At 42.1% G+C, this 72,089-nt stretch overlaps 11 non-coding genes across 11 annotated transcripts; all 11 read left to right on the top strand.

The window, feature by feature from the left end:
• The first annotated feature begins 125 nt into the window (after window positions 1-125).
• On the top strand, window positions 126-198 carry TRNAV-AAC (transfer RNA valine (anticodon AAC)). The gene has a single exon. It is a non-coding gene; the product is annotated as a tRNA-Val (tRNA).
• A 16,648-nt stretch (window positions 199-16,846) lies between these two features.
• Window positions 16,847-16,919, top strand: TRNAV-CAC (transfer RNA valine (anticodon CAC)). The gene has a single exon. It is a non-coding gene; the product is annotated as a tRNA-Val (tRNA).
• A 2,399-nt stretch (window positions 16,920-19,318) lies between these two features.
• On the top strand, window positions 19,319-19,390 carry TRNAI-UAU (transfer RNA isoleucine (anticodon UAU)). Its single transcript has one exon. It is a non-coding gene; the product is annotated as a tRNA-Ile (tRNA).
• Window positions 19,391-19,570: 180 nt separating this feature from the next.
• Window positions 19,571-19,642, top strand: TRNAI-UAU (transfer RNA isoleucine (anticodon UAU)). The gene has a single exon. It is a non-coding gene; the product is annotated as a tRNA-Ile (tRNA).
• A 177-nt stretch (window positions 19,643-19,819) lies between these two features.
• TRNAI-UAU (transfer RNA isoleucine (anticodon UAU)) lies at window positions 19,820-19,891 on the top strand. Its single transcript has one exon. It is a non-coding gene; the product is annotated as a tRNA-Ile (tRNA).
• A 3,384-nt stretch (window positions 19,892-23,275) lies between these two features.
• TRNAV-AAC (transfer RNA valine (anticodon AAC)) lies at window positions 23,276-23,348 on the top strand. Its single transcript has one exon. It is a non-coding gene; the product is annotated as a tRNA-Val (tRNA).
• Window positions 23,349-38,072: 14,724 nt separating this feature from the next.
• On the top strand, window positions 38,073-38,145 carry TRNAV-AAC (transfer RNA valine (anticodon AAC)). Its single transcript has one exon. It is a non-coding gene; the product is annotated as a tRNA-Val (tRNA).
• A 1,655-nt stretch (window positions 38,146-39,800) lies between these two features.
• TRNAV-AAC (transfer RNA valine (anticodon AAC)) lies at window positions 39,801-39,873 on the top strand. The gene has a single exon. It is a non-coding gene; the product is annotated as a tRNA-Val (tRNA).
• Window positions 39,874-41,826: 1,953 nt separating this feature from the next.
• On the top strand, window positions 41,827-41,899 carry TRNAV-AAC (transfer RNA valine (anticodon AAC)). The gene has a single exon. It is a non-coding gene; the product is annotated as a tRNA-Val (tRNA).
• A 1,655-nt stretch (window positions 41,900-43,554) lies between these two features.
• TRNAV-AAC (transfer RNA valine (anticodon AAC)) lies at window positions 43,555-43,627 on the top strand. Its single transcript has one exon. It is a non-coding gene; the product is annotated as a tRNA-Val (tRNA).
• A 17,005-nt stretch (window positions 43,628-60,632) lies between these two features.
• On the top strand, window positions 60,633-60,705 carry TRNAV-AAC (transfer RNA valine (anticodon AAC)). Its single transcript has one exon. It is a non-coding gene; the product is annotated as a tRNA-Val (tRNA).
• Window positions 60,706-72,089: the final 11,384 nt, after the last annotated feature.

Genomic DNA, 72,089 nt, shown 5'->3' with positions numbered 1-72,089 from the left:
ACTGGTAAAATATGTAATAATAATTGTAAATGTTTCCTTAACCAAAAATACTTTCCTTCAGCAATAAAAAGGCCCCGTCAGTCACAATTCTGCTCTGCTAGCTAATACACAGTAACTTTTCGCCAGGTTTCATAGTGTAGTGGTCATCATTTCTGCTTAACACGCAGAAGGTCCTGGGTTCAATCCCCAGTGAAACCAATCTGTTCTTAGTGTTGAAATAATACGCTATCCAACTACAATATATGAAGTTCTCGGCTTTGTTGCCGTATGACGGGATGTTTTGGCTTCCATCACAAACAGAACTACAAATTATTATTTTTTTTTCCCTAACGGTCAAAACTCGTCTCTAAATGCCATTACTTTGCAGGATTTCACAGGTTTCATAGTGGAGTCGTCATCTCGTCTACTTCACACGCCGAAGGTCCTGGGTTCAATCCCCAGTAAAAACAAGCCGTTTTCGCTGTTGAAGTAATTTGCTATCAACCTGTAACATATGAAATTCTTTGTTTTGTTGCCAACTGATAATATATTTTGGCTTTTATCACCAAGAGAACTACGATTTTGGGTTTCTTTTTTATTGACCATTTTAGCAGAAAACATAATCCCATATTATAAAAATCCTGTTTGTTTCAAAATATATAGTTCCTTTAAATACAAAAGCAAACAACTAAACTATGTGGAAAAAAGTAACACATTCAATGTAAACTTCCTTTTAAGCAAAATCCCTTTGTAGGAATAAAACTGGTAAAATATGTAATAAAAATTGTAAATGTTTCATTAACAAAAAATACTTTCCTTCAGCAATAAAAAGGCCCCGTCAGTCACAATTCTGCTCTGCTAGCCAATACACAGTAATTTTCATCAGGTTTCATAGAGTAGTGGTCATCACGTCTGCTTAACACGCAGAAGGGCCTGCGTTCAATCCCCAGTAAAACCAATCTGTTCTTGGTGTTGAAATAATACTCAATTAAACTACAATATATGAAGTTCTTGGCTTTGTTGCCGAATGATGGGATGTTTTGGCTTCCATCCCCAACAGAGCTACGAATTTGTTTTTTTTTTCCCTGGCGGTCAAAACTCGTCTCTAATTGCCATTACTTTGCAGGCTTTCAAAGGTATCATAGTGTAGTGGAAATCACGTCTGCTTTACACGCGGAAGGTCCTGGGTTCAATCCCCAGTGAAACCCATGTGTTCTTGGTGTTGAAATAATCCCTTATCAACCTGCAGTATATAAAGTTCTTGGCTTTGTTGCCGAATAACGGGATGTTTTAGCTTCCATTACCAACAGAGCTACGAATTTGTTTTTTTTCCCCTGGCGGTCAAAACTCGACTCTAATTGCCATTACTTTGCAGGATTGCAAAGGTTTCATAGTGTAGTGGTCATCACGTCTGCTTCACACGCAGAAGATCCTGGGTTCAATCCCCAGTGAAACCAATCTGTTTTTGGTGTTGAAGTAATTTCCTATCGACTTGTAATATGTGAAATTCTTGGTTTCGTTGCCAAATGACAATACATTTTGGCTTCCATCACAAAGAGAACTACGATTTTGGGTTTCTTTTTTATTGACCATTTTAGCAGAAAACATAATCCCATATTATAAAAATCCTATTTGTTTCAAAATATATAGTTCCCATAAATACAAAAGCAAAAGACCAAACTATGGAGAAAAAAGTAACACATTCAATATAAACTTCAGTTTAAGCAAAATCCTTTTGTAGGAATAAAACTGGTAAAATATGTAATAATAATTGTAAATGTTTCATTAACCAAAAATACTTTCCTTCAGCAATAAAAAGGCCCCGTCAGTCACAATTCTGCTCTGCTAGCGAATACACAGTAACTTTTCATCAGGTTTCATAGTGTAGTGGTCATCACGTCTGCTTAACACGCAGAAAGTCCTGGGTTCAATCCCCAGTGAAACCAATCTGTTCTTAGTGTTGAAATAATACGCTATCCAACTACAATATATGAAGTTCTCGGCATTGTTGCCGAATGACGGTATGTTTTGGCTTCCAGCACCAACAGAGCTACGAATTTGTTTTTTTTTCCCCTGGCGGTCAAAACTCGTCTCTAAATGCCATTACTTTGCAGGATTTCACAGGTTTCATAGTGGAGTCGTCATCACGTCTACTTCACACGCAGAAGGTCCTGGGTTCAATCCCCAGTAAAAACAAGCCGTTTTCGCTGTTGAAGTAATTTGCTATCAACCTGTAACATATGAAATTCTTTGTTTTGTTGCCAACTGATAATATATTTTGGCTTTTATCACCAAGAGAACTACGATTTTGGGTTTCTTTTTTATTGACCATTTTAGAAGAAAACATAATCCCATATTATAAAAATCCTATTTGTTTCAAAATATATAGTTCCCATAAATACAAAAGCAAAAGACCAAACTATGGAGAAAAAAGTAACACATTCAATATAAACTTCAATTTAAGCAAAATCCCTTTGTAGGAATAAAACTGGTAAAATATGTAATAATAATTGTAAATGTTTCATTAACCAAAAATACTTTCCTTCAGCAATAAAAAGGCCCCGTCAGTCACAATTCTGCTCTGCTAGCCAATACACAGTAACTTTTCGTCGGGTTTCATAATGTAGTGGTCATCACGTCTGCTTAACATGCAGAAGGTCCTGGGTTCAATCCCCAGTGAAACCAATCTGTTCGTAGTGTTGAAATATTACGCTATCCAGTTCCAATATATGAAGTTCTCGGCTTTGTTGCCGAATGACGGGATGTTTTGGCTTCCATCACAAACAGAACTACAAATTATTTTTTTTTTTCCCCTGGCGGTCAAAACTCGTCTCTAAATGCCATTACTTTGCAGGATTTCACAAGTTTCATAGTGGAGTCGTCATCACGTCTACTTCACACGCAGAAGGTCGTAGGTTCAATCCCCAGTAAAAACAAGCCGTTTTCGCTGTTGAAGTAATTTGCTATCAACCTGTAACATATGAAATTCTTTGTTTTGTTGCCAACTGATAATATTTTTCGGCTTCCATCACCAAGAGAACTACGATTTTGGGTTTCTTTTTTATTGACCATTTTAGCAGAAAACATAATCCCATATTATAAAAATCCTGTTTGTTTCAAAATACATAGTTCCTTTAAATACAAAAGCAAACAACTAAACTATGTGGAAAAAAGTAACACATTCAATGTAAACTTCCTTTTAAGCAAAATCACTTTGTAGGAATAAAACTGGTAAAATATGTAATAAAAATTGTAAATGTTTCATTAACCAAAAATACTTTCCTTCAGCAATAAAAAGGCCCTGTCAGTCACAATTCTGCTCTGCTGGCCAATACAGTAGTAGTAGCTTTCCATCAGGTTTCATAGAGTAGTGGTCATCACTAGAGTTGAGCGCGGTTCGCGGTTCGAGGTTCTCCAGTTCGGGGCTCGAGTGATTTTGGGGGCTGTTCTAGATCGAACTAGAACTCGAGCTTTTTTGCAAAAGCTCGATAGTTCTAGAAACGTTCGAGAACGGTTCTAGCAGTAAAAAGCAGGGCTTTTTACGGCTACAGTGTGCAGGAGCCATCACTGGCAGCCTGCCACAAGCTGGTAACCAAGATAAACATCGGGTATCCAACCAAAGCGCTTTGGTTAGTAACCCGATGTTTATCCTAGTTACGTGCAGGAAGCCCACACTTCCCCGCTCAGCTCGCTCCGCCCCCTCCTGCCCGCGGCATGTACACATACACTCACACACACACACACACACATGTGTTCCCGCTCGGCTTACCTGCGGTGATGAAGTCCCGCCATCCCGACCTCAGCGCTGTCACTGTCCTCCATGGCCACCGCTTGTCACATGACCTCTCGCTTCTGACCCGAGACTGACTAGCGGTGACGTCACGGGCCTCTCGCGAGACTTGGTGTGAAGGCTCCGGTCATTGAACTCAGTGACAGGGGCTGTCGGCAGTGCTCGAGATCAGCGCAGGTAATGTACCTCGCTGACAGCAGCACTTGTCATGCCCTGCAGTGACCTGGGCTGACCCATTGATGTTAGCTCAGGTCACTGCACTGCTCTCCCAGCCAATGGGGAACATTCTGTTCTTCATTGACTGGGACAGTGTGGATCGTCATGGCAACCCCTTGGATTACACCAGACCTGGATTTGTTTTTCATTCTAATAAATTGGTTAAAGAGGGAATGTTTTGGGGAGTGTTTTTTCAAATAAAAATGTGTTTGTCGTCTATTTTTTTTTATTACTGACTGGGTTGGTGATGTCGGGTATCTGATAGACGCCTGACCTCACCAACCCCAGGGCTTAATGCCAGGTGACATTACACATCTGGTATTAACCCCATATATTACCCCGTTTGCCACCGAACCAGGGCGCGGGATGAGCTGGGGCGAAGCACCAGGATTGGCGCATCTAATGGATGCGCCACTTCTGGGGCGGCTGCGGCCTGCTATTTTTAGGCTGGGGAGAGTCCAATAACCATGGACCTCCCTAGTCTGAGAATATCAGGCCCCAGCTGTCTGCTTTACCTTGGCTGGTGATCCAATTTTGGGGGACCCCTACGTGGTTTTTTTTTTAATTATTTATTTAATTTAAAATAACAGCGTGGGGTGCCCTCAGTTTTGGATTACCAGCCAAGGTGAGGTTGCCAGCTGTGGTCTGCAGGCTGCAGCCGTCTACTTTACCCCAGCTGGCTACAAAACTAGGGGGAACCCTACGTCATTTTTTTTTTTCATTTTTTTGGCTAAATAAAAAGCTAAGCACCCCTTAGTGCCACATGAAAGGCACCAAAGGGTGCTCCACTTTTTCTCCATTTTTTCTCCACTTTTTCTACATTTTTTCTCCACTTTTTCTCCATTTTTTTCTCCACTTATTCTCCACTTTTTCTCCACTTATTCTCCACTTTTTCTCCACTTATTCTCCACTTTTTCTCCACTTATTCTCCACTTTTTCTACATTTTTTCTCCACTTTTTCTACATTTTTTTCTCCACTTTTTCTCCACTTATTCTCCACTTTTTCTCCACTTATTCTCCACTTTTTCTCCACTTTTTCTCCATTTTTTTCTCCACTTTTTCTCCACTTTTTCTCCACTTTTTCTCCATTCTTTTCTCCACTTATTCTCCACTTTTTCTCCATTTTTTTCTCCACTTTTTCTGCACTTTTTCTCCATTTTTTTCTCCACTTATTCTCCACTTTTTCTCCATTTTTTTCTCCACTTTTTCTCCACTTTTTCTCCATTTTTTTCTCCACTTTTTCTCCACTTTTTCTCCACTTATTCTCCACTTTTTCTCCACTTATTCTCCACTTTTTCTCCACTTATTCTCCACTTTTTCTCCACTTATTCTCCACTTTTTCTACATTTTTTCTCCACTTTTTCTACATTTTTTTCTCCACTTTTTCTCCACTTATTCTCCACTTTTTCTCCACTTTTTCTCCACTTTTTCTCCACTTTTTCTCCACTTTTTCTCCACTTTTTCTCCATTTTTTTCTCCACTTATTCTCCACTTTTTCTCCACTTATTCTCCACTTTTTCTCCATTTTTTTCTCCACTTTTTCTCCACTTTTTCTCCACTTTTTCTCCATTTTTTTCTCCACTTATTCTCCACTTTTTCTCCACTTATTCTCCACTTTTTCTCCATTTTTTTCTCCACTTTTTCTCCACTTTTTCTCCATTTTTTTCTCCACTTTTTCTCCACTTTTTCTCCACTTATTCTCCACTTTTTCTCCACTTATTCTCCACTTTTTCTCCACTTATTCTCCACTTTTTCTACATTTTTTCTCCACTTTTTTTACATTTTTTTCTCCACTTTTTCTCCACTTATTGTCCACTTTTTCTCCACTTTTTCTCCATTTTTTTCTCCTCTTTTTCTCCACTTTTTCTCCACTTTTTCTCCATTTTTTTCTCCACTTTTTTACCATTTTTTCTCCACTTTTTCTCCACTTATTCTCCATTTTTTCTCCACTTATTCTCCACTTTTTCTCCACTTATTCTCCACTTTTTCTACATTTTTTCTATACTTTTTCTCCACTTTTTCTCCACTTTTTCTCCACTTTTTCTCTATTTTTTTCTCCACTTTTTTCTCCACTTTTTCTCCACTTATTCTCCACTTTTTCTCCACTTTTTCTCCACTTATTCTCCACTTTTTCTCCACTTTTTCTACATTTTTTTCTCCACTTTTTCTACATTTTTTTCTCCACTTTTTCTCCACTTTTTCTCCATTTTTTTCTCCACTTTTTCTCCACTTATTCTCTACTTTTTCCTGATTTATTACCCCGTTTGCCACTGCACCAGGGCACGGGATGAGCTGGGGTGAAGCGCCAGGAGTGGCCCATCTAGTGGATGCGCCACGTCTGGGGTGCCTGCGGCCTGCTATTTTTAGGCTGTGAAGGCCCAATAACTATGGACCTTCCCACCCTAAGAATCCCAGACCACAGCTGTCCGCTTTACCTTGGCTGGTGATCCAATTTGGGGGGGACCCTACTTTTATTGTGTAATTATTAATATTTATAAAATAATTATAAAAAAGAGCCTGAGGGGACCTCCACATTGGATCCCCAACCACGCTAAAGCTGCCAGCTGTGGTTTTCAGGCTACAGCCGTCTGCTTTACCCTAGCTGGCTATCAAAAATGGGGGGACCCAACGTCATTTTTTTTTTAAATATTTTTTAAATAGAAAAAATTAATGGGCTTCCCTGTATTTTGATTGCCAACCAAGGTAACGGCAGGCAGATGGGGGTGGCAACCCATAGCTGTCTGCTTTATCTGCGCTGAGAATCAAAAATACCGCGGAGCGCTACGTCATTTTTTTAAAGATTTATTTTTACAGCACTGTGATGTCCAGCAATCAAAATACAGGGAAGCCCATTTTATTTTTAGTTATTTAAATAAATAATTAAAAACAAATATATATAGGCTCCCGCTGCATTTTTTGTATTGCTAGCTAAGGGTAATCCAAGCAGCTACTGGCTGCTAACCCCCACTGCTTGGTGTTACCTTCACTGGCAATGGAAAATCCAGGGAAGCAGTTTTTATTTTTTTTGCCAAAAAACTACAAAAAAAGGACGTGAGCTTCGCCATATTTTTGTATGCTAGCCAGGTATAGCAGGCAGGTGCTGGAAGAGTTGGATACAGCGCCAGAAGATGGCGCTTCTATGAAAATGCCATTTTCTGAGGCGGCTGCAGACTGCAATTCGCAGCAGTGGGGCCCAGAAAGCTCAGGCCAACCTGTGCTGCGGATTCCAATCCCCAGCTGCCTAGTTGTACCTGGCTGGACACAAAAATGGGGCGAAGCCTACGTCATTTGTTTTCTAATTATTTCATGAAATTCATGAAATAATAAAAAAGGGCTTCCCTTTATTTTTGGTTCCCAGCCAGGTACAAATAGGCAACTGGGGGTTGGGGGCAGCCGTACCTGCCTCCTGTACCTGGCTAGCATACAAAAATATGGCGAAGCCCACATAATTTTTTCAGGGGGCAAAAAACTTCTGCATACAGTCCTGGATGGAGTATGCTGATCCTTGTAGTTCTGCAGCTGCTGTCTGTCTGTATGGAGAAGAGCAGACAGCAGCTGCAGAACTACAAGGCTCAGCATACTCCATCCAGGACTGTATGCAGAATTTTTTTGCCCACCAAAAAAATGGCGTGGGCTTCGCCATATTTTTGTATGCTAGCCAGGTACAGCAGGCAGCCACGGGCTGCCTCCAACCCCCTGTTGCCTATTTGTACCCGTCTGGGAACCAAAAATATAGGGAAGCCCGTTTTTTTTTAATTATTTCACTTATTTCATGAAATAATTAAAAAACAAATGACGTGGGCTTCGCCCCATTTTTGTGTCCAGCCGGGTACAACTAGGCAGCTGGGGATTGGAATCCGCAGCACAGGTTAGCCCGAGGTTTCTGGGCGCCTCTGCTGCGAATTTCAGTCCGCAGTCGTCCCAGAAAATGGCGCTCTCATAGAAGCGCCATCATCTGGCGCTGTATCCAACTCTTCCAACAGCCCTGGAGCCGGGTGGCTTGTTGGGTAATCATGAGTTAATACTGGCTTTGTTTTACTAGCCAGTATTAAGCCAGAGATTCTTAATGTCAGGCACGTTTGACCCGGCCATTAAGAATCTCCAATAAAGGGTTAAAAAAAAGACATTACACAGAGAAAAAATACTTTAATAGAAATAAATACACAGACACATTAGAGACTCCATCTTTATTACCCCCTGTCAGCCCTCCACGATCCTGCTCTTCTGTCTTCTTTCTAGTGTAGTAGTAGTGACGATTGTAGTGAGGAAGGATGAGGTTCACCAGCTCATCACTTGGGGCTGGGGAACCTCATCCTCACTACAATGCTCACTACAATCGTGCAGCCTTCACTCCATGAGTGATCAGTGCTGGCTGTCAGCGGTAACAGCGGTAACGCTGACAGACGCGTTACCATAGCAATGGTGCTCTCGGAGCCGCGGTTAGCGGTGACGTCACCGCTAACTGCGTTGCTATGGCAACGGTGATCTCCGTTAATGACCGGCTGTGTCAGCCGGTCCCTAACGGAACGGGGAGTCGACCGTGTGCTAGAGCATGTCGCCGGTACACGGCGATACACATATGTGCACCGTGTACCGGAGAGATGCACTCGCAGGTCCTACATGACGTGTCATAGTCATGTGACCAGTCTGTAGCCAATGAGATAATAGCCACGTGACTGGTCACATGGCTATTTTGAAGTCACGATAGGTCCTGCATCTCTACTGGCAGTGCTGGTCACGGGGAGGATTCAGCGATCATCGGATGGAATAGCGGCAGGAGACAGAGTGCAGAAGGGATCGCGAGGACCGGTAAGTGTTATGGCAATGTTTATTAACTTTTTGTGTACATTTATCATGCATTTTTATATGTTTGTGATTGCCTCCCATTATAGCCTATACGTTCGAGTTCGGTTCGTCGAACGTTCGACGAACTGAACTCGAACGGGACCTCCGTTCGGCGAACTGCCTCGAGCCGAACCGGGACCAGTTCGCTCATCTCTAGTCATCATGTCTGCTTAACACGCAGAAGGTCCTGCGTTCAATCCCCAGTAAAACCAATCTGTTCTTGGTGTTGAAATAATCCCCTATCAACCTGCAATATATAAAGTTCTTGGCTTTGTTGCCGAATAACGGGATGTTTTAGCTTCCATCACAAACAGAGCTACGAATTTGTTTTTTTTCCCCTGGCGGTCAAAACTCGTCTGTAATTGCCATTACTTTGCAGGCTTTCTAAGGTTTCATAGTGTAGTGGAAATCACGTCTGCTTTACACGCAGAAGGTCCTGAGTTCAATCCCCTGTGAAACCAATCTGTTCTTAGTGTTGAAATAATACGCTATCCAACTACAATATATGAAGTTCTCGGCATTGTTGCCGAATGATGGGATGTTTTGGCTTCCATCCCCAACAGAGCTACGAAATTGGTTTTTTTTTCCCTGGCAGTCAAAACTCATCTCTAATTGCCATTACTTTGCAGGCTTTCTAAGGTTTCATAGTGTAGTGGAAATCACGTCTGCTTTACACGCAGAAGGTCCTGAGTTCAATCCCCTGTGAAACCAATCTGTTCTTAGTGTTGAAATAATACGCTATCCAACTACAATATATGAAGTTCTCGGCATTGTTGCCGAATGATGGGATGTTTTGGCTTCCATCCCCAACAGAGCTACGAATTTGTTTTTTTTCCCCTGGCGGTCAAAACTCGTCTCTAATTGCCATTACTTTGCAGGCTTTCAAAGGTTTCATAGAGTAGTGGTCATCACGTCTTCTTCACACGCAGAAGGTCCTGGGTGCAATCCCCAGTGAAACCAATCTGTTTTTGGTGTTGAAGTAATTTCCTATCGACTTGTAATATGTGAAATTCTTGGTTTCGTTGCCAAATGACAATACATTTTGGCTTCCTTCACAAAGAGAACTACGATTTTGGGTTTCTTTTTTATTGACCATTTTAGCAGAAAACATAATCCCATATTATAAAAATCCTATTTGTTTCAAATTATATAGTTCCCATAAATACAAGAGCAAAAGACCAAACTATGGAGAAAAAAGTAACACATTCAATATAAACTTCAATTTAAGCAAAATCCCTTTGTAGGAATAAAACTGGTAAAATATGTAATAATAATTGTAAATGTTTCATTAACTAAAAATACTTTCCTTCAGCAATAAAAAGGCCCCGTCAGTCACAATTCTGCTCTGCTAGCCAATACACAGTAACTTTTCATCAGGTTTCATAGTGTAGTGGTCACACGTCTGCTTAACACGCAGAAGGTCCTGAGTTCAATCCCCAGTGAACCCAATCTGTTCTTAGTGTTGAAAAATTACGCTATCCAACTACAATATTTGAAGTTCTCGGCTTTGTTGCCGAATGACGGGATGTTTTGGCTTCCATCACAAACAGAACTACAAATTATTTTTTTTTTTCCCCTGGCGGTCAAAACTCGTCTCTAAATGCCATTACTTTGCAGGATTTTACAGGTTTTATAGTGGAGTCGTCATCACGGCTACTTCACACGCCGAAGGTCCTGCGTTCAATCCCCAGTAAAACCAATCTGTTCTTGGTGTTGAAATAATACTCAATAAAACTACAATATATAAAGTTCTTGGCTTTGTTGCCGAATGATGGGATGTTTTGGCTTCCATCCCCAACAGAGCTACGAATTTGTTTTTTTTTTTCCCTGGCGGTCAAAACTCGTCTCTAATTGCCATTACTTTGCAGGCTTTCAAAGGTTTCATAGTGTAGTGGAAATCAACGTCTGCTTTACACGCAGAAGGTCCTGGGTTCAATCCCCAGTGAAACCCATGTGTTCTTGGTGTTGAAATAATCCCCTATCAACCTGCAGTATATAAAGTTCTTGGCTTTGTTGCCGAATAACGCGATGTTTTAGCTTCCATCACCAACAGAGCTACGAATTTGTTTTTTTTTCCGTGGCGGTCAAAACTCGTCTCTAATTGCCATTACTTTGCAGGATTTCAAAGGTTCCATAGTGTAGTGGTCATCACGTCTGCTTCACACGCAGAAGGTCCTGGGTTCAATCCCCAGTGAAACCAATCTGTTTTTGGTGTTGAAGTAACTTCCTGTCGACTTGAAATATGTGAAATTCTTGGTTTCATTGCCAAATGACAATACATTTTGGCTTCCATCACAAAGAGAACTACGATTTTGGGTTTCTTTTTTATTGACCATTTTAGCAGAAAACATAATCCCATATTATAAAAATCCTGTTTGATTCAAAATATATAGTTCCTTTAAATACAAAAGCAAACAACTAAACTATGTGGAAAAAAGTAACACATTTAATGTAAACTTCCTTTTAAGCAAAATCCCTTTGTAGGAATAAAACTGGTAAAATATGTAATAAAAATTGTAAATGTTTCATTAACCAAAAATACTTTCCTTCAGCAATAAAAAGACCCCGTCAGTCACAATTCTGCTCTGCTAGCCAATACACAGTAACTTTCCATCAGGTTTCATAGAGTAGTGGTCATCACGTCTGCTTAACACGCAGAAGGTCCTGCGTTCAGTCCCCAGTAAAACCTATCTGTTCTTGGTGTTGAAATAATACTCAATTAAACTACAATATATGAAGTTCTTGGCTTTGTTGCCGAATGATGGGATGTTTTGGCTTCCATCCCCAACAGAGCTACGTATTTGTTTTTTTTTTTCCCTGGCGGTCAAAACTCGTCTCTAATTGCCATTACTTTGCAGGATTTCAAAGGTTTCATAGTGTAGAGGTCATCACGTCTGCTTCATACGCAGAAGGTCCTGGGTTCAACCCCAGTGAAACCAATCTATTTTTGGTTTTGAAGTGTTTTCCTATCGACTTGTAATATATGAAATTCTTGGTTTCATTGCCAAATGACAATACATTTTGGCTTCCATCACCAAGAGAACTACGATTTTGGGTTTCATTTTTATTGACCATTTTAGCAGAAAACATAATCCCATATTATAAAAATCCTATTAAACATACATTCCCCTTCTCAGATTTGCTATACCGGATCTTGCAGGGTGCTTTGGATGAAGGAATTATAACAAAGAATGTTTTTGATGGCCTCTTCGTTGCATCTCCCAAAATCCCCACCTTTTATCTCCTGCCCATGATCCACAAGAATCCCAAACACCCTCCGGGGCGCCCTATCGTATCCGGCATAGATGGCTTATGCGACCCTGTCTGTCGCTTTATCGACTAATATTTAAAACCTCTTGTGGAAACATTGCCATCTTATGTTAAGGATATGACGGACGTCCTGAATAGGGTCGACGGGATTTTTGTGGATTCTGATACCCTTCTTGTCACGTCGGACATAGAGTCACTTTATACCAATATTAACCATGATGATGGTCTGGAGGCAGTCCGCTTCTTTCTGAGCAATACCAACCGTGATGGCCATTTGTGTGAGCTGATCGTGGAGCTGCTCCACTTTATCCTGACACACAATTTCTTCAATTTCAAAGACCGGTTTTAATTTACAGACCAGAGGCACTGCGATGGGCGCGGCCTGTGCGCCTTCGTACGCTAATATGTTCCTCGGCCATTGGGAGAGGGGCATTTTTGGCGACGAGGGCGTGCCGGCCGCTACCCATGCGCATTGCTGGTTAAGATATATTGATGATGTTTTTGCTTTGTGGCAGGGTACCGTGGAGCAGCTCTCGGACTTTATGGGTGTTTTAAACCATAATTCATTGAACCTTAAGCTCACTTTTAGATATGATTTACAGTCTATTGATTTTTTGGATATTATGATTGGAGTTGACCGTGGTCGGCAACTACAGACGGATGTCTTTAGGAAGCCTACCTCGGTCAACTCCCTTTTACATGCCTCATCTTCTCATCCTGTTTGTACCATCCAAGCCATCCCGGTTGGGCAATTTCTCAGAATGAGGCGGATATGCTCTACATCTGATAATTTTCAGTCCCAGGCCCATGATCTAACATCGAGATTAGTTAATAGGGGATATAGCCGTCGTGTCATAAAGAAGGGGTACAATAGGGCAAAGAATACCAATCAACAGGAGCTTCTGCAGCCATCTAGTCAGGCGAATACGGGGGCAGGAGAGGCTCGATTCATATCTGCGTGCAACCATGAATGGCATAACATGCGTGCCATATTAAACAAACACTGGCCGATACTAAAATCTGATCCTACCCTAAGGGATTTGGTCCCTGATTATCCTCTAATGACGGCATGCCGTTCCAAAAATCTACGAGATTTTCTCGTACATAGTCATTACGTTCCTGTGATTTCCCATCCCTTTGGTTCTACTAATCCTATTCGCGGGTGTTTTCCCTGCGGTCGCTGTCTTGCGTGCACCAATGTCTCTCGCAGTAAGACCTTTTCCACCGCAGATGGTAGTCGGACATTTGATATTAGGTGTTACATCTCATGCGCAACTTCCTATGTTATCTATTATGCTAAATGTAGTTGCCCTAAGATATACATAGGTTTAACTTCTAGGGAATTGCGGGTGAGAGTGCGTGAACATGTGAGAGATATTGGTGCTGCCAAGACGGTGACCGATATTTCTACTCTTAAGACCCTTCCTAGGCATTTTCGGAACCATCACGGATGTAATGCGAGATCATTGCGTGTCATAGGGATAGATGTCGTACATGGCGGCAATAGGGGCGGGAACCTTAAAAAGATCCTCGCCCAAAAAGAAACCAAATGGATCACCCTACTGGGTACTATGGCTCCGTCTGGTCTGAATGAGTCCCGTAGCTTTGCCCCCTTCCTTTAGACCCCTGTCCTCCCCCCCCCTTTTTTTGCTAGATATGGTTTTTTACCACCTATGCAATTTTTTACCTCTGTTTTTATATTCTAATTTTATTGCTGCAAGTGTTTTATGCCATTTTGTGCCCTTTTCTTTGCAGCTTCCATCTTCTGCTCCCTATGGATCACTGCCTCTGTTAATATGACTACCTGAATACATCGTGCATCTGGACTATGATTACAAGGTGGCTTCCCCCATGACAGCCGGGATTATATACTGCTTGGTCGAGGGCTAACTACTGTTATTCTTGTGATTCCTGCCATTTCATTATTTCTTTGCCCTCTTTCCTTGGCGTTCCTATACTGCTGTTTGTGTGGGAGCCCGTATATCTGTATCTTTGTATGTTCCAGTATGTGTGGTGTGCACATGCCTGGTCTTTCTTCTCTCCCTGGCATGCTTAGCGATGTCTCAAGGGCGGAGTTTTGCTGGTGGGGGGGCATTGCCTTCGCCCTCTCCCCTGCACTCCTCGGCTTGACTTCGCTCGCATCTGCTAGTGGGATTAGCAATGACCGCGCATGTGCCAGCTTAAACCTGCACTGACTGGCCGGTCCGATCCATGTGATGAACCATATGGTCTATTAAAGCTTCTGGGAACAGATGAGTCACCACCCCTCCTTGGTCTGATGAAGGGTTATACTAACAAGACCTGAAACGCGCGTTATCTTGCTTCTGAGGGGGATCTTTTGGTCTCTGGCTCCTGCACTTATCTGGCACTTTATATCATTGCTGGTGAGCGGTGTTTACATTTTTTTAGCCACTGGTATATATCATTGTTTCCATATACTGACAAACCCAGTGTGCTGTATAACTTTATCTTATCTTGCACACCAGCTATTGTTCTCTGGTATCACCTGGCATGCTGGTGAGCAGTGTTGCATATATTTAGCTACTGATATGTATCATTGCTTGCATATACTGACAAACCCAGTGTGCTGTATAACTTTATCTTATCTTGCACACCAGCTATTGTTCTCTGGTATCACCTGGCATGCTGGTGAGCAGTGTTTGCATATATTTAGCCACTGATATGTATCATTGCTTGCATATACTGACAAACCCAGTGTGCTGTATAATTTTATCTTATCTTGCACACCAGCTATTGTTCTCTGGTATCACCTGGCATGTAACTTTGTATTTTTTGCCATCTGTGCTGTATACTTGTTGTCTTATGTATTCTACTTGCCTTGTTAATTCTGATTAACTGTTTATGTGCCAAGGTGCCCTCTGTTGTTGCAACTATATGTATTTTTCTGTGCTACATCTAAAAACTGTTTTTTATGATGTAATAAAATTTGTCATTCTCTTTTGCATTTCAACCACATCTGCTCTCCTGTTTCTTTTGCATTATAAAAATCCTGTTTGTTTCAAAATATATAGTTCCCATAAATACAAAAGCAAAAGACCAAACTATGGAGAAAAAAGTAACACATTCAATATAAACTTCAATTTAAGCAAAATCCCTTAGTAGGAATAAAACTGGTAAAATATGTAATACAAATTGTAAATGTTTCATTAACCAAAAATACTTTCCTTCAGCAATAAAAAGGCCCCGTCAGTCATAATTCTGCTCTGCTAGCCAATACACAGTAACTTTCCATCAAGTTTCACAGTGTAGTGGTCATCACGTCTGCATAACACGCAGAAGGTCCTGGGTTAAATCCCCAGTGAAACCAATCTGTTCTTAGTGTTGAAATAATACGCTATCCAACTACAATATATGAAGTTCTCGGCTTTGTTGCCGAATGATGGGATGTTTTGGCTTCCATCACAAACAGAACTACAAATTATTATTTTTTTTTTCCCCTGGCGGTCAAAACTCGTCTCTAAATGCCATTACTTTGCAGGATTTCACAGCTTTCATAGTGGAGTGGTCATCACGTCTACTTCACACGCAGAAGGTACTGGGTTCAATCCCCAGTAAAAATAAGCTGTTTTTGCTGTTGAAGTATTTTGCTATCAACCTGTAATATATGAAATTCTTGGTTTTGTTGCCAACTGATAATATATTTTGGCTTCCATCACCAAGAGAACTACGATTTTGGGTTTCTAATTTATTGACCATTTTAGCAGAAAACATAATCCCATATTATAAAAATCCTGTTTGTTTCAAAATATATAGTTCCTTTAAATACAAAAGCAAACGACTAAAAAATGTAGAAATAAGTAACACATTCAATGTAAACTTCCATTTAAGCAAAATCCCTTTGTAGGAATAAAACTGGTAAAATATGTAATAACAATTGTAAATGTTTCATTAACCAAAAATACTTTCCTTCAGCAATAAAAAGGCCCCGTCAGTCACAATTCTGCTCTGCTAGCCAATACACAGTAACTTTCCATCAGGCTTCATAGAGTAGTGGTCATCACGTCTGCTTAACACGCAGAAGGTCCTGCGTTCAATCCCCAGTAAATCCAATCTTTTCTTGGTGTTGAAATAATACCCAATTAAACTACAGTATATTAAGTTCTTGGCTTTGTTGCCGAATGATGGGACGTTTTGGCTTCCATCACCAACAGAGCTACGAATTTGTTTTTTTTTTCCCTGGTGGTCAAAACTCGTCTCTAATTGCCATTACTTTGCAGAATTTCAAAGGTTTCATAGTGTAGTGGTCTTCATGTCTGCTTAACACGCAGAAGGACCTGCGTTCAATCCCCAGTAAAACCAATCTGTTCTTGGTGTTGAAATAATACCCAATTAAACTACAATATATGAAGTTCTTGGCTTTGTTGCCGAATAACGGGATGTTTTAGCTTCCATCACCAACAGAGCTACGAATTTGGTTTTTTTTTCCCTGGCGGTCAAAACTCGTCTCTAATTGCCATTACTTTGCAGGATTTCAAAAGTTTCATATTGTAGTGGTCATCACGTCTGCTTCACACGCAGAAGGTCCTGGGTTCAATCCCCAGTGAAACCCATGTGTTCATGGTGTTGTATTAATTCCATATCAACCTGCAATATATAAAGTTCTTGGCTTTGTTGCCGAATAATGGGATGTTTTAGCTTCCATCACCAACAGAGCTACGAATTTTTTTTTTTTCCCCTGGCGGTCAAAACTCGTCTGTAATTGCCATTACTTTGCAGGATTTCAAAGGTTTCATAGTGTAGTGGTCATCACGTCTGCTTCACACGCAGAAGGTCCTGGGTTCAATCCCCAGTGAAACCAATCTGTTTTTGGTGTTGATGTAATTTCCTATTGACTTGTAATATGTGAAATTCTTGGTTTCGTTGCCAAATGACAATACTTTTTGGCTTCCATCACAAAGAGAACTTCGATTTTAGGTTTCTTTTTTATTGACCATTTTAGCAGAAAACATAATCCCATATTATAAAAATCCTATTTGTTTTAAAATATATAGTTCCCATAAATACAAAAGCAAACGACTAAACTATGTAGAAAAAAGTAACACATTCAATGTAAACTTCAATTTAAGCAAAATCCCTTTGTAGGAATAAAACTGTAAAAATATATATTAAAAATTGTAAATGTTTCATTAACCAAAAATACTTTCCTTCAGCAATAAAAAGGCCCCATCAGTCACAATTCTGCTCTGCTAGCCAATACACAGTAACTTTCCATCAGGATTCATAGTGTAGTGCTCATCACGTCTGCTTAACACGCAGAAGGTCCTAGGTTGAATCCCCAGGAAAACCTATCTGTTCATGGTGTTGAAATAAAACCCTATCAACCCGCAATATATGAAGTTCTCGGCTTTGTCGCGGAATGATGGGATGTTTTGGCTTCCATCACCAACAGAGCTACGAATTTGGTTGTTTTTCCCCTGGCGGTGAAAACTCATCTCTAATTGCTATTACTTTGCAGGATTTCAAAGGTTTTATAGTGTAGAGGTCATCACGTCTGCTTCATACGCAGAAGGTCCTGGGTTCAACCCCAGTGAAACCAATCCATTTTTGGTGTTGAAGTAATTTCCTATCGACTTGTAATATGTGAAATTCTTGGTTTCGTTGCCAAATGACAATACATTTTGGCTTCCATCACCAAGAGAACTACGCTTTTGGGTTTCTTTTTTATTGACCATTTTAGCAGAAAACATAATCCCATATTATAAAAATCCTGTTTGTTTCAAAATATATAGTTCCCATAAATACAAAAGCAGAAGACAAAACTATTTAGAAAAAAGTAACACCTTGAATATAAACTTCAATTTAAGCAAAATCCCTTTGTAGGAATAAAACTGGTAATATATGTAATAAAAATTGTAAATGTTTCTTTAACCAAAAATACTTTCCTTCAGCAATAAAAAGGCCCCGTCAGTCACAACTCTGCTCTGCTAGCCAATACACAGTAAATTTTCGTCAGGTTTCATAGTGTAGTGGTCATCACGTCTGCTTAACTCGCAGAAGGTCCTGGGTTCAATCCAAATTGAAACCAATATGTTCTTAGTGTTGAAATAATACGCTATCCAACTACAATATATGAAGTTCTCGGCTTTGTTGCCGAATGACGGGATGTTTTGGCTTCCATCACAAACAGAACTACAAATTATTTTTTTTTTTTTCCCCTGGTGGTCAAAACTCGTCTCTAAATGCCATTACTTTGCAGGATTTCACAGCTTTCATAGTGGAGTGGTCATCACGTCTACTTCACACGCAGAAGGTCCTGGGTTCAATCCCCAGTAAAAACAAGCCGTTTTCGCTGTTGAAGTAATTTGCTATCAACCTGTAATATTTGAAATTCTTGGTTTTGTTGCCAACTGATAATATATTTTGGCTTCCATCACCAAGAGAACTACGATTTGGGGTTTCTTTTTTATTGACCATTTTAGCAGAAAACATAATCCCATATTATAAAAATCAAGTTTGTTTCAAAATATATAGTTCCTTTAAATACAAAAGCAAACGACTAAACTATGTAGAAAAAAGTAACACATTCAATGTAAACTTCCATTTAAGCAAAATTGCTTAGTAGGAATAAAACTGGTAAAATATGTAATAACAATTGTAAATGTTTCATTAACCAAAAATACTTTCCTTCAGCAATAAAAAGGCCCCGTCAGTCACAATTCTGCTCTGCTAGCCAATACACAGCAACTTTCCATCAGGTTTCATAGAGTAGTGGTCATCACGTCTGCTTAACACGCAGAAGGTCCTGCGTTCAATCCCCAGTGAAACCAATCTGTTCTTGGTGTTGAAATAATACCCAATTAAACTACAATATATGAAGTTCTTGGCTTTGTTGCCGAATGATGGGATGTTTTGGCTTCCATCACCAACAGAGCTACGAATTTGTTTTGTTTTTTTTTCCCTGGCGGTCAAAACTTGTCTCTAATTGCCATTACTTTGCAGGCTTTCAAAGGTTTCATAGTGTAGTGGAAATCACGTCTGCTTTATGCGCAGAAGGCCTAGGTTCAATCACCAGTGAAACCCATGTGTTCATGGTGTTGTAATAATTCCATATCAACCTGCAATATATAAAGTTCTTGGCTTTGTTGCCGAATAACGGGATGTTTTAGCTTCCATCACCAACAGAGCTTCGAATTTGTTGTTTTTTCCCCTGGCGGTCAAAACTCGTCTCTAATTGCCATTACTTTGCAGGATTTCAAAGGTTTCATAGTGTAGTGGAAAGCACGTCTGCTTTATGCGCAGAAGGCCTAGGTTCAATCCCCAGTGAAACCCATGTGTTCTTGGTGTTGAAATAATATCCTATCAACCTGCAATCTATAAAGTTCTTGGCTTTGTTGCCGAATAACGGGATGTTTTAGCTTCCATCACCAACAGAGCTACGAATTTGTTTTGGTTTTTTTCCCTGGCGGTCAAAACTCGTCTCTAATTGCCATTACTTTGCAGGCTTTCAAAGGTTTCATAGTGTAGTGGAAATCACGTCTGCTTTATGCGCAGAAGGCCTAGGTTCAATCCCCAGTGAAACCCATGTGTTCATGGTGTTGTAATAATTCCATATCAACCTGCAATATATAAAGTTCTTGGCTTTGTTGCCGAATAACGGGATGGTTTAGCTTCCATCACCAACAGAGCTACGAATTTGTTGTTTTTTCCCCTGGCGGTCAAAACTCGTCTCTAATTGCCATTACTTTGCAGGATTTCAAAGGTTTCATAGTGTAGTGGAAATCACGTCTGCTTTATGCGCAGAAGGCCTAGGTTCAATCCCCAGTGAAACCCATGTGTTCTTGGTGTTGAAATAATATCCTATCAACCTGCAATCTATAAAGGTCTTGGCTTTGTTGCCGAATAACGGGATGTTTTAGCTTCCATCACCAACAGAGCTACGAATTTGTTGTTTTTTCCCCTGGCGGTCAAAACTCGTCTCTAATTGCCATTACTTTGCAGGATTTCAAAGGTTTCATAGTGTAGTTTTCATCACGTCTGCTTCACACGCAGAAGGTCCTGGGTTCAATCCCCAGTAAAAACAAGCTGTTTTCGCTGTTGAATTAATATGCTATACACCTGTAATATATGAAATTCTTGGTTTTGTTGCCAACTGATAATATATTTTGGCTTCCATCACCAAAAGAACTACGATTTTGGGTTTCTTTTTTATTGACCATTTTAGCAGAAAACATAATCCCATATTATAAAAATCCTGTTTGTTTCAAAATATATGGTTCCCATAAATACAAAAGCAAAAGACAAAACTATTTAGAAAAAAAGTAACACATTGAATATAAACTTCAATTTAAGCAAAATCCCTTTGTAGGAATAAAACTGGTAAAATATGTAATAAAAATTGTAAATGTTTCATTAACCAAAAATACTTTCCTTCAGCAATAAAAAGGCCCTGTCAGTCACAATTCTGCTCTGTTAGCCAATACACAGTAACTTTCCATCAGGTTTCATAGAGTAGTGGTCATCACGTCTGCTTAACACGCAGAAGATCCTGCGTTCAATCCCCAGTAAAAACAATCTGTTCTTGGTGTTGAAATAATACTCAATTAAACTACAATATATGAAATTCTTGGCTTTGTTGCCGAATGATGGGATGTTTTGGCTTCCATCCCCAACAGAGCTACGAAATTGGGTTTTTTTTTCCCTGGCGGTCAAAACTCGTCTCTAATTGCCATTACTTTGCAGGCTTCCAAAGGTTTCATAGTGTAATGGAAATCACGTCTGCTTTACACGCAGAAGGTCCTGTGTTCAATCCCCAGTGAAACCCATGTGTTCTTGGTGTTGAAATAATCCCCCATTAACCTGCAGTATATAAAGTTCTTGGCTTTGTTGCTGAATAACGGGATGTTTTAGCTTCCATCACCAACAGAGCTACGAATTTGTTTTTTTTCCCCTGGCGGTCAAAACTCGTCTCTAATTGCCATTACTTTGCAGGATTTCAAAGGTTTCATAGTGTAGTGGTCATCACGTCTGCTTAACACGCAGAAGGTCCTGGGTTCAATCCCTAGTGAAACCAATCTGTTTTTGGTGTTGAAGTAATTTCCTATCGACCTGTAATATGTGAAATTCTTGGTTTCGTTGCCAAATGACAATACATTTTGGCTTCCATCACAAAGAGAACTACGATTTTGGGTTTCTTTTTTATTGACCATTTTAGCAGAAAACATAATCCCATATTATAAAAATCCTATTTGTTTCAAAATATATAGTTCCTTTAAATACCAAAGCAAACAACTAAACTATGTTGAAAAAAGTAACACATTTAATGTACACTTCAATTTAAGCAAAATCCCTTTGTAGGAATAAAACTGGTAAAATTTGTAATAATAATTGTAAATGTTTCATTAACCAACAATACTTTCCTTCAGCAATAAAAAGGCCCCGTCAGTCACAATTCTGCTCTGCTAGTCAATACACAGTAACTTTTCGTCAGGTTTCATAATGTAGTGGTCATCACGTCTGCTTAACACGCAGAAAGTCCTGGGTTCAATCCCCAGTGAAACCAATCTGTTCTTAGTGTTGAAATAATTTGCTATCCAACTACAATATATGAAGTTCTCGGCATTGTTGCCGAATGATGGTATGTTTTGGCTTCCATCACAAACAGAACTACAAATTATTTTTTTTTTTCCCCTGGCGGTCAAAATTCGTCTCTAAATGCCATTACTTTGCAGGATTTCACAGGTTTCATAGTGGAGTGGTCATCACGTCTACTTCACACGCAGAAGGTCCTGGGTTCAATCCCCAGTAAAAACAAGCTGTTTTCGCTGTTGAAGTAATTTGCTATCAACCTGTAGTATATGAAATTCTTGGTTGTGTTGCCAACTGATAATTTATTTTGGCTTCCCTCACCAAGAGAACTACGATTTTGGGTTTCTTTTTTATTGACCATTTTAGCAGAAAACATAATCCCATATTATAAAAATCCTGTTTGTTTCAAAATATATAGTTCCTTTAAATACAAAAGCAAACAACTAAACTATGTGGAAAAAAGTAACACATTCAATGTAAACTTCCTTTTAAGCAAAATCCCTTTGTAGGAATAAAACTGGTAAAATATGTAATAAAAATTGTAAATGTTTCATTAACCAAAAATACTTTCCTTCAGCAATAAAAAGGCCCCGTCAGTCACAATTCTGCTCTGCTAGCCAATACACAGTAACTTTCCATCAGGTTTCATAGAGTAGTGGTCATCACGTCTGCTTAACACGCAGCAGGTCCTGCTTTCAGTCCCCAGTAAAACCAATCTGTTCTTGGTGTTGAAATAATACTCAAGTAAACTACAATATATTTTGTTTTTGGCTTTGTTGCCGAATGATGGGATGTTTTGGCTTCCATCCCCAACAGAGCTACGAATTTGTTTTTTTTTTCCCTGGCGGTCAAAACTCGTCTCTAATTGCCATTACTTTGCAGGCTTTCAAAGGTTTCATAGTGTAGTGGTCATCACGTCTGCCTCACACGCAGAAGGTCCTGGGTTCAATCACCAGTGAAACCAATATGTTCTTGGTGTTGAAATAATCCCCTATCAACCTGCAGTATATAAATTTCTTGGCTTTGTTGCCGAATAACGGGATGTTTTAGCTTCCATCACCAACAAAGCTACGAATTTGTTTTTTTTCCCCTGGCGGTCAAAACTCGTCTCTAATTGCCATTACTTTGCAGGATTTCAAAGGTTTCATAGTGTAGTGGTCATCACGTCTGCCTCACACGCAGAAGGTCCTGGGTTCAATCCCCAGTGTAACCAATATGTTTTTGGTGTTGAAGTAATTTCCTATCGACTTGTAATATGTGAAATTCTTGGTTTCGTTGCCAAATGACAATACATTTTGGCTTCCATCACAAAGAGAACTACGATTTTGGGTTTCTTTTTTATTGACCATTTTAGCAGAAAACATAATCCCATATTATAAAAATCCTATTTGTTTCAAAATATATAGTTCCCATAAATACAAAAGCAAAAGACCAAACTATGGAGAAAAAAGTAACACATTCAATATAAACTTCAATTTAAGCAAAATCCCTTTGTAGGAATAAAACTGGTAAAATATGTAATAATAATTGTAAATGTTTCATTAACCAAAAATACTTTCCTTCAGCAATAAAAAGGCCCCATCAGTCACAATTCTGCTCTGCTAGCCAATACACAGGAACTTTTCGTCAGGTTTCATAGTGTAGTGGTCATCACGTCTGCTTAACACGCAGAAGGTCCTGGGTTCAATCCCCAGTGAAACCAATCTGTTCTTAGTGTTGAAATAATATGCTATTCAACTGCAATATATGAAGTTCTCGGCTTTGTTGCCGTATGACGGGATGTTTTGGCTTCCATCACAAACAGAACTACAAATTATTTTTTTTTCCCCTGGCTGTCAAAACTCGTCTCTAAATGCCATTACTTTGCAGGATTTCACAGGTTTCATAGTGGAGTGGTCATCACTAGTGATGAGCGAGCATGCTTGTTACTACTCGGTACTCGCACGAGTATCACTGTACTCGGGCTGCTCAGCGGGGACCGAGTAATCTCGCGATACTCGTGCTGTACTCGTGGTCTTCATCCCTGCATGTTGGCGCTCTTTTGAGAGCCAGCCCTCATGCAGGGATTGGCTGGCAGACCACTGCAATGCCACAACCCTGTTAGTTGTGGAATTGCAGTGATTGGCCGGCCTGCACAGCGTGACCGAGCCTTTATACCGGCCGGCGCGCTGTGCTCTGCTCACAGCTATCCAGACAGTCAGTGCAGGGAGAGTGTCGCTGCTTCAGGGAAAGGTTTGCGGCCCTTTATAGTTAGTTCCGGAGCAGGGCTGCAAACAGTGTGACCAGAAGTCCTTCTCAGGACTATTCTAGTTGTATACAGGCAGGCAGGGTATAGCCAGGTCGGAGTACAGTAGCAGAGTCCTTCTCAGGACTATTGTTGCTATATACAGGCAGGGTACAGCCAGGTCGGAATACAGGCTAGTGACCAGAAGAGTCCTTGTCAGGACTATTGTAGCAGTATACAGGCAGGCAGGCAGGGTATATAGCCATTCCTAGTGGTGACCTTATACCAGCCTTCATCATATCTGGGGCTGGTGTACACAGTCTAAAAGTGTCCAGATAGTGTCAGACTTCTCAGTAATTGTCGCTCCTAAAAACCTGTTAGGTTCTTATTGCGTCCGTGCTTGCATTTAAAAACAGCACGTGTGTGTCTGTCGGTGGAAGCGTACAGGTGCACGTTTTGCACAAACTATTATATAACGCACAAGTCTAGTGAATAATACACGTCAGTCAGCAGTGGCTGATAGTGTCAGACTTCTCAGTAATTGTCGCTCCTAAAAACCTGTTAGGTTCTTATTGCGTCCGTGCTTGCATTTAAAAACAGCACGTGTGTGTCTGTCGGTGGCAGCGTACAGGTGCACGTTTTGCACAAACTATTATATAACGCACAAGTCTAGTGAATAATACACGTCAGTCAGCAGTAGAGATGAGCGAACTGGTCCCGGTTCGGCTCGAGGTTGGTTCGTCGAACGGGGGTCCCGTTCGAGTTCGGTTCGTCGAACGTTCGACGAACCGAACTCGAACCAATAGGCTATAATGGGAGGCAATCACAAACATATAAAAATGCATGATAAATGTACACAAACAGTTAATAAACATTGCCATAACACTTACCGGTCCCCGCGATCCCTTCTGCACTCTGTCTCCTGCCGCTATTCCATCCGATGATCGCTGAATCCTCCCCGTGACCAGCACTGCCAGCAGAGATGCAGGACCTATCGTGACGTCAAAATAGCCATGTGACCAGTCACGTGGCTATTATCTCATTGGCTACAGACTGGTCACATGACTATGACACGTCATGTAGGACCTGCGAGAGCATCTCTACGGTACACGGTGCACATATGTGTATCGCCGTGTACCGGCGACATGCTCTAGCACACGGTCGACTCCCCGTTCCGTTAGGGACCGGCTGACACAGCCGGTCATTAACGGAGATCACCGTTGCCATAGCAACGCAGTTAGCGGTGACGTCACCGCTAACCGCGGCTCCGAGAGCACCATTGCTATGGTAACGCGTCTGTCAGCGTTACCGCTGTTACCGCTGACAGCCAGCACTGATAACTCACGGAGTGAAGGCTGCACGATTGTAGTGAGCATTGTAGTGAGGATGAGGTTCCCCAGCCCCAAGTGATGAGATGGTGAACCTCATCCTTCCTCACTACAATCGTCACTACTACTACACTAGAAAGAAGACAGAAGAGCAGGATCGTGGAGGGCTGACAGGGGGTAATAAAGATGGAGTCTCTAATGTGTCTGTGTATTTATTTCTATTAAAGTATTTTTTCTCTGTGTGGTGGTTTTTTTTAACCCTTTATTGGAGATTCTTAATGGCCGGGTCAAACGTGCCTGACATTAAGAATCTCTGGCTTAATACTGGCTAGTAAAACAAAGCCAGTATTAACTCATGATTACCCAACAAGCCACCCGGCTCCAGGGCTGTTGGAAGAGTTGGATACAGCGCCAGATGATGGCGCTTCTATGAGAGCGCCATTTTCTGGGACGGCTGCGGACTGAAATCCGCAGCAGAGGCGCCCGGAAACCTCGGGTTAGCCTGTGCTGCGGATTCCAATCCCCAGCTGCCTAGTTGTACCCGGCTGGACACAAAAATGGGGCGAAGCCCACGTCATTTTGTTTTTTAATTATTTCATGAAATAAGTGAAATAATTAAAAAAATGGGTTTCCCTATATTTTTGGTTCCCAGCCGGGTACAAATAGGCAACTGGGGGTTGGATGCAGCCCGTGGCTGCCTGCTGTACCTGGCTAGCATACAAAAATATGGCGAAGCCCACGTCATTTTTTTGTAGTTTTTTGGCAAAAAAAATAAAAAATGCTTCCCTAGATTTTCCATTGCCATTGAAGGTAACATCAAGCAGTGGGGGTTAGCAGCCAGTAGCTGCTTGGATTACCCTTAGCTAGCAATACAAAAAATGTAGCAGGAGCCCATATATATTTTTTTTAATTATTTATTTAAATAACTAAAAACAAAATGGGCTTCCCTGTATTTTGATTGCTGGACATCACAGTGCTGTAAAAATAAATCTTTAAAAAAATGACGTAGCGCTCCGCGGTATTTTTGATTCTAAGCGCAGATAAAGCAGACAGCTACGGGATGCCACCCCCATCTGCCTGCTGTTACCTTGGCTGGCAATCAAAATACAGGGAAGCCCATTAATTTTTTCTATTTAAAAAATAGTTAAAAAAAAAAATGACGTTGGGTCCCCCCATTTTTGATAGCCAGCTAGGGTAAAGCAGACGGCTGTAGCCTGAAAACCACAGCTGGCAGCTTTACCGTGGTTGGGGATCCAATGTGGAGGTCCCTCTGGCTCTTTTTTATAATTATTTTATAAATATTAATAATTACACAATAAAAGTAGGGTCCCCCCCAAATTGGATCACCAGCCAAGGTAAAGCGGACAGCTGTGGTCTGGTATTCTCAGGGTGGGAAGGTCCATAGTTATTGGGCCTTCACAGCCTAAAAATAGCAGGCCGCAGGCACCCCAGACGTGGCGCATCCACTAGATGCGCCAATCCTGGTGCTTCACCCCAGCTCATCCCGTGCCCTGGTGCAGTGGCAAACGGGGTAATAAATCGGGTTGATACTAGCTGTAAAGTCACCTGAGATTAAGCCCAGCAGTTTGTGATGTCATGGCGTCTATTAGATACCCAACATCATAAACTGTCAGTACTAACAAAAAAAAAAATCGACAAAAGAAATTTATTTGAAAAAACAGTCCCCAAAACATTTCCTCTCTCACCAATTTATTGTAAGAAAAAAAATAAAGGGGTCCCACGACAACTCTGGACCGTCTAGAATATGGGGGGGAGACACTCAGGGAACGTATCCCCCATTTTCTAGGAGTGCGGACCCTTCATGTGAGGAGTGTGGGTGCAATGAATCTGCACTCACTCTTCTCGGGTCCACAGCAGCAGAGTCCATGTCGTAATGGTTGCTACCAAAGCTGCAATGCCCTGCTCATGAGGTAAGGGCATGCCTAATCAGGAGAACTACTGTAGAGGAAGCTCTGCTCACTGGTATATAGGTGCTCAGAGGTAATAATAGATAAAATTAGTGAGTAACCTCGGCACTCTAAATCTCCCAGACTAAGTCAGTAAGTCACAACGGATAGTAATGCAAAATCACTCTTTATTGGTCCGTATTAAGAAAAACATTTTTTTTCATAAGCATATATGTTTTTGTCCAAAACAAGTTACAAATGACGTTTCGGCCTGAGCCTTCGTCAGATTGGACTTATCTGCATGTAATCATGAAAAATGACAATATTCAGTATCACATAAGAGTGAGAGAACAATAACATAAACTCGAACAATGTAGAGGTACAATTGGGATGCAGCAAAAAAATTGCAACACAGCAAGAAATGAAACACATGATACAAATGTCATAATACAGTACAAGGACAATATAGTAATGACAAATATGGGGTCAGAGTAGGCTTAGACAGCTCTGGTACGAAAGAGATGTCAATCATAAAGTAACATGTGAAGTAGGTGTAGAGCTACAGTATGCATGGCAGAGCTAATGGGTAGACCGACCATAGAAAAAGTAGAGAAAAAGTGGAGAAAAAATGTAGAAAAAGTGGAGAAAAAGTGGAGAAAAAGTGGAGAAAAAGTGGAGAAAAAGTGGAGAAAAAATGGATAAAAAGTGGAGAAAAAGTGAAGGAAAAGTGGAGAAAAAATGGAGAATAAGTGGAGAAAAAATGGAGAAAAAAATGAAGAAAAAGTGGAGAAAAAATGGAGAAAAAGTGGAGAAAAAGTGGATAAAAAGTGGAGAAAAAGTGGAGAAAAAATGGAGAAAAAATGGAGAAAAAGTGGAGAAAAAGTGGAGAATAAGTGGAGAATAACTGGAGAAAAAATGGAGAAAAAAATGTAGAAAAAGTGGAGAAAAAAATGAAGAAAAAGTGGAGAAAAAATGTAGAAAAAGTGGAGAAAAAGTGGAGAAAAAATGTAGAAAAAGTGGAGAAAAAATGTAGAAAAAGTGGAGAAAAAGTGGAGAAAAAGTGGAGAATAAGTGGAGAATAAGTGGAGAATAAGTGGAGAATAAGTGGAGAATAAGTGGAGAAAAAATGGAGAAAAAGTGGAGAATAAGTGGAGAAAAAATGGAGAATAAGTGGAGAAAAAATGGAGAATAAGTGGAGAAAAAATGGAGAAAAAAATGAAGAAAAAGTGGAGAAAAAGTGGAGAATAAGTGAAGAATAAGTGGAGAAAAAGTGGAGAAAAAATGGAGAAAAAAATGAAGAAAAAGTGGAGAAAAAGTGGAGAAAAAGTGGAGAAAAAATGGATAAAAAGTGGAGAAAAAGTGAAGGAAAAGTAGAGAAAAAGTGGAAAATAAGTGGAGAAAAAATGGATAAAAAAGTGGAGAATAAGTGGAGAAAAAATGGAGAATAAGTGTAGAAAAAATGGAGAAAAAAATGAAGAAAAAGTGGAGAAAAAATGGAGAAAAAAATGTAGAAAAAGTGGAGAAAAAGTGGAGAAAAAGTGGAGAAAAAGTGGAGAAAAAATGGATAAAAAGTGGAGAAAAAGTGGAGAAAAAGTGGAGAAAAAATGGAGAAAAAAATGTAGAAAAAGTGGAGAAAAAGTGTAGAAAAAGTGGAGAAAAAAATGTAGAAAAAGTGGAGAAAAAATGTAGAAAAAGTGGAGAAAAAATGGAGAAAAAGTGGAGCACCCTTTGGTGCCTTTCATGTGGCACTAAGGGGTGCTTAGCTTTGTATTTAGCCAAAAAAATGAAAAAAAAAAATGACGTAGGATTCCCCCTAGTTTTGTAGCCAGCTAGGGTAAAGCAGACGGCTGCAGCCTGCAGACCACAGCTGGCAACCTCACCTTGGCTGGTAATCCAAAACTGAGGGCACCCCACGCTGTTATTTTAAATTAAATAAATAATTAAAAAAAAAAACACGTAGGGGTCCCCCCAAAATTGGATCACCAGCCAAGGTAAAGCAGACAGCTGGGGCCTGATATTCTCAGACTAGGGAGGTCCATGGTTATTGGACTCTCCCCAGCCTAAAAATAGCAGGCCGCAGCCGCCCCAGAAGTGGCGCATCCATTAGATGCGCCAATCCTGGTGCTTCGCCTCAGCTCATCCCGCGCCCTGGTGCGGTGGCAAACGGGGTAATATATGGGGTTAATACCAGATGTGTAATGTCACCTGGCATCAAGCCCTGGGGTTGGTGAGGTCAGGCGTCTATCAGATACCCGACATCACCAACCCAGTCAGTAATAAAAAAAAATAGACGACAAACACATTTTTATTTGAAAAAACACTCCCCAAAACATTCCCTCTTTAACCAATTTATTAGAATGAAAAACAAATCCAGGTCTGGTGTAATCCAAGGGGTTGCCATGACGATCCACACTGTCCCAGTCAATGAAGAGCAGGATGTTCCCCATTGGCTGGGAGAGCAATGCAGTGACCTGAGCTAACATCAATGGGTCAGCCCAGGTCACTGCAGGGGATGACAAGTGCTGCTGTCAGCGAGGTACATTACCTGCGCTGATCTCCAGCACTGCTGACAGCCCCTGTCACTGTGTTCAATGACCGGAGCCTTCACAGCAAGTCTCGCGAGAGGCCCGTGACGTCACCGCTAGTCAGTCTCGGGTCGGAAGCGAGAGGTGATGTGACAAGCGGCGGCCATGGAGGACAGTGACAGTGCTGAGGTCGGGATGGCGGGACTTCATCAACGCAGGTAAGCCGAGCGGGACCATGTGTGTGTGTATGTGTGTGTACGTGTGTGTGTGAGTGTACGTACATGTGTACATGCCGCGGGCAGGAGGGGGCGGAGCGAGCTGAGCGGGGAAGTGTGGGCTTCCTGCACGTAACTAGGATAAACATCGGGTTACTAACCAAAGCGCTTTGGTTGGATACCCGATGTTTATTTTGGTTACCAGCTTCTGGCAGGCTGCCAGCGATGGCTCCTGCACACTGTAGCCGTAAAAAGCCCTGCTTTTTGCTGCTAGAACCGTTCTCGAACATTTCTAGAACTATCGAATTTTAGCAAAAAGCTCGAGTTCTAGTTCGATCTAGAACAGGCCCCAAAATCACTCGAGCCTAGAACTGGAGAACCTCGAACCGCGAACCGCGCTCAACTCTAGTCAGCAGTGGCTGATAGTGTCAGACTTCTCAGTAATTGTCGCTCCTAAAAACCTGTTAGGTTCTTAGTGCGTCCGTGCTTGCATTTAAAAAACGCACGTGTGTGGCAGTAGGTGGAAGTGTCAGGCTCCATATTGTCCCTGGATAGAGACGTGCATGATGGCCTGTAAACCTGAAGTTCCCATTGTAAGGCAGTGGGTCTATTGTAGTATAGCCCTTAGGCAGGGCAGCCAAAAATTTGGAGGCTCCACAATGTCCCTGGATAGAGATGTGCATAAGGGCCTCAAAACATTGTTCCCATTGCAAAGGAGCGGGTCTCCTGTCGTTGTAATGCCCATTCTGAAAGAATGGTCGAAAAAATTTATCACTGGGGGTATACCTGAAACAACGGCCTAACTATTGTAACGGTCATCATGATGGCGCATGAGGAGAAGGAGGAGCAGTCCAGCGATTAGCCAAAGTCCAGAAGTGTGTTACCATGGGTGAGTGGAGGTACATGGCAAATTCCCGTTACAAACTTTAAATTTCGCTGTCATTTGCTGGTGGTGTGGTGAAGTCTGGCCCAATCCAACCCTTGTTCATCTTGATCAGAGTCAGCCTGTCAGCATTTACAGTTGACAGGCAGGTGCGTTTATCTGTAATGATTCCACCTGCGGCACTAAAAACACGCTCTGACAAAACGCTAGCGGCAGGGCAGGCCAGGACTTCCAAGGCGTAGAGAGCCAATTCATGCCACGTGTCCAGCTTGGATACCCATTAATTGTAAGGCACAGAGGAATGTCGGAGTACAGTTGTTTGATCTGCAAGGTACTCCTTGAGCATCTGGGCAAACTTAGGATTTTTTGTGGCACTACCCCGCACCTCAGGGGCTGTGGTATGTGAGGGCCTGAGAAAACTGTCCCACATCTTAAAGACTGTTCCCCTACCTCTGGCGGATTGGACTTGTGCCCCTCTCGGCTTTACGGCTTGGTTGTCCACTGATTCCTGACCTATGCCGCTAGCGATTTGTGAGGGTAATGCTTTGCCTACTTCCGTGACTATGGCCTTCTGGAACTGCTGCATTTTGCCAGACCTCTTCACCTCGGGAATAAGAGACATAAAGTTCTCCTTGTAGCGTGGGTCTAACAGTGTTACCAACCAGTAATGATTGTCGGCAAAGATGTTCTTAACACGAGGGTCACGAGACAGGCAGCTTACCATAAATTCAGCCATGTGTGCCAGACTCTTAACAGCCATCACTTCAGTATCCTGACCAACACGATGACTGAACATGCTGTCCTCCTCCTCCTCCTCCTCATCTACCCTGTCCTCTGGCCAGCCACGCTGAACCGAGGATATGACTGCATGTCATATCCTCAATTTGGCCAGAGAGTTGCTCCATGTCTTCATCCTCCTCCTCGTCATAGTCCTCCACTGCACGTTGTGATGAGACGAGGCTGGGCTGTGTGTTATCACCCACACCCACTACTGTTTCTTGCTCAAACTCATCGCGCTCCGCCTGCAATGCATCATGGTTGTTTTTTGAGCAGAGACCATTTTAGAAGGCAGAGAAGCGGTATGGTGACGCTAATAATGTCATCATCGCCGCTCACCATCTTGGTGGAGTCCTCAAACTTTTGGCGGATGGTACATAGGTCGGACATCCATCTCCACTCCTCAGGTGTTATGTGTGGAGTTTGACCCATTTCCCGACGGCTTAAGTGATGCAGGTACTCAACAACTGCCCTCTTCTGCTCACATATCATGACCAACATGTGCAGAGTTGAATTCCAACATGTGGGGACATCACACACCAGTCTGTGAGCCGGAAGATGCAAATGGCGCTGAAAGCCGGCAAGGCCGGCTGAAGCAGTAGGTGACTTTCGAAAATGTGCAGACAGGCGGCGAACGTTTACCAGCAGATCAGACAGCTCTGGGTATGACTTTAGAAACCGCTGAACCACGAGGTTGAGCACATGGGCCACGCATGGAACATGTGTCAGCTGGCCTCGCCTCAAAGCCGCCACCAGGTTCCGGCCATTGTCACACACAACCTTTCCTGGCTTTAGGTTCAGAGGTGTGAGCCAGTGATCTGCCTGCTGTTTCAGAGCTGTCCACACCTCTTCTGCATTGTGGGGTTTGTCACCTATGCAGATTAGCTTCAGCACAGCCTGTTGCCGCTTCGCCGAGGCAGTGCTGCAGTGCTTCTGTGTCGCCCTGGACAAGCCAGGGGCCACAGAGCACAACACTTACACACCCCACACTCCCTGCAGGCATATCATAGTCAAAACACCAAATCCTTGTTGCCTTCCCCAGGGGCTGTTGTCCACACCAGGGGGTGGAGCCAGGCGGTTGGTCTCCACCCACCAAGGAGGAGGGAAAACACAGGCAGTGAGAGTTAAGCTAAGGAAGTGGAAGGAGGAAAGTAGTAGAGAGGAGAAAAGTGACAGCAAAGAGCCTGAAGTTGGTCCGGGTGTGTGGCCCGGACAGGACAGCAAGGTTGGCAGGATGTGGTGACCGTCTGCAGTGGAGGCCGATTGGAGTCTGCCGTAAGGACCGTGGACGGGTGGTGACCCGGCCGTACCGGACCGGTATACAAAGAGAAGACAGCACCATTGGCAGGGGCCTTTCGGATCCCGGCAAGGCTTGGTGTCGCCGTGAATTTGCCAAATCCGTTAGTGAAGGGGACCTCAGGGTTTCCAAACAGCCAAGTCACGATAGAAGGCAACCGTCCAACCGTGAAGGGGAGACACCGCCACCGCCAAGGGCAACCGTCTCCCAGGGCCAGCGCCTGTGGGCAAAAGGGGCTCCTCCGGCCCATATCCAGGTCGGGGAGCGGGTTACCGGTGGGAAACCATCACTACCAACACTGAACTTAGGTGCAGGGAGAGACAGTCATCACTAACCTGCAGGGAGGAAAATCCGCAGCCGTCCGAGGGACCCGTCCATCCAGCCACTTGTTTTACCGTGAACTGTGTCATCATCATTGGGCTGAGTGAGTACCTCCGTGCCGTGCGGCACAGCGCTGCCCCTGCGACCCTGCACCTCATCAGGCCCCGCAACCCGCCTGTCATCCATCTCTACCCCATCACCGGGCCCCGGGACAACCAACCCCCCTACCCACGGAGGGGAGAAATAACAACAAAGCTGCTCCCTGTCACAGGCTCCCGGGATCCACGTCCAGAGCAGCGGTGGTGTCCACACAATCACCACAACCGTGGGTGGCGTCACGGACAATATCCCCAAAACCCAAACCACCCCTTTTCAATCACGGGCGAGGAGCGCCGCTCGAGCCACCGGGATCCGGCCATCGCTCGAGCCACCGAGCAGCAGCAGCCGTAGAGCAGCGGCAGCCGGACCCGAGCTGTGAGAGAGCGCAGCGTCCCCTCCTCCGCCCGCGACACTTACAGCTTGGGACTGGTGTGGAGGGTAAAGTGGATGAGGATGCACAGGAGGAGGAGGAGGCTGAGGAGCATGACATTCCGGAGCTGTAGAGTGTGGGTGAAACCCTGACTGAGGTAGGGCCTGCAAAACTTGGTGTGTGAAGGACGTGTTCCGTCCCTCGCTCAGACTATGTCCCAGCTTCCACAATATTAACCCAGTGTGACGTCAACGAGATGTAGCGGCCTTGCCCACATGCACTTGTCCACGTGCCTGTGGTTAGGTGGACTTTGGGTGAAACAGCGTTGTTCAGGGCACGTGTGATGTTTTGTGACACGTGGTTATGCAATGCGGGGACGGCACACCGGGAGAAATAGTGGCGGCTGGGGACCGAGTAACGTGGGACAGCTGCCACCATCAGGTCGCGGAATGCTTCTGTCTCAACCAGCCTAAAAGGCAACATTTCCAGCGCAAGCAGTCGCGAAATGTTAGCATTTAGAAGTGTGGCATGTGGGGCGTTGGCAGTGTATTTGCGCCTGCGTTCAAAGGTTTGCTGAATGGATAACTGAACGCTGCGCTGGGACAAGGACGTGCTTGATGATGGTGTTATTTCTGCGTGGGCAACTGCAGGTGCAGGGCCGGAGGAGGCTTGTTTGCGGGCAACATGGACAGGGGATTGGCTCGCATGCACAACAAGCGAAGATGTAGCAGTGACATCAGCAAGCACTGCTCCTCGACTCCGTTGTACATCCCACAAAGTCGGGTGCTTGGCTGACATGTGCCTGATCATTCTGGTGGTGGTCAGGCTGCTAGTTTTGGTACCCCTGCTGATGCTGGCACGGCAGGTGTTGCAAATGGCCTTTTTAGATTCATCTGGAGCCAACTTAAAAAACTGCCAGACTCGGGAAGACCTAACATTTGTACAGGCACCTTGTGTCGTGTTGTTCCGGGGAACAGTTGCCTGACGTCTGCCTGGGGCCACCACCCTGCTTCTTACTGCCTGTTGGGATGCTACGCCTCCCTCCCCCTGTGCACTGCTGTCCTCGCTCTGCATATCCTCCTGCCAGGTTGGGTCAGTTACTGGATCATCCACCACGTCGTCTTCCTCTTCCGCACCCTGCTCCTCCTGACTTCCTGACAATTGTGTCTCATCATCGTCCACCCCTTGTTGAGACACGTTGCCAACTTCGTGAGAAAATGGCTGCTCAAATATTTGGGCATCTGTACATACAATCTCGTCATGGCCCACTTCAACAGGAGCTGGCGAGAGGCCAGAATGTGTGAATGGAAACGTGAACGAACAGCTCTTCCGAGTGTCCAAGTGTGGGATCAGTAATGTCCGTGGACGTGTACTCGGCCTGGTGGTAGGAAGGAGGATCAGGTTCGAAAATGTGCGGTGCAGTATCACGGCTACTGACACTTGACCGTGTGGAAGACAGAGTGTTTGTGGTGGTGCCAATCTGACTGGAAGCATTATCCGCTATCCAACTAACAACCTGTTGACACTGGTCTTGGTTCAAGAGCGGTGTACTGCTGCGGTCCCCAAGAATTTGGGACAGGGCGTGCGAGCGAGTAGATGTGGCCCTTTGTTGTGGCGAAATTAGAGCTTGCACACGACCTCGGTCTCCGCCTGCACCACCATCACGTCCACTTCCTTGTTCGTTGCCAACGCCCTTGCGCATTTTGCAATGCTGTGCTGATGTGTATTCACTAGACTTGTGCGTTATATCCAAGTTTTTGCAAAACGCACACAAGTGCAGCGGAAAGCTGCCACCAATAGGCACACACGTGCGGTTTTTAAATGCAAGCACGGAGGCACTAAGAACCTAACAGGTCTCTATCCAGGGACAACGTGGAGCCTCCCAATTTTTGGCTGCCCTGCCAAAGGGCTATACTACAATAGACCCACTTCCTTACAATGGGCACTTCAGGTTTACAGGCCCTCATGCACGTCTCTATCTAGGAACAATGTGGCGCCTCCCAATTTTTGGCTGCCCTGCCAAAGGGCTATACTACAATAGACCCACTTCCTTACAATGGGCACTTCAGGTTTACAGGCCCTCATGCACGTCTCTATCTAGGGACAATGTGGCGCCTCCCAATTTTTGGCTGCCCTGCCAAAGGGCTATACTACAATAGACCCACTTTCTTACAATGGGCACTTCAGGTTTACAGGCCCTCATGCACGTCTCTATCTAGGGACAACGTGGCGCCTCCCAATTTTTGGCTGCCCTGCCAAAGGGCTATACTACAATAGACCCACTTCCTTACAATGGGCACTTCAGGTTTACAGGCCCTCATGCACGTCTCTATCTAGGGACAATGTGGCGCCTCCCAATTTTTGGCTGCCCTGCCAAAGGGCTATACTACAATAGACCCACTTCCTTACAATGGGCACTTCAGGTTTACAGGCCCTCATGCACGTCTGTATGCAGGGGCATTGGTGAACCTCCCAATTTTTGGCTGCCCTGCCAAAGGAAAATACTACAAAGACTCACTTCCTCAAAATGGGCACATTAGACTCAAGAGGCCTTCATGTACGTCTCTTCTCAGGGACATCGGAGTGCCACACAATGTTTTACGTAAAATCTTTCATGTATTAATCTCAAAAAGTAACATACACCAGCTCTATCTCACTATTGGGTATGTGCCCTTAACATTTCTGCCATGAAAAATCATTTTGGGGTCATTTTGGAAGGTTTTCTGGTGAGTCCGTAAAAATGGCGTAAAACGCGGACAAAATTGTTCACAGCTGTGAATTTTGAGTGATAAATGCTTCAAGGGGTCTTCCCCATGCTGTTGCCATGTCATTTGAGCACTCTTCTGAGACTTTTGTAACATTTTTAGGGTTTCTCCATGCTGCCGGGGGTCATTTCACAAAAATACTCGGGTCTCCCATAGGATAACATTGGGCTCGTTGCTCGGGCCGAGTACACGAGTATCTTGGGATGCTCGGCCCGAGCCTCGAGCACCCGAGCTTTTTAGTACTCGCTCATCGCTAGTCATCACGTCTACTTCACATGCAGAAGGTTCTGGGTTCAATCCCCAGGAAAAACAAGCCATTTTCGCTGTTGAAGTAATTTGCTATCAACCTGTAATATATGAAATTCTTGGTTTTGTTGCCAACTGATAATATATTTTGGCTTCCCTCACCAAGAGAACTACGATTTTAGGTTTCTTTTTTATTGACCATTTTAGCAGAAAACATAATCCCATATTATAAAAATCCTGTTTGTTTCCAAATATATAGTTCCTTTAAATACAAAAGCAAACAACTAAACTATGTGGAAAAAAGTAACACATTCAATGTAAGCTTCCTTTTAAGCAAAATCCCTTTGTAGGAATAAAACTGGTTAAATATGTAATAAAAATTGTAAATGTTTCATTAGCCAAAAATACTTTCCTTCAGCAATAAAAAGGCCCCGTCAGTCACAATTCTGCTCTGCTAGCCAATACACAAAAACTTTCCATCGGATTTCATAGAGTAGTGGTCATCACGTCTGCTTAACACGCAGAAGGTCCTGCGTTCAATCCCCAGTAAAACCAATCTGTTCTTGGTGTTAAAATAATACTCAATTAAACTACAATATATGAAGTTCTTGGCTTTGTTGCCGAATGATGGGATGTTTTGGCTTCCATCCCCAACAGAGCTACGAATTTGTTTTTTTTTTCCCTGGCGGTCAAAACTCGTCTCTAATTGCCATTACTTTGCAGGCTTTCAAAGGTTTCATAGTGTAGTGGAAATCACGTATGCTTTACACACAGAAGGTCCTGGGTTCAATCCCCAGTGAAACCCATGTGTTCTTGTGTTGAAATAATCCCCTATCAACCTGCAATATATAAAGTTCTTGGCTTTGTTGCCGAATAACTGGATGTTTTAGCTTCCATCACCAACAGAGCTACAAATTTGTTTTTTTTCCCCTGGCGGTCAAAACTCGTCTCTAATTGCCATTACTTTGCAGGATTTAAAAGGTTTCATAGTGTAGTGGTCATCATGTCTGCTTCACACGCTGAAGGTCCTGGGTTCCATCCCCAGTGAAACCAATTTGTTTTTGGTGTTGAAGTAATTTCCTATCGACTTGTAATATGTGAAATTCTTGGTTTCGTTGCCAAATGACAATACATTTTGGCTTCCATCACAAAGAGAACTACGATTTTGGGTTTCTTTTTTATTGACCATTTTAGCAGAAAACATAATCCCATATTATAAAAATGCTATTTGTTTCAAAATATATAGTTCCCATAAATACAAAAGCAAAAGACCAAACTATGGAGAAAAAAGTAACACATTCAATATAAACTTCAATTTAAGCAAAATCCCTTTGTAGGAATAAAACTGGTAAAATATGTAATAATAATTGTAAATGTTTCATTAACCAAAAATACTTTCCTTCAGCAATAAAAAGGCCCCGTCAGTCACAATTCTGCTCTGCTAGCCAATACACAGTAACTTTTCGGCAGGTTTCATAGTGTAGTGGTCATCACGTCTGCTTAACACGCAGAAGGTCCTGGGTTCAATCCCCAGTGAAACCAATCTGTTCTTAGTGTTGAAATAATACGCTATCCAACTCCAATATATGAAGTTCTCGGCTTTGTTGCCGAATGACGGGATGTTTTGGCTTCCATCACAAACAGAACTACAAATTATTTTTGTTTTTCCCCTGGCGGTCAAAACTCGTCTCTAAATGCCATTACTTTGCAGGATTTCACAGGTTTCATAGTGGAGTCGTCATCACGTCTACTTCACACGCAGAAGGTCCTGGGTTCAATCCCCAGTAAAATCAAGCCGTTTTCACTGTTGAAGTAATTTGCTATCAACCTGTAACATATGAAATTCTTTGTTTTGTTGCCAACTGATAATATATTTTGGCTTCCATCACCAAGAGAACTACGATTTTGGGTTTCTTTTTTATTGACCATTTTAGCAGAAAACATAATCCCATTTTAAAAAAATCCTGTTTGTTTCAAAATATATAGTTCCTTTAAATACAAAAGCAAACAACTAAACTATGTGGAAAAAAGTAACACATTCAATGTAAACTTCCTTTTAAGCAAAATCCCCTTGTAGGAATAAAACTGGTAAAATATGTAATAAAAATTGTAAATGTTTCATTAACCAAAAATACTTTCCTTCAGCAATAAAAAGGCCCCGTCAGTCACAATTCTTCTCTGCTAGCCAATACACAGTAACTTTCCATCAGGTTTCATAGAGTAGTGGTCATCACGTCTGCTTAACACGCAGAAGGTCCTGCATTCAATCCCCAGTAAAACCAATCTGTTCTTGGTGTTGAAATAATACTCAATTAAACTACAATATATGAAGTTCTTGGCTTTGTTGCTGAATGATGGGATGTTTTGGCTTCCATCCCCAACAGAGCTACGAATTTGTTTTTTTTTTCCCTGGCGGTCAAAACTCGTCTCTAATTGCCATTACTTTGCAGGCTTTCAAAGGTTTCATAGTGTAGTGGAAATCACGTCTGCTTTACATGCAGACGGTCCTCAGTTCAATCCCCAGTGAAACCCATGTGTTCTTGGTGTTGAAATAATCCTTTATCAACCTGCAGTATATAAAGTTCTTGGCTTTGTTGCCGAATAACGGGATGTTTTAGCTTCCATCACCAACAGAGCTACGAATTTGTTTTTTTTCCCCTGGCGGTTAAAACTCGTCTCTAATTGCCATTACTTTGCAGAATTTCAAAGGTTTCATAGTGTAGTGATCATCACGTCTGCTTCACACGCAGAAGGTCCTGGGTTCAATCCCCAGTGAAACCAATCTGTTTTTGGTGTTGAAGTAATTTCCTATCGACTTGTAATATGTGAAATTCTTGGTTTCGTTGCCAAATGACAATACATTTTGGCTTCCATCACAAAGAGAACTACGATTTTGGGTTTCTTTTTTATTGACCATTTTAGCAGAAAACATAATCCCATATTATAAAAATCCTATTTGTTTCAAAATATATAGTTCCCATAAATACAAAAGCAAAAGACCAAACTATGGAGAAAAAAGTAACACATTCAATATAAACTTCAATTTAAGCAAAATCCCTTTGTAGGAATAAAACTGGTAAAATGTGTAATAATAATTGTAAATGTTTCATTAACCAAAAATACTTTCCTTCAGCAATAAAAAGGCCCCGTCAGTCACAATTCTGCTCTGCTAGCCAATTCACAGCAACTTTTCATCAGGTTTCATAGTGTAGTGGTCATCATGTCTGCTTAACACGCAGAAGGTCCTGGGTTCAATCCCCAGTGAAACCAATCTGTTCTTAGTGTTGAAATAATACGCTATCCAACTACAATATATGAAGTTCTCGGCTTTGTTGCCGTGTGACGGGATGTTTTGGCTTCCATCACAAACAGAACTACAAATTATTATTTTTTTTCCCCTGGTGGTCAAAACTCGTCTCTAAATGCCATTACTTTGCAGGATTTTACAGGTTTCATAGTGAAGTCGTCATCACGTCTACTTCACACGCAGAAGGTCCTGTTTTCAATCCCCAGTAAAAACAAGCCGTTTTCGCTGTTGAAGTAATTTGCTATCAACCTGTAACATATGAAATTCTTTGTTTTGTTGCCAACTGATAATATATTTTGGCTTTTATCCCCAAGAAAACTACGATTTTGGGTTTCTTTTTTATTGACCATTTTAGCAGAAAACATAATCCCATATTATAAAAATCCTGTTTGTTTCAAAATATATAGTTCCTTTAAATACAAAAGCAAACAACTAAACTATGTGGAAAAAAGTAACACATTCAATGTAAACTTCCTTTTAAGCAAAATCCCTTTGTAGGAATAAAACTGGTAAAATTTGTAATAAAAATTGTAAATGTTTCAATAACAAAAAATACTTTCCTTCAGCAATAAAAAGGCCCCGTCAGTCACATTTCTGCTCTGCTAGCCAATACACAGTAACTTTCCATCAGGTTTCATAGAGTAGTGGTCATCACGTCCGCTTAACACGCAGAAAGACCTGCGTTCAATCCCCAGTTAAACCAATCTGTTCTTGGTGTTAAAACAATACTCAATTAAACTACAATATATGAAGTTCTTGGCTTTGTTGCCGAATGATGGGAAGTAATTTGCTATTAACCTGTAACATATGAAATTCTTTCGTTTGTTGCCAACTGATAATATATTTTGGCTTCCATCACCAAGAGAACTACGATTTTGGGTTTCTTTTTTATTGACCATTTTAGCAGAAAACATAATCCCATATTATAAAAATCCTGTTTGCTTCAAAATATATAGTTCCTTTAAATACAAAATCAAACAACTAAACTATGTGGAAAAAAGTAACACATTCAATGTAAACTTCCTTTTAAGCAAAATCCCTTTGTAGGAATAAAACTGGTAAAATATGTAATAAAAATTGTAAATGTTTCATTAACCAAAAATACTTTCCTTCAGCAATAAAAAGGCCCCGTCAGTAACAATTCTGCTCTGCTAGCCAATACACAGTAACTTTCCATCAGGTTTCATAGAGTAGTGGTCATCACGTCTGCTTAACACGCAGAAGGTCCTGGGTTCAATCCCCAGTGAAACTCATGTGTTCTTGGTGTTGAAATAATCCCCTATCAACCTGCAGTATATAAAGTTCTTGGCTTTGTTGCCGAATAACGGGATGTTTTAGCTTCCATCACCAACAGAGCTACGAATTTGTTTTTTTCCCCTGGCGGTCAAAACTCGACTCTAATTGCCATTACTTTGCAGGATTTTAAAGGTTTCATAGTGTAGTGGTCATCACGTCTGCTTCACACGCAGAAGGTCCTGGGTTCCATCCCCAGTGAAACCAATTTGTTTTTGGTGTTGAAGTAATTTCCTATCGACTTGTAATATGTGAAATTCTTGGTTTCGTTGCCAAATGACAATACATTTTGGCTTCCATCACAAAGAGAACTACGATTTTGGGTTTCTTTTTTATTGACCATTTTAGCAGAAAACATAATCCCATATTATAAAAATGCTATTTGTTTCAAAATATATAGTTCCCATAAATACAAAAGCAAAAGACCAAACTATGGAGAAAAAAGTAACACATTCAATATAAACTTCAATTTAAGCAAAATCCCTTTGTAGGAATAAAACTGGTAAAATATGTAATAATAATTGTAAATGTTTCATTAACCAAAAATACTTTCCTTCAGCAATAAAAAGGCCCCGTCAGTCACAATTCTGCTCTGCTAGCCAATACACAGTAACTTTTCGGCAGGTTTCATAGTGTAGTGGTCATCACGTCTGCTTAACACGCAGAAGGTCCTGGGTTCAATCCCCAGTGAAACCAATCTGTTCTTAGTGTTGAAATAATACGCTATCCAACTCCAATATATGAAGTTCTCGGCTTTGTTGCCGAATGACGGGATGTTTTGGCTTCCATCACAAACAGAACTACAAATTATTTTTGTTTTTCCCCTGGCGGTCAAAACTCGTCTCTAAATGCCATTACTTTGCAGGATTTCACAGGTTTCATAGTGGAGTCGTCATCACGTCTACTTCACACGCAGAAGGTCCTGGGTTCAATCCCCAGTAAAATCAAGCCGTTTTCACTGTTGAAGTAATTTGCTATCAACCTGTAACATATGAAATTCTTTGTTTTGTTGCCAACTGATAATATATTTTGGCTTCCATCACCAAGAGAACTACGATTTTGGGTTTCTTTTTTATTGACCATTTTAGCAGAAAACATAATCCCATTTTAAAAAAATCCTGTTTGTTTCAAAATATATAGTTCCTTTAAATACAAAAGCAAACAACTAAACTATGTGGAAAAAAGTAACACATTCAATGTAAACTTCCTTTTAAGCAAAATCCCCTTGTAGGAATAAAACTGGTAAAATATGTAATAAAAATTGTAAATGTTTCATTAACCAAAAATACTTTCCTTCAGCAATAAAAAGGCCCCGTCAGTCACAATTCTTCTCTGCTAGCCAATACACAGTAACTTTCCATCAGGTTTCATAGAGTAGTGGTCATCACGTCTGCTTAACACGCAGAAGGTCCTGCATTCAATCCCCAGTAAAACCAATCTGTTCTTGGTGTTGAAATAATACTCAATTAAACTACAATATATGAAGTTCTTGGCTTTGTTGCTGAATGATGGGATGTTTTGGCTTCCATCCCCAACAGAGCTACGAATTTGTTTTTTTTTTCCCTGGCGGTCAAAACTCGTCTCTAATTGCCATTACTTTGCAGGCTTTCAAAGGTTTCATAGTGTAGTGGAAATCACGTCTGCTTTACATGCAGACGGTCCTCAGTTCAATCCCCAGTGAAACCCATGTGTTCTTGGTGTTTAAATAATCCTTTATCAACCTGCAGTATATAAAGTTCTTGGCTTTGTTGCCGAATAACGGGATGTTTTAGCTTCCATCACCAACAGAGCTACGAATTTGTTTTTTTTCCCCTGGCGGTTAAAACTCGTCTCTAATTGCCATTACTTTGCAGAATTTCAAAGGTTTCATAGTGTAGTGATCATCACGTCTGCTTCACACGCAGAAGGTCCTGGGTTCAATCCCCAGTGAAACCAATCTGTTTTTGGTGTTGAAGTAATTTCCTATCGACTTGTAATATGTGAAATTCTTGGTTTCGTTGCCAAATGACAATACATTTTGGCTTCCATCACAAAGAGAACTACGATTTTGGGTTTCTTTTTTATTGACCATTTTAGCAGAAAACATAATCCCATATTATAAAAATCCTATTTGTTTCAAAATATATAGTTCCCATAAATACAAAAGCAAAAGACCAAACTATGGAGAAAAAAGTAACACATTCAATATAAACTTCAATTTAAGCAAAATCCCTTTGTAGGAATAAAACTGGTAAAATGTGTAATAATAATTGTAAATGTTTCATTAACCAAAAATACTTTCCTTCAGCAATAAAAAGGCCCCGTCAGTCACAATTCTGCTCTGCTAGCCAATTCACAGCAACTTTTCATCAGGTTTCATAGTGTAGTGGTCATCATGTCTGCTTAACACGCAGAAGGTCCTGGGTTCAATCCCCAGTGAAACCAATCTGTTCTTAGTGTTGAAATAATACGCTATCCAACTACAATATATGAAGTTCTCGGCTTTGTTGCCGTGTGACGGGATGTTTTGGCTTCCATCACAAACAGAACTACAAATTATTATTTTTTTCCCCTGGTGGTCAAAACTCGTCTCTAAATGCCATTACTTTGCAGGATTTTACAGGTTTCATAGTGAAGTCGTCATCACGTCTACTTCACACGCAGAAGGTCCTGTTTTCAATCCCCAGTAAAAACAAGCCGTTTTCGCTGTTGAAGTAATTTGCTATCAACCTGTAACATATGAAATTCTTTGTTTTGTTGCCAACTGATAATATATTTTGGCTTTTATCCCCAAGAAAACTACGATTTTGGGTTTCTTTTTTATTGACCATTTTAGCAGAAAACATAATCCCATATTATAAAAATCCTGTTTGTTTCAAAATATATAGTTCCTTTAAATACAAAAGCAAACAACTAAACTATGTGGAAAAAAGTAACACATTCAATGTAAACTTCCTTTTAAGCAAAATCCCTTTGTAGGAATAAAACTGGTAAAATTTGTAATAAAAATTGTAAATGTTTCAATAACAAAAAATACTTTCCTTCAGCAATAAAAAGGCCCCGTCAGTCACATTTCTGCTCTGCTAGCCAATACACAGTAACTTTCCATCAGGTTTCATAGAGTAGTGGTCATCACGTCCGCTTAACACGCAGAAAGACCTGCGTTCAATCCCCAGTTAAACCAATCTGTTCTTGGTGTTAAAACAATACTCAATTAAACTACAATATATGAAGTTCTTGGCTTTGTTGCCGAATGATGGGAAGTAATTTGCTATTAACCTGTAACATATGAAATTCTTTCGTTTGTTGCCAACTGATAATATATTTTGGCTTCCATCACCAAGAGAACTACGATTTTGGGTTTCTTTTTTATTGACCATTTTAGCAGAAAACATAATCCCATATTATAAAAATCCTGTTTGCTTCAAAATATATAGTTCCTTTAAATACAAAATCAAACAACTAAACTATGTGGAAAAAAGTAACACATTCAATGTAAACTTCCTTTTAAGCAAAATCCCTTTGTAGGAATAAAACTGGTAAAATATGTAATAAAAATTGTAAATGTTTCATTAACCAAAAATACTTTCCTTCAGCAATAAAAAGGCCCCGTCAGTAACAATTCTGCTCTGCTAGCCAATACACAGTAACTTTCCATCAGGTTTCATAGAGTAGTGGTCATCACGTCTGCTTAACACGCAGAAGGTCCTGGGTTCAATCCCCAGTGAAACTCATGTGTTCTTGGTGTTGAAATAATCCCCTATCAACCTGCAGTATATAAAGTTCTTGGCTTTGTTGCCGAATAACGGGATGTTTTAGCTTCCATCACCAACAGAGCTACGAATTTGTTTTTTTCCCCTGGCGGTCAAAACTCGACTCTAATTGCCATTACTTTGCAGGATTTTAAAGGTTTCATAGTGTAGTGGTCATCACGTCTGCTTCACACGCAGAAGGTCATGGGTTCAATCCCCAGTGAAACCAATCTGTTTTTGGTGTTGAAGTAATTTCCTATCGACTTGTAATATGTGAAATTCTTGGTTTCGTTACCAAATGACAATACATTTTGGCTTCCATCACAAAGAGAACTACGATTTTGGGTTTCTTTTTTATTGACCATTTTAGCAGAAAACATAATCCCATATTATAAAAATTCTATTTGTTTCAAAATATATAGTTCCCATAAATACAAAAGCAAAAGTCCAAACTATGGAGAAAAAAGTAACACATTCAATATAAACTTCAATTTAAGCAAAATCCGTTTGTAGGAATAAAACTGGTAAAATATGTAATAATAATTGTAAATGTTTCATTAACCAAAAATACTTTCCTTCAGCAATAAAAAGGCCCCGTCAGTCACAATTCTGCTCTGCTAGCCAATACACAGTAACTTTTCGTCAGGTTTCATAGTGTAGTGGTCATCATTTCTGCTTAACACGCAGAAGGTCCTGGGTAGAGTTGAGCGCAGTTCGAGGTTCTCTAGTTCTAGGCTCGAGTGATTTTGGGGGCTGTTCGAGATTGAACTAGAACTCGAGCTTTTTGCAAAAGCTCGATAGTTCTAGATACGTTCAAGAACGGTTCTAGCAGCAAAAAGCAGGGCTTTTTACAGCTATAGTGTGCAGGAGTCATCGCTGGCAGCCTGCCACAAGCTGGTAACCAAGATATACATCGGGTATCCAACCAAAGCGCTTTGGTTAGTAACCCGATGTTTATCCTAGTTACGTGCAGGAAGCCCACACTTCCCCGCTCAGCTCGCTCCGCCCCCTCCTGCCCGCGGCATGTACACACGTACACACGTATACACACACACACACACACACACGGTCCTGCTCGGCTTACCTGCGGTCGGCCCGGGGGCAGCAGTCCTTGGCACTGGAAACTGTGGCTGCCGGCCCTTTAAGGCCCGCAGGCCACAGCGTTCACTGTGTTCTCCTGCATTGAGCATCATCTGTGGGCGGAGCTACCGCCCGGCGTCCTGCTCGGTCGCACAGATGAAGGAGTCACAGTGCCAGCCAGCGACCCCCAGCACATCGCTTCCCTCCGACGCTGTGTGGGCCCCATCTGCACCGTGACCTGATCAGTATGTGGGACATCACTCCCTCCCCGCCCCTCCCTGTCCCCCCTTGCGTGTGTGGGCCCCGGAGCCGCGTGTGTGGGCCCCGCAGAGCAAGGTGTGTGTTTGTATGTATGCATGCAGCAGAGCAGTATGCGTGTCTATATGTATGTATATATGCAGCAGAGCAGTATGCGTGTATGTATGTATGTATGTATATATGCAGTAGAGCAGTATGCGTGTCTGTATGTATGTATATATGCAGCAGAGCAGTATGCGTGTCTGTATGTACGCATGTATATATGCAGCAGAGCACTATACGTGTCTGTATGTATGTATATATATGCAGCAGAGCAGTATACGTGTCTGTATGTATGTATGTATATATGCAGCAGAGCAGTATGCGTGTCTGTATTTATGTATGTATATATGTAGCAGAGTAGTATGCGTGTCTGTATGTATGTATATATATATATATATATATATATATATATGCAGCAGAGCAATATGCGTGTCTGTCTGTATGTATGCATGTATGTATGCAGCAGAGCAGTATGCGTATCTGTATGTATGTATGTATATATGCAGCAGAGCAGTATGCGTGTCTGTATGTATGTATATATGCAGCAGAGCAGTATGCGTGTCTGTATGTATGTATGTATGTATATATGTAGCAGAGTAGTATGCGTGTCTGTATGTATGTATATATATATGCAGCAGAGCAATATGCGTGTCTGTCTGTATGTATGCATGTATGTATGCAGCAGAGCAGTATACGTGTCTGTATGTATGTATATATGTAGCAGAGTAGTATGCGTGTCTGTATGTATATATATATGCAGCAGAGCAATATGCGTGTCTGTATGTATGCATGTATGTATGCAGCAGAGCGGTATACGTGTCTGTATGTATGTATATATGTAGCAGAGCAGTATGCATGTCTGTATGTATGTATGTATGTATATATGCAGTAGAGCAGTATGCGTGTCTGTATGTATGTATATATGCAGCAGAGCAGTATGCGTGTCTGTATGTACGCATGTATATATGCAGCAGAGCACTATACGTGTCTGTATGTATGTATATATATGCAGCAGAGCAGTATACGTGTCTGTATGTATGTATGTATATATGCAGCAGGGCAGTATGCTTGTCTGTATGTATGAATATATGCAGCAGAGCAGTATGCGTGTCTGTATGTATGTATGTATATATGTAGCAGAGTAGTATGCGTGTCTGTATGTATGTATATATATATATATATATATATATATGCAGCAGAGCAATATGCGTGTCTGTCTGTATGTATGCATGTATGTATGCAGCAGAGCAGTATGCGTATCTGTATGTATGTATGTATATATGCAGCAGAGCAGTATGCGTGTCTGTATGTATGTATATATGCAGCAGAGCAGTATGCGTGTCTGTATGTATGTATGTATGTATATATGTAGCAGAGTAGTATGCGTGTCTGTATGTATGTATATATATATGCAGCAGAGCAATATGCGTGTCTGTCTGTATGTATGCATGTATGTATGCAGCAGAGCAGTATACGTGTCTGTATGTATGTATATATGTAGCAGAGTAGTATGCGTGTCTGTATGTATATATATATGCAGCAGAGCAATATGCGTGTCTGTATGTATGCATGTATGTATGCAGCAGAGCGGTATACGTGTCTGTATGTATGTATATATGTAGCAGAGCAGTATGCATGTCTGTATGTATGTATGTATGTATATATGCAGCAGAGCAGTATGCGTGTATGTATGTATATATGCAGCAGAGCAGTATGCGTGTCTGTATGTATGTATGTATATATGTAGCAGAGTAGTATGCGTGTCTGTATGTATATATATATGCAGCAGAGCAATATGCGTGTCTGTCTGTATGTATGCATGTATGTATGCAGTAGAGCAGTATACGTTTCTGTATGTATGTATATATGTAGCAGAGCAGTATGCGTGCATGTATATATATATATGCAGCAGAGCAGTATGCGTGTCTGTATATATGTATGTATATATGTAGCAGAGTAGTATGCGTGTCTGTATGTATGTATATATATATGCAGCAGAGCAATATGCGTGACTGTCTGTATGTATGCATGTATGTATGCAGCAGAGCAGTATGCGTGTCTGTATGTATGGATGCAGAGCAGTATGCGTGTCTTTCTGTATGTATGTATGTATGTATGCAGAAGAGCAGTATGCGTGTCTGTTTGTATGTATGTATGCATGTATGTATGCAGCAGAGCAGTATGCGTGTCTGTCTGTATGTATGTATGCAGCAGAGCAGTCTCTGTATGTATGCATATATGATGTGTATCTATGTATGTCAGTGTATATGACTGTATAGATTTGTCTGTTTATATGTGTTTTTGTGTGTTTGTCTTTAAATATGTATATGTACGTGTATGTATCTGTGTATGTGTGTGTGTCTGCGTGTTTATTGGGCCCACTGGGACTCTTCCGCCCGGGGCCCACAAAAACCTGGAGCCGGCCCTGCCTGCGGTGATGAAGTCCCGCCATCCCGACCTCAGCGCTGTCACTGTCCTTCATGGCCGCCGCTTGTCACATCACCTTCTCTCGCTTCCGACCCGAGACTGACTAGCGGTGACGTCACGGGCCTCTCGCGATTCTTGGCTGTGAAGGCGGCGGTCATTGAACTCAGTGACAGGGGCTGTCAGTGTGCTGGAGATCAGCGCAGGTAATGTACCTCGCTGACAGCAGCACTTGTCATCCCCTGCAGTGACCTGGGCTGACCCATTGATGTTAGCTCAGGTCACTGCACTGCTCTCCCAGCCAATGGGGAACATCCTGCTCTTCATTAACTGGGACAGTGTGGATCGTCATGGCAACCCCTTGGATTACACCAGACCTGGATTTGTTTTTCATTTTAATAAATTGGTTAAAGAGGGAATGTTTTGGGGAGTGTTTTTTCAAATAAAAATGTGTTTGTCGTCTATTTTTTTTTATTACTGACTGGGTTGGTGATGTCGGGTATCTGATAGACGCCTGACCTCACCAACCCCAGGGCTTAATGCCAGGTGACATTACACATCTGGTATTAACCCCATATATTACCCCGTTTGCCACCGCACCAGGGCGCGGGATGAGCTGGGGCGAAGCACCAGGATTGGCGCATCTAATGGATGCGCCACTTCTGGGGAGGCTGCGGCCTGCTATTTTTAGGCTGGGGAGAGTCCAATAACCATGGACCTCCCTAGTCTGAGAATATCAGGCCTCAGCTGTCTGCTTTACCTTGGCTGGTGATCCAATTTTGGGGGACCCCTACGTGTTTTTTTTTTAATTATTTATTTAATTTAAAATAACAGCGTGGGGTGCCTTCAGTTTTGGATTACCAGCCAAGGTGAGGTTGGCAGCTGTGGCCTGCAGGCTGCAGCCGTCTGCTTTACCCTAGCTGGCTACAAAACTAGGGGGAACCCTACGTCATTTTGTTTTCATTTTTTTGGCTAAATACAAAGCGAAGCACCCCTTAGTGCCACATGAAAGGCACCAAAGGGTGCTTCACTTTTTCTCCACTTTTTCTCCACTTCTTCTCCACTTCTTCTCCACTTCTTCTCCACTTTTTCTCCACTTTTTATCCATTTTTTTCTCCACTTTTTATCCATTTTTTTCTCCACTTTTTCTCCACTTTTTCTCCACTTTTTCTTCACTTTTTCTCCACTTTTTATCCATTTTTTCTCCACTTTTTCTCCACTTTTTCTCCGTTCGTTTTCTATAATCGGTCTACCCATTAGCTCTGCCATGCATAGTGTAGCTCTACACCTACTGCACATGTTACTTTATGATTGACATCTTTTTCGTACCAGAGCTGTCTAAGCCTACTCTGACCCCATATTTGTCATTACTATATTGTCCTTGTACTGTATTATGACATTTGTATCATGTGTTTCATTTCTTGCTGTGTTGCAATTTTTTTGCTACATCCCAATTGTACCTCTACATTGTTCGAGTTTATGTTATTGTTCTCTCACTCTTATGTGATACTGATTATTGTCATTTTTCATGATTACATGCAGATAAGTCCAATCTGACGAAGGCTCAGGCCGAAACGTGATTTGTAACTTGTTTTGGACAAAAACATATATGCTTATGAAAATTTTTTTTTCTTAATACGGACCAATAAAGAGTGATTTTGCATTACTATCCGTTGTGACTTACTGACTTAGTCTGGGAGATTTAGAGTGCCGAGGCTACTCACTAATTTTATCTATTATTACCTCTGAGCACCTATATACCAGTGAGCAGAGCTTCCTCTACAGTAGTTCTCCTGATTAGGCATGCCCTTACCTCATGAGCAAGGCATTGCAGCTTTGGTAGCAACCATTACGACATGGACTCTGCTGCTGTGGACCCGGGGAGAGTGAGTGCAGATTCATTGCACCCACACTCCTCACAAGAAGGGTCCGCACTCCTAGAAAATGGGGGATACGTTCCCTGAGTGTCTCCCCCCCATATTCTAGACGGTCCAGAGTCGTCGTGGGACCCCTTTATTTTTTTTCTTACAATAAATTGGTGAAAGAGGAAATGTTTTGGGGACTGTTTTTTCAAATAAATTTCTTTTGTCGATTTTTTTTTTTTGTTAGTACTGACAGTTTATGATAACAAAACATAACTCACATAAAGAGCCATTAATTTATGGGCACCAAGCCTGCCAAAATTAAGCAGGGGAGATGCCAGCACTACTCATTATGAGAATAATAAACAGGAGAACAAGAGTAAAGTGCAAAAGGTACATAATTTTTATTGAATACACAACAAGAAAAAGGTTATAATTAAAATGGTACACTACCAATAATTCCTAGGGATATCAATAATTAGGACTAAACCAGTTTCAATAGCCTATCCAGTGGATCAAAAGATTAACTAGTAGATATCTATATAAAAGGCGGCTATAGGCCTGGGAAGGTCCAGGTAGTTGGTATGAATATTCAGGAAATGGGGGGGCTGCTTTATAAGATATAAGGCATAGTCAGATCAAAACCATGGTTTCCCACCAGGTGTGGGTAGGAACTCGTGGTGATCCTGCTGGCAACGCTGTTGCTGAATACCAGTGCACAGCAGAATAGGAGATAACATACAATAACCATGTAACACAAGTGTGCAGGATAAGGGAATTCTCTTACCTAAGGTGCTGAAGTGCAATGCAAGCCAGTACAGGGCAGCCAGCCACGATAAAAAGCAGTCCCAATGAGATTAGGAAAATATCCCTAAGAGAAGCCAAAGGTCTCCATCCGACGCGCGTTTCGCGAGGATAGCTTTATCAAGGTGGAAAACCGAGGTAATAACCCCATGACCTACATGCCTCCTATATATCCCCCTCCTAATGTGGAATCAAACAGCTGGGTGGCTGGGAGTGACGTAGAAACCGGAAGTGACCTATCACACCTTGACAACAAGCTTTGATTAACACCATACCTCAAGGTGGTTAAAACCTGTTCAATCTAATCATCCATGGTGCGTCCAGGCTAATCTCTATTAAGCCGCTAGGTATTTAAGCCCAGAAGCCATAAACCAGATAAGCAGTATCGCTATCAGAGCTCCAGCCTGGTCTGTATGGTAACTACGGACGCACTTCCTGATAATAACAGGAAGTCATCATAAGTCCCTGGAGTGGCTTCTCACTAGCGCCGAATGAGTGACGTACAGGTTAGCCAATAGCAATCAAGTTAAAGATTTGTGCGGATTACCATACAGAGGGAAGATTCCACATGAACGCTGTGGGCGCGTCAGCCCCACAGACACGCCTCACCAGTCCCGGTCGATAGGAATAAAACCAAAAGCCACAAAAATATTCGTGATGTATCATACCATATAGACCTAACCTACACGATCAGGGCTGCTAACGAAAATGCCACCCAATTAGCATGGTAACTAGGGACGCTATTTATAGGTAGGGCCGGAAGTAGTCATGAGATCTAGAACGTACTTCTCCCGAGATTTAAATGCTACACAATTCAATCACTGATGGTCCAAAAGGAAAAATATATATCATCATCGGCCTTCATACCTGATGGAAAGGTCCCACGTGATTACTGGGGATGCGTCAACCCCACAACCACGCCCCACCATTCCCAATCAGGACGACAGAACCAAAAGGGACCAGGAAACCCCCCGTTGCGTCCTGAGCCCTGTCCCCACCAGCCACCTGGTCCGAGGGACGCGTATCCCCGGAGACAGAGTGTGCATGTGTGTCAGACAGGTGCCAAAGAACGCCCTGGGGGAATAATATAAATCCGAGCAATTAAAGTAGTTCACGATACATATCACAATATTGTTATTGTACAATTGAAAAGTGCCAAAGCTCAGGTAGATAATACCACATAAAAAATGAGGATCAGATGGAAGAGTGGTACAATTAAAATTACTCAAAAAGCCACTTGAGGACGTGCAGATAAATCTTCGATTTTTCTGAATCTTGAACGCGAAAAAGACCACCGGGGCTTGAAGATCGTAAAATTTTCGCCATAAGAGGATGGAATGATGATTCTTCAGGTATCCCAAATATGATATGTCCGGCGGAATTCCAAGTCGTAGACCAGCCAAACAACAATTAATCACCCAAACAGCATAGAGGAGGGATAGGTCTAAAAAGTAATGTATCAATAATTAATATCAGGTCAGAGATCACTACAAGGGTGAGCAAGGCATTGCTCATAGTAGTGCAAGGATAAAAATATAGATGACAAAACAATTAAAAACAACACTCATGAAAAACACAAACGATAAGGTTAAAAATAGGAATTACAGAAAAGGGAGACGAGAGGAGATTATGACGCTAAAAAGATATCAAATTATAGAAAGGACACGAAGCTAATGTTCTCATTGAGCCCATTAGGGGCCAAGGTGTCCAAAGTGGAGATCCATCGAGCCTCAACCTGAGCTAATCGTTTTTTCAAATCACCGCCACGAGACCCACCACGAACATGATCGATGCCCCGTATCTTAAGTCCAGACGGGTTACTCCCATGGAACTTATAAAAATGCCTAGGGAGTGTTTTCAGCGTGGTAGGATCAATGGTATCCTTAGCAGCACTGATGTCCCGCACATGCTCCCTCGTGCGTACCCTTAACTCACGTGAAGTGAGACCGACATACACGAGGGAGCACGGACACGTGGCGTAGTAGATAACATATGTAGTAGCACACGTAATATAACACCTGATGTCGAATGTCCTAGTGCCATTGGATGACATAAATGTGGAAGTGCGGATGATATTCTGGCAGGCCAAACACCGACCACATGGGAAACACCCAACCAAGGGGCCACGGGTACTGAAAGGGTTACGAATAGGTGGTACGTAATGGCTCCTTACCAGAATATCTCGAAGGTTTTTAGAACGACGAGCCGTCATAAGAGGACCAGGAGGGAGGACATCAGCCAGGACAGGATCTGATCGAAGAACAGGCCAGTGCTTGCTTAAAATTTCTCGCATGGTCTGCCAGTGGTCGTTGTGAGTGCCTATAAAACGAATAGGGGGATCAGTTTTTTGAGATTTAGGAGTATACTGAAGCAACTGCTGACGGGGGGTCCGCTTAGCACGTAAATATCCCTTCCGGACACAGCGATTGCTGTATCCTCGATCCCTGAATCGACCTCTGAGGTCGGCCGATTGTGACTCAAATGTCTCATCAGTGGAACAAATCCGCCTCGTTCTTAGGAACTGGCCAGTCGGGATGGCGCGTATTGTGGAAGATGTATGGGCAGATGATGCATGCAGCAGGGCATTGACTGAAGTGGATTTGCGATGGACACTAGTCTGAATCATCGACATAGGGTCCACCTCGATGTTAATATCCAAAAAGTCAATGCACCTGCTGCTATGCTTGTATGTTAATTTGATGTTAAATTTATTAGTATTCAAATGCCCCATAAATTCGTCGAGCTGCTCCACTGTGCCCTGCCAAAAAAACAAAACGTCATCAATATATCTAAGCCAGCACTGCACATGGGAGCTAAGCCTGGTGCCACCCTCGCCGAACACCAACCTCTCCCACATGCCGAGGAAGAGGTTGGCATACGCGGGGGCACAGGCCGCCCCCATGGCAGTGCCGCGCTGCTGCAGATAAAATTGGTCCTTAAAAATAAAAAAATTATGTGTAAGGACAAAGTGGAGCAGCTCAAGGATAAATTTATTAAGTTCGCCATCCCGACTGCCCATCTCCAGAAAAAGGCGGGTGGCCTCCAAACCATCAAGGTGGGAAATGCAAGTGTACAGGCTCTCCACATCAGCCGTAACAATCAGCATGTTATGATCCATAAAGATGCCGTCGATCCGCCGGAGCACGTCAGTCGTGTCGCGGACATAGGAGGGCAAGGTTTCTACTAGGGGCATCAGATGGTAATCGATGAATTTGCAGATGGGGTCACACAAGCCTCCTATGCCGGACACGATGGGGCGCCCCGGAGGGCAGAGGGCATCTTTATGGATTTTCGGTAACAAATAAAAAGTGGGTATCTTAGGATATTTGGTGGAGAGCCCGCACGCTATTTTGTTAGTAATTAGGCCGACCTCAGATGCCGACTCAAGGATCTTGGATAGGTCAAGAGAAAAGGACTGCACAGGATTGTATGATAACTTAGAATAAGTACTCCTGTCGCGCAGCTGCCTCAAAGCCTCCTTCTCATAATTTTCTACTGCCCAGATCACAATGTTTCCCCCCTTGTCCGCTGGTTTTATTACTATATCCGATATATTGTTTAGCTCCTCTAGCGCTAGTCTCTGTCTATAAGTGAGATTATCATGCCGTCTCCGCGATGGAAGTTGTTTAAGGTCACTAGACACTAGGCGGGTGAAAATCTCAATAGCTGGACAAAGAGACAAGGGGGGAAAACTTGTGGATCTGGGCAGTAGTGATCTGGGAAACACACCTACTGTAGCACTGGACTGTTCTTCAAGCAGGTCCTCCAGTACCTGCAGAGCCTCCCTCTCCGCGGGACTATCCAAGCCCGTGTTGTCCCGTCTGTGGTGAAGTTTCTTAAGTATCAGCTTGCGTGCAAAAAGGTGGGTATCTTTTAAAGCTGTAAAGAAATCAAAATTGTTGACAGGGGAAAAGGTTAGACCCCTTGACAATACCTCCAACTGATCATTGGAGAGTACATGTGTAGAGAGGTTAATCACCTGGAGTCTATTCCTTCCCCCCTGTCTGGTGGCCTGTTGCTTGTTGCGGGTAGTTTTTACTCGGGCACCAACAATTGATTCAGCCTCACTACCGCCGCCCGATGCCTCCGATGACTCGCCAAGCGAAGTGAGGGATGACAGGGAAGCGGACTGACCGCGAGAAATGGTTCTACCTCGAGGGCCTGTTCTGGATCTGGTCTGCCATCTGTATGCAGTGGAACCGGCATAGTCGCCCAAATCTCTGTTGAATTTTTTCAATTTTTGACCACAGACCTCTTTCTCCAGTTTGGACAGCTCTTTTTCAATTTCGGCCTCCATCCCAAGGACAGCATCAGCTGTACATTTACTCTTAATGGTTTTCTCAAGCTCCTCTAATTCAACCTCCATAGTGGAGAGAGTTGTTGTATTATGTTCCTTCAACAGAGACAAAAATCCCAAGGAGCATGTTTGGGCCAGACACTCCCACCTCTCAAGGAAGGAAGGGTCTTCCACCGGAAAGGATGGGAATATCTGAACCCGCAGGCCCTGAGGGATCATGTCTCTATCAAGGTATTTAGAGAGCAATGCACGGTTCCAACAGATTCTCAATCTCCTTTTCAGTAATTCCTTATATTTAAAAATCAAAATATCACAATTGGGCGAATTGACATCATTAGTGGTATCCTTGTTGTGGTCATTCAGAACATTATCGAAATGTACTGACCAGGCCCGATCACGGGCGCGAAAATCCATGCTTGAATGCGAGTAATCTGTGAGAAGCACAGGAACACATATTAACAAAACATAACTCACATAAAGAGCCATTAATTTATGGGCACCAAGCCTGCCAAAATTAAGCAGGGGAGATGCCAGCACTACTCATTATGAGTAATCTTTAACTTGATTGCTATTGGCTAACCTGTATGTCACTCATTCGGCGCTAGTGAGAAGCCACTTCAGGGACTTATGACGACTTCCTGTTATTATCAGGAAGTGCGTCTGTAGTTACCATACAGACCGGGCTGGAGCTCTGAAAGCGATACTGCTTATCTGGTTTATGGCTTCTGGGCTTAAATACCTAGTGGCTTAATAGAGATTAGCCTGGACGCACCATGGATGATTAGATTGAACAGGTTTTAACCACCTTGAGGTATGGTGTTAATCAAAGCTTGTTGTCAAGGTGTGATAGGTCACTTCCGGTTTCTACGTCACTCCCAGCCACCCAGCTGTTTGATTCCACATTAGGAGGGGGATATATAGGAGGCATGTAGGTCATGGGGTTATTACCTCGGTTTTCCACCTTGATAAAGCTATCCTCGCGAAACGCGCGTCGGATGGAGACCTTTGGCTTCTCTTAGGGATATTTTCCTAATCTCATTGGGACTGCTTTTTATCGTGGCTGGCTGCCCTGTACTGGCTTGCATTGCACTTCAGCACCTTAGGTAAGAGAATTCCCTTATCCTGCACACTTGTGTTACATGGTTATTGTATGTTATCTCCTATTCTGCTGTGCACTGGTATTCAGCAACAGCGTTGCCAGCAGGATCACCATGAGTTCCTACCCACACCTGGTGGGAAACCATGGTTTTGATCTGACTATGCCTTATATCTTATAAAGCAGCCCCCCCATTTCCTGAATATTCATACCAACTACCTGGACCTTCCCAGGCCTATAGCCGCCTTTTATATAGATATCTACTAGTTAATCTTTTGATCCACTGGATAGGCTATTGAAACTGGTTTAGTCCTAATTATTGATATCCCTAGGAATTATTGATAGTGTGCCATTTTAATTATAACCTTTTTCTTGTTGTGTATTCAATAAAAATTATGTACCTTTTGCACTTGACAGTTTATAATGTTGGGTATCTAATAGACGCCATAACATCACAAACTGCTGGGCTTGATCTCAGGTGACTTTACAGCTAGTATCAACCCGATTTATTACCCCGTTTGCCACTGCACCAGGGCACGGGATGAGCTGGGGTGAAGCGCCAGGATTGGCGCATCTAGTGGATGCGCCACGTCTGGGGTGCCTGCGGCCTGCTATTTTTAGGCTGTGAAGGCCCAATAACTATGTACCTTCCCACCCTGAGAATACCAGACCACAGCTGTCCGCTTTACCTTGGCTGGTGATCCAATTTGGGGGGGACCCTACTTTTATTGTGTAATTATTAATATTTATAAAATAATTATAAAAAAGAGCCTGAGGGGACCTCCACATTGGATCCCCAACCACGGTAAAGCTGCCAGCTGTGGTTTTCAGGCTACAGCCGTCTGCTTTACCCTAGCTGGCTATCAAAAATGGGGGGACCCAACGTCATTTTTTTTTTAACTATTTTTTAAATAGAAAAAATTAATGGGCTTCCCTGTATTTTGATTGCCAACCAAGGTAACGGCAGGCAGACTGGGGTGGCAACCCATAGCTGTCTGCTTTATCTGCGCTGAGAATCAAAAATACCGCGGAGCGCTACGTCATTTTTTTAAAGATTTATTTTTACAGCACTGTGATGTCCAGCAATCAAAATACAGGGAAGCCCATTTTGTTTTTAGTTAATTAAATAAATAATTAAAAAAATATATATGGGCTCCCGCTGCATTTTTTGTATTGCTAGGTAAGGGTAATCCAAGCAGCTACTGGCTGCTAACCCCCACTGCTTGGTGTTACCTTCACTGGCAATGGAAAATGTGCTGCGGATTCCAATCCCCAGCTGCCTAGTTGTACCTGGCTGGACACAAAAATGGGGCGAAGCCTACGTCATTTGTTTTCTAATTATTTAATGAAATTCATGAAATAATAAAAAAAGGGCTTCCCTTTATTTTTGGTTCCCAGCCGGGTACAAATAGGCAACTGGGGGTTGGGGGCAGCCGTACCTGCCTGCTGTACCTGGCTAGCATACAAAAATATGGCGAAGCCCACATAATTTTTTCAGGGGGCAAAAAACTTCTGCATACAGTCCTGGATGGAGTATGCTGAGCCTTGTAGTTCTGCAGCTGCTGTGTGTCTGTATGAAGAAGAGCAGACAGCAGCTGCAGAACTACAAGGCTCAGCGTACTCCATCCAGGACTGTATGCAGAATTTTTTTGCCCACCAAAAAAATGACGTGGGCTTCGCCATATTTTTGTATGCTAGCAAGGTACAGCAGGCAGCCACGGGCTGCCTCCAACCCCCAGTTGCCTATTTGTACCCGGCTGGGAACCAAAAATATAGGGAAGCCCCTTTTTTTTAATTATTTCACTTATTTCATGAAATAATTAAAAAACAAATGACGTGGGCTTCGCCCCATTTTTTGTGTCCAGCCGGGTACAACTAGGCAGCTGGGGATTGGAATCCGCAGCACAGGTTAGCCCGAGGTTTCTGGGCGCCTCTGCTGCGAATTTCAGTCCGCAGTCGTCCCAGAAAATGGCGCTCTCATAGAAGCGCCATCATCTGGCGCTGTATCCAACTCTTCCAACAGCCCTGAAGCCGGGTGGCTTGTTGGGTAATCATGAGTTAATACTGGCTTTGTTTTACTAGCCAGTATTAAGCCAGAGATTCTTAATGTCAGGCACGTTTGACCCGGCCATTAAGAATCTCCAAAAAAGGGTTAAAAAAAAACACCACACAGAGAAAAAAATACTTTAATAGAAATAAATACACAGACACATTAGAGACTCCATCTTTATTACCCCCTGTCAGCCCTCCATGATCCTGCTCTTCTGTCTTCTTTCTTTCTAGTGTAGTAGTAGTGACGACTGTAGTGAGGATGAGGTTCACCAGCTCATCACTTGGGGCTGAGGAACCTCATCCTCACTACAATCCTCACTAGTGTAGTAGTAGTGACGATCGTAGTGAGGATGAGTTTACCCAGCTCATCACTTTGGGCTGAGAAACCTCATCCTCACTACAATCCTCACTACAATCGGGAAGAAGCGTGCAGCCTTCACTCCGTGAGTGATCAGTGCTGGCTGTCACCGGTAACAGCGGTAACACTGACAGACACGTTACCATAGCAACGGTGCTCTCGGAGCCGCGGTTAGCGGTGACGTCACCGCTAACTGCGTTGCTATGGCAACGTTGATCTCCGTTAATGACCGGCTGTGTCAGCCGGTCCCTAACGGAACGGGGAGTCGACAGTGTGCTAGAGCATGTCGCCGGTACACGGCGATACACATATGTGCACCGTGTACCGGAGAGATGCACTCGCAGGTCCTACATGACGCGTCATAGTCATGTGACCAGTCTATAGCCAATGAGATAATAGCCACGTGACTGGTCACATGGCTATTTTGACGTCATGATAGGTCCTGCATCTCTGCTGGCAGTGCTGGTCACGGGGAGGATTCAGCGATCATCGGATGGAATAGTGGCAGGAGACAGAGTACAGGAGGGATCGCGGGGACCGGTAAGTGTTATGGCAATGTTTATTAACTGTTTGTGTACATTTATAATTCATTTTTATGTGTTTGTGATTGCCTCCCATTATAGCCTATTGGTTCGAGTTCGGTTCGTCGAACGTTCGACGAACCGAACTCGAACGGGACCCTCGTTCGGCGAACCGACTCGAGCCGAACCGCGACCGGTTCGCTCATCTCTAGTCCTGGGTTCAATCCCCAGTGAAACCAATCTGTTCTTAGTGTTGAAATAATACGCTATCCAACTACAATATATGAAGTTCTCGGCTTTGTTGCCGAATGACGGGATGTTTTGGCTTCCATCCCCAACAGAGCTACGAATTTGTTTTTTTTTCCCTGGCGGTCAAAACTCGACTCTAATTGCCATTACTTTGCAGGATTTCAAAGGTTTCATAGTGTAGTGGTCATCACATCTGCTTCACACGCAGAAAGTCCTGGGTTCAATCCCCAGTGAAATCAATCTGTTTTTGGTGTTGAAGTAATTTCCTATCGACTTGTAATATGTGAAATTCTTGGTTTCGTTGCCAAATGACAATACATTTTGGCTTCCATCACAAAGAGAACTACGATTTTGGGTTTCTTTTTTATTGACCATTTTAGCAGAAAACATAATCCCATATTATAAAAATCCTATTTGTTTCAAAATATATAGTTCCCATAAATACAAAAGCAAAAGACCAAACTATGGAGAAAAAAGTAACACATTCAATATAAACTTCAATTTAAGCAAAATCCCTTTGTAGGAATAAAACTGGTAAAATATGTAATAATAATTGTAAATGTTTCATTAACCAAAAATACTTTCCTTCAGCAATAAAAAGGCCCCGTCAGTCACAATTCTGCTCTGCTAGCCAATACACAGTAACTTTTCGTCAGGTTTCATAGTGTAGTGGTCATCACGTCTGCTTAACACGCAGAAGGTCCTGGGTTCAATCCCCAGTGAAACCAATCTGTTCTTAGTGTTGAAATAATATGCTATCCAACTACAATATATGAAGTTCTCGGCTTTGTTGCCGAATTACGGGATGTTTTGGCTTCCATCACAAACAGAACTACAAATTATTTTTTTTTTCCCCTGGCAGTCAAAACACGTCTCTAAATGCCATTCCTTTGCAGGATTTCACAGGTTTCATAGTGGAGTCGTCATCACGTCTACTTCACACGCAGAAAGTCCTGGGTTCAATCCCCAGTAAAAACAAGTCGTTTTCGCTGTTGAAGTAATTTGCTATCAACCTGTAACAGATGGAATTCTTCGTTTTGTTGCCAACTGATAATATATTTTGGCTTCCATCACCAAGAGAACTACGATTTTGGGTTTATTTTTTATTGACCATTTTAGCAGAAAACATAATCCCATATTATAAAAATCCTGTTTGTTTCAAAATATATAGTTCCTTTAAATACAAAAGCAAACAACTAAACTACGTGGAAAAAAGTAACACATTCAATGTAATAAAAAAATTTTGTTTAAAAGAACTGAGAGTCCTCAGTGGTTGATACCTTTTAATGGCTAACTGAAAAGATGGTAATAATTGCAAGCTTTCGAGACTACTCAGGTCTCTTCATCAGGCATGGTATAACACAAAATCTGAAGAGTCACATATTTATACACAACAGGACATAGAATGGGGCAGTAAAAAAAAAAAGAACCAAAAAACAAGTTATATAAAACAGAACTGTCTCTATGGCAGGGGGCAAACTGTTGTGGCCATAAATTTTGCTGCAGTTCAGTGTGAAAGTTTTATTGTCCTCTGATAAGGGTCTGGTCCGGGCTGTGACACGCTCGGATGGTCAGAGGAGCACATCTTTTAACTGATGTAAAAAGACATGAATCCATGAGACACATTCATCCCTGCTCTGAATGTGTCAAAGGTCATCATAAGTTTGTATTCCCAAAGTCTCCTGTCTCTCTGGGACTTGAAGTTTCCTTTCAATACCAGCAATTTCATGTCCATGATGCTGTGGTCTGAGTTACAAAAATGTTTGACCACAGGTAGATCCATCCTTTTTTCTCTAATTGTGTGGCGGTGAGAATTCATCCTTGTCCTGAGCTGTTGTCCTGTCTCCCCTACATACAGACCCCCAGTGGGACATTTGGTACATATAATTAAGTACACCACATTGGTTGTGGTGCAGCTGAAGGTACCTGGGATCTTGTAGTCCTGATGTGATCTGGGAATCTTTATCTTGTCCGTTGTCAATATTAATGGACAGGTCTTACATTTTTTCTGGTTGCAGGGAAATGTTCCTGTTGGTGTTGGAGAGGACAGGGAGCTTCTGACAATGATGCTTCTTAGATTTGGGGGCTGTCTAAAACACAGAAGTGGGGGGTCTGGAAAAATAGATTTTAACCGGGCATCTTTTTGCAGTAATGGTTGTAGTTTCCGTGCAGCTCCTCTAAACACCTCCAGATGTGGATTGTAGGTGACTACAAGAGGGACCCGGGTGTTTTCTTCTTTAGTTTTATAATGTAGGAGATGGTTTCTTGATATTCTGGTGGCTCTTGTAATCTGGTTTTCAATTGTTCTTGGGTGGTAGCCTTGATTCAGAAAGGTCTTTCTGAGGCCCTCAAGGTGATTGTCTCTATCTGTACTGTTGGAACATATCCGATTATACCTGATAGCCTGGCTGTATACAATAGAGTTTTTTATGTGTTTTGGATGAAAACTGTCCCATTTCAGGTATGTTGGACGGTCAATTGGCTTCTTGTACAGGGATGTCTCTATTTCATTGTTCCGTAGTTTAATGATGGTGTCCAAGAAGTTGATTTCCGTGCAGGAGTAGCTGAGTGTTAAGTTGATGGTGGGATGAAACTGATTAAAGTGTTCATGGAAGGTCTTCAGCTGCTCCTCAGACTCTGTCCAGATGATTAAAATATCGTCAATGTAACGGTAGTAGGCCAGAGGCCTGATAGGACAAGAGGATAAAAAGTCACTCTCAAGCTTGGCCATGAAAAGATTTGCATATTGTGGTGCCATTTTGCTTCCCATTGCAGTCCCAGTCTCCTGTAGATATATGTCATTGTCAAATGCAAAGTAATTATGGGTGAGGATGAATTTTGTAAGCTTCACCACAGAATTGGCATCAGTTCCTGTATTTTCGAGGAAAATTTTGCAAGCATTTAATCCATCCTGGTGTGGAATGTTCGAGTACAAGGATTCCACATCCATGGTGGCAAGGATGGTTCCCTCTGGAAGAGGACCTATTGCTGATAGTTTTTTCAATAGGTCAGTAGTGTCCTGGATGTAGCTGGTTGTATCCCTTACCAAGGGTTTAAGGATACCCTCTACCCATCCAGAGACTTGTTCAGTGAGGGTGCCCACACATGAAATGATGGGTCTTCCTGGGTTTCCAGATTTGTGAATTTTGGGAAGCATGTAGAATGTGCCTATTCTTGGACTCACCGGTATCAGTTCATCAGTTCTTATGGATATGTCAGGCAGACAAGAGGCCAACTTGTTAAGTTCCTTGTAATAGTCCTGTGTGGGGTCAGACTCCAATTTCTTATAGTAGCGTGTGTCCATCAGTTGTCTGTGTGCTTCCTTCATGTAGTCTGATCTGTTCATCATGACTATTGCACCCCCCTTGTCTGCAGGTTTAATGATGATTTCTTTGTTGGTTTTCAAAGATTTTATGGCCCTTCTCTCCTGGGCACTGATGTTGGATGGTTGCCTCCTGTGTGTGTCTAGGAAAGTGGATTTTACCAAATGTCTGAAAGTGTTTATATAGTTATCCAGATGAGGGTTGCGTCCTGGTGGAGGTGTCCAATCTGATCTTTTCTTGGTTGTCAAGATCCGTCTTCCTTCAGTCTGGGTGGATTCTGAAACATCTGCATCGCTAAAATATTCCCTTAGACGTAGTCTCCTGAAGTAATCTTCCATGTCGCTGCAGAGTTCAATTTTGTCTAGAGCTTTAGTAGGACAAAATGAGAGTCCTTTAGAAAGCACAGCAAGTTCCACTTTGTTTGGTTTGTAATCCGAGAGATTGATAACACAGTTAGATGCATTTTTGCCTTGAATGGAGTGGTTGTCCAAGTTGTCAGATTTTGGCTTTGTTCTCCACCTGTTTGTATTAAGTCCTGAGTTGAGGCGCAGTCTATGTAGCTTCTTTTCCTTGTTGTGGATCAGAAGGGTTCGTAGTCTGTAATAGTATTGTTGTACTTTTTGTTCTGTGCTTTCTGGTAGTGTCTTCCTTTGTGTTTCAAATTCTCTCTGGATTTTACTCTTGATGCTGTAGAAGACATGCAAAAGGTGGTTCCTTAGTCTCTCAGAAGTCCTGTGACAAAGGTTTTGTGCATAATGGGTATTGTAGGTATGTAGAATTGGGTTTGTAATCCAGAGTCCTTTGGGGATCAGATTCTCCTTTTTGCATTTGGATAAGAAAAATATGTCGCTGTCCAGTTGTGCGCGTTTCTTCAGAAGTAACTTTAGTTCCATAAAGATGCGGTACATTCTGGTATCCTCCATTTTGATACAAGTAAAATATATCTTTGTACCGTGTTAGCCAGTAGAGATAAAAAAATTTTGTTTAAAAGAACTGAGAGTCCTCAGTGGTTGATACCTTTTAATGGCTAACTGAAAAGATGGTAATAATTGCAAGCTTTCGAGACTACTCAGGTCTCTCCATCAGGCATGGTATAACACAAAATCTGAAGAGTCACATATTTATACACAACAGGACATAGAATGGGGCAGTAAAAAAAAAAAGAACCAAAAAACAAGTTATATAAAACAGAACTGTCTCTATGGCAGGGGGCAAACTGTTGTGGCCATAAATTTTGCTGCAGTTCAGTGTGAAAGTTTTATTGTCCTCTGATAAGGGTCTGGTCCGGGCTGTGACACGCTCGGATGGTCAGAGGAGCACATCTTTTAACTGATGTAAAAAGACATGAATCCATGAGACACATTCATCCCTGCTCTGAATGTGTCAAAGGTCATCATAAGTTTGTATTCCCAAAGTCTCCTGTCTCTCTGGGACTTGAAGTTTCCTTTCAATACCAGCAATTTCATGTCCATGATGCTGTGGTCTGAGTTACAAAAATGTTTGGCCACAGGTAGATCCATCCTTTTTTCTCTAATTGTGTGGCGGTGAGAATTCATCCTTGTCCTGAGCTGTTGTCCTGTCTCCCCTACATACAGACCCCCAGTGGGACATTTGGTACATATAATTAAGTACACCACATTGGTTGTGGTGCAGCTGAAGGTACCTGGGATCTTTTAGTCCTGATGTGATCTGGGAATCTTTATCTTGTCCGTTGTCAATATTAATGGACAGGTCTTACATTTTTTCTGGTTGCAGGGAAATGTTCCTGTTGGTGTTGGAGAGGACAGGGAGCTTCTGACAATGATGCTTCTTAGATTTGGGGGCTGTCTAAAACACAGAAGTGGGGGGTCTGGAAAAATAGATTTTAACCGGGCATCTTTTTGCAGTAATGGTTGTAGTTTCCGTGCAGCTCCTCTAAACACCTCCAGATGTGGATTGTAGGTGACTACAAGAGGGACCCGGGTGTTTTCTTCTTTAGTTTTATAATGTAGGAGATGGTTTCTTGATATTCTGGTGGCTCTTGTAATCTGGTTTTCAATTGTTCTTGGGTGGTAGCCTTGATTCAGAAAGGTCTTTCTGAGGCCCTCAAGGTGATTGTCTCTATCTGTACTGTTGGAACATATCCGATTATACCTGATAGCCTGGCTGTATACAATAGAGTTTTTTATGTGTTTTGGATGAAAACTGTCCCATTTCAGGTATGTTGGACGGTCAATTGGCTTCTTGTACAGGGATGTCTCTATTTCATTGTTCCGTAGTTTAATGATGGTGTCCAAGAAGTTGATTTCCGTGCAGGAGTAGCTGAGTGTTAAGTTGATGGTGGGATGAAACTGATTAAAGTGTTCATGGAAGGTCTTCAGCTGCTCCTCAGACTCTGTCCAGATGATTAAAATATCGTCAATGTAACGGTAGTAGGCCAGAGGCCTGATAGGACAAGAGGATAAAAAGTCACTCTCAAGCTTGGCCATGAAAAGATTTGCATATTGTGGTGCCATTTTGCTTCCCATTGCAGTCCCAGTCTCCTGTAGATATATGTCATTGTCAAATGCAAAGTAATTATGGGTGAGGATGAATTTTGTAAGCTTCACCACAGAATTGGCATCAGTTCCTGTATTTTCGAGGAAAATTTTGCAAGCATTTAATCCATCCTGGTGTGGAATGTTCGAGTACAAGGATTCCACATCCATGGTGGCAAGGATGGTTCCCTCTGGAAGAGGACCTATTGCTGATAGTTTTTTCAATAGGTCAGTAGTGTCCTGGATGTAGCTGGTTGTATCCCTTACCAAGGGTTTAAGGATACCCTCTACCCATCCAGAGACTTGTTCAGTGAGGGTGCCCACACATGAAATGATGGGTCTTCCTGGGTTTCCAGATTTGTGAATTTTGGGAAGCATGTAGAATGTGCCTATTCTTGGACTCACCGGTATCAGTTCATCAGTTCTTATGGATATGTCAGGCAGACAAGAGGCCAACTTGTTAAGTTCCTTGTAATAGTCCTGTGTGGGGTCAGACTCCAATTTCTTATAGTAGCGTGTGTCCATCAGTTGTCTGTGTGCTTCCTTCATGTAGTCTGATCTGTTCATCATGACTATTGCACCCCCCTTGTCTGCAGGTTTAATGATGATTTCTTTGTTGGTTTTCAAAGATTTTATGGCCCTTCTCTCCTGGGCACTGATGTTGGATGGTTGCCTCCTGTGTGTGTCTAGGAAAGTGGATTTTACCAAATGTCTGAAAGTGTTTATATAGTTATCCAGATGAGGGTTGCGTCCTGGTGGAGGTGTCCAATCTGATCTTTTCTTGGTTGTCAAGATCCGTCTTCCTTCAGTCTGGGTGGATTCTGAAACATCTGCATCGCTAAAATATTCCCTTAGACGTAGTCTCCTGAAGTAATCTTCCATGTCGCTGCAGAGTTCAATTTTGTCTAGAGCTTTAGTAGGACAAAATGAGAGTCCTTTAGAAAGCACAGCAAGTTCCACTTTGTTTGGTTTGTAATCCGAGAGATTGATAACACAGTTAGATGCATTTTTGCCTTGAATGGAGTGGTTGTCCAAGTTGTCAGATTTTGGCTTTGTTCTCCACCTGTTTGTATTAAGTCCTGAGTTGAGGCGCAGTCTATGTAGCTTCTTTTCCTTGTTGTGGATCAGAAGGGTTCGTAGTCTGTAATAGTATTGTTGTACTTTTTGTTCTGTGCTTTCTGGTAGTGTCTTCCTTTGTGTTTCAAATTCTCTCTGGATTTTACTCTTGATGCTGTAGAAGACATGCAAAAGGTGGTTCCTTAGTCTCTCAGAAGTCCTGTGACAAAGGTTTTGTGCATAATGGGTATTGTAGGTATGTAGAATTGGGTTTGTAATCCAGAGTCCTTTGGGGATCAGATTCTCCTTTTTGCATTTGGATAAGAAAAATATGTCGCTGTCCAGTTGTGCGCGTTTCTTCAGAAGTAACTTTAGTTCCATAAAGATGCGGTACATTCTGGTATCCTCCATTTTGATACAAGTAAAATATATCTTTGTACCGTGTTAGCCAGTAGAGATAAAAAAAATTTGTTTAAAAGAACTGAGAGTCCTCAGTGGTTGATACCTTTTAATGGCTAACTGAAAAGATGGTAATAATTGCAAGCTTTCGAGACTACTCAGGTCTCTTCATCAGGCATGGTATAACACAAAATCTGAAGAGTCACATATTTATACACAACAGGACATAGAATGGGGCAGTAAAAAAAAAAGAACCAAAAAACAAGTTATATAAAACAGAACTGTCTCTATGGCAGGGGGCAAACTGTTGTGGCCATAAATTTTGCTGCAGTTCAGTGTGAAAGTTTTATTGTCCTCTGATAAGGGTCTGGTCCGGGCTGTGACACGCTCGGATGGTCAGAGGAGCACATCTTTTAACTGATGTAAAAAGACATGAATCCATGAGACACATTCATCCCTGCTCTGAATGTGTCAAAGGTCATCATAAGTTTGTATTCCCAAAGTCTCCTGTCTCTCTGGGACTTGAAGTTTCCTTTCAATACCAGCAATTTCATGTCCATGATGCTGTGGTCTGAGTTACAAAAATGTTTGGCCACAGGTAGATCCATCCTTTTTTCTCTAATTGTGTGGCGGTGAGAATTCATCCTTGTCCTGAGCTGTTGTCCTGTCTCCTCTACATACAGACCCCCAGTGGGACATTTGGTACATATAATTAAGTACACCACATTGGTTGTGGTGCAGCTGAAGGTACCTGGGATCTTGTAGTCCTGATGTGATCTGGGAATCTTTATCTTGTCCGTTGTCAATATTAATGGACAGGTCTTACATTTTTTCTGGTTGCAGGGAAATGTTCCTGTTGGTGTTGGAGAGGACAGGGAGCTTCTGACAATGATGCTTCTTAGATTTGGGGGCTGTCTAAAACACAGAAGTGGGGGGTCTGGAAAAATAGATTTTAACCGGGCATCTTTTTGCAGTAATGGTTGTAGTTTCCGTGCAGCTCCTCTAAACACCTCCAGATGTGGATTGTAGGTGACTACAAGAGGGACCCGGGTGTTTTCTTCTTTAGTTTTATAATGTAGGAGATGGTTTCTTGATATTCTGGTGGCTCTTGTAATCTGGTTTTCAATTGTTCTTGGGTGGTAGCCTTGATTCAGAAAGGTCTTTCTGAGGCCCTCAAGGTGATTGTCTCTATCTGTACTGTTGGAACATATCCGATTATACCTGATAGCCTGGCTGTATACAATAGAGTTTTTTATGTGTTTTGGATGAAAACTGTCCCATTTCAGGTATGTTGGACGGTCAATTGGCTTCTTGTACAGGGATGTCTCTATTTCATTGTTCCGTAGTTTAATGATGGTGTCCAAGAAGTTGATTTCCGTGCAGGAGTAGCTGAGTGTTAAGTTGATGGTGGGATGAAACTGATTAAAGTGTTCATGGAAGGTCTTCAGCTGCTCCTCAGACTCTGTCCAGATGATTAAAATATCGTCAATGTAACGGTAGTAGGCCAGAGGCCTGATAGGACAAGAGGATAAAAAGTCACTCTCAAGCTTGGCCATGAAAAGATTTGCATATTGTGGTGCCATTTTGCTTCCCATTGCAGTCCCAGTCTCCTGTAGATATATGTCATTGTCAAATGCAAAGTAATTATGGGTGAGGATGAATTTTGCAAGCTTCACCACAGAATTGGCATCAGTTCCTGTATTTTCGAGGAAAATTTTGCAAGCATTTAATCCATCCTGGTGTGGAATGTTCGAGTACAAGGATTCCACATCCATGGTGGCAAGGATGGTTCCCTCTGGAAGAGGACCTATTGCTGATAGTTTTTTCAATAGGTCAGTAGTGTCCTGGATGTAGCTGGTTGTATCCCTTACCAAGGGTTTAAGGATACCCTCTACCCATCCAGAGACTTGTTCAGTGAGGGTGCCCACACATGAAATGATGGGTCTTCCTGGGTTTCCAGATTTGTGAATTTTGGGAAGCATGTAGAATGTGCCTATTCTTGGACTCACCGGTATCAGTTCATCAGTTCTTATGGATATGTCAGGCAGACAAGAGGCCAACTTGTTAAGTTCCTTGTAATAGTCCTGTGTGGGGTCAGACTCCAATTTTTTATAGTAGCGTGTGTCCATCAGTTGTCTGTGTGCTTCCTTCATGTAGTCTGATCTGTTCATCATGACTATTGCACCCCCCTTGTCTGCAGGTTTAATGATGATTTCTTTGTTGGTTTTCAAAGATTTTATGGCCCTTCTCTCCTGGGCACTGATGTTGGATGGTTGCCTCCTGTGTGTGTCTAGGAAAGTGGATTTTACCAAATGTCTGAAAGTGTCTATATAGTTATCCAGATGAGGGTTGCGTCCTGGTGGAGGTGTCCAATCTGATCTTTTCTTGGTTGTCAAGATCCGTCTTCCTTCAGTCTGGGTGGATTCTGAAACATCTGCATCGCTAAAATATTCCCTTAGACGTAGTCTCCTGAAGTAATCTTCCATGTCGCTGCAGAGTTCAATTTTGTCTAGAGCTTTAGTAGGACAAAATGAGAGTCCTTTAGAAAGCACAGCAAGTTCCACTTTGTTTGGTTTGTAATCCGAGAGATTGATAACACAGTTAGATGCTTTTTTGCCTTGAATGGAGTGGTTGTCCAAGTTGTCAGATTTTGGCTTTGTACTCCACCTGTTTGTATTAAGTCCTGAGTTGAGGCGCAGTCTATGTAGCTTCTTTTCCTTGTTGTGGATCAGAAGGGTTCGTAGTCTGTAATAGTATTGTTGTACTTTTTGTTCTGTGCTTTCTGGTAGTGTCTTCCTTTGTGTTTCAAATTCTCTCTGGATTTTACTCTTGATGCTGTAGAAGACATGCAAAAGGTGGTTCCTTAGTCTCTCAGAAGTCCTGTGACAAAGGTTTTGTGCATAATGGGTATTGTAGGTATGTAGAATTGGGTTTGTAATCCAGAGTCCTTTGGGGATCAGATTCTCCTTTTTGCATTTGGATAAGAAAAATATGTCGCTGTCCAGTTGTGCGCGTTTCTTCAGAAGTGTCTTTAGTTCCATAAAGATGCGGTACATTCTGGTATCCTCCATTTTGATACAAGTAAAATATATCTTTGTACCGTGTTAGCCAGTAGAGATAAAAAAATTTTGTTTAAAAGAACTGAGAGTCCTCAGTGGTTGATACCTTTTAATGGCTAACTGAAAAGATGGTAATAATTGCAAGCTTTCGAGACTACTCAGGTCTCTTCATCAGGCATGGTATAACACAAAATCTGAAGAGTCACATATTTATACACAACAGGACATAGAATGGGGCAGTAAAAAAAAAAAGAACCAAAAAACAAGTTATATAAAACAGAACTGTCTCTATGGCAGGGGGCAAACTGTTGTGGCCATAAATTTTGCTGCAGTTCAGTGTGAAAGTTTTATTGTCCTCTGATAAGGGTCTGATCCGGGCTGTGACACGCTCGGATGGTCAGAGGAGCACATCTTTTAACTGATGTAAAAAGACATGAATCCATGAGACACATTCATCCCTGCTCTGAATGTGTCAAAGGTCATCATAAGTTTGTATTCCCAAAGTCTCCTGTCTCTCTGGGACTTGAAGTTTCCTTTCAATACCAGCAATTTCATGTCCATGATGCTGTGGTCTGAGTTACAAAAATGTTTGGCCACAGGTAGATCCATCCTTTTTTCTCTAATTGTGTGGCGGTGAGAATTCATCCTTGTCCTGAGCTGTTGTCCTGTCTCCCCTACATACAGACCCCCAGTGGGACATTTGGTACATATAATTAAGTACACCACATTGGTTGTGGTGCAGCTGAAGGTACCTGGGATCTTGTAGTCCTGATGTGATCTGGGAATCTTTATCTTGTCCGTTGTCAATATTAATGGACAGGTCTTACATTTTTTCTGGTTGCAGGGAAATGTTCCTGTTGGTGTTGGAGAGGACAGGGAGCTTCTGACAATGATGCTTCTTAGATTTGGGGGCTGTCTAAAACACAGAAGTGGGGGGTCTGGAAAAATAGATTTTAACCGGGCATCTTTTTGCAGTAATGGTTGTAGTTTCCGTGCAGCTCCTCTAAACACCTCCAGATGTGGATTGTAGGTGACTACAAGAGGGACCCGGGTGTTTTCTTCTTTAGTTTTATAATGTAGGAGATGGTTTCTTGATATTCTGGTGGCTCTTGTAATCTGGTTTTCAATTGTTCTTGGGTGGTAGCCTTGATTCAGAAAGGTCTTTCTGAGGCCCTCAAGGTGATTGTCTCTATCTGTACTGTTGGAACATATCCGATTATACCTGATAGCCTGGCTGTATACAATAGAGTTTTTTATGTGTTTTGGATGAAAACTGTCCCATTTCAGGTATGTTGGACGGTCAATTGGCTTCTTGTACAGGGATGTCTCTATTTCATTGTTCCGTAGTTTAATGATGGTGTCCAAGAAGTTGATTTCCGTGCAGGAGTAGCTGAGTGTTAAGTTGATGGTGGGATGAAACTGATTAAAGTGTTCATGGAAGGTCTTCAGCTGCTCCTCAGACTCTGTCCAGATGATTAAAATATCGTCAATGTAACGGTAGTAGGCCAGAGGCCTGATAGGACAAGAGGATAAAAAGTCACTCTCAAGCTTGGCCATGAAAAGATTTGCATATTGTGGTGCCATTTTGCTTCCCATTGCAGTCCCAGTCTCCTGTAGATATATGTCATTGTCAAATGCAAAGTAATTATGGGTGAGGATGAATTTTGTAAGCTTCACCACAGAATTGGCATCAGTTCCTGTATTTTCGAGGAAAATTTTGCAAGCATTTAATCCATCCTGGTGTGGAATGTTCGAGTAC

This window comes from Anomaloglossus baeobatrachus, chromosome 2, assembly GCF_048569485.1.
Source record: "Anomaloglossus baeobatrachus isolate aAnoBae1 chromosome 2, aAnoBae1.hap1, whole genome shotgun sequence".
In the NCBI taxonomy this organism is placed as follows: domain Eukaryota; kingdom Metazoa; phylum Chordata; class Amphibia; order Anura; family Aromobatidae; genus Anomaloglossus; species Anomaloglossus baeobatrachus.
This window is presented reverse-complemented; position numbering and strand designations above follow the sequence as displayed.